At 43.7% G+C, this 63,788-nt stretch overlaps 1 protein-coding gene across 1 annotated transcript; it reads left to right on the forward strand.

Moving 5' to 3' along the window:
* The first annotated feature begins 307 nt into the window (after positions 1-307).
* TMC5 (transmembrane channel like 5) lies at positions 308-57,055 on the forward strand. Its single transcript, XM_055561342.1, has 21 exons — positions 308-402; positions 470-1,283; positions 4,688-4,848; positions 8,634-8,723; positions 13,817-13,916; positions 16,510-16,597; positions 17,359-17,607; positions 19,991-20,142; positions 24,059-24,203; positions 25,077-25,232; positions 28,241-28,392; positions 33,563-33,641; positions 34,875-34,972; positions 36,653-36,748; positions 38,657-38,732; positions 38,917-39,050; positions 44,466-44,639; positions 46,990-47,068; positions 54,515-54,619; positions 55,792-55,834; positions 56,597-57,055. The coding sequence occupies exons 2-21, from the start codon at positions 526-528 to the stop codon at positions 56,641-56,643; spliced, it is 2,982 nt and encodes a 993-aa protein (XP_055417317.1). The 5' UTR covers positions 308-402; positions 470-525; the 3' UTR covers positions 56,644-57,055.
* Positions 57,056-63,788: the final 6,733 nt, after the last annotated feature.

The raw sequence follows: 63,788 nt of genomic DNA on the forward strand, positions 1-63,788 counted from the left end.
TGCTTAAACGATGTCATAACATTTGATCCTTCTTTCTGTTTATTTCTTGGTTCTGTTCTCTTTGCTGTTGGCACTACTCTCAGGCAGGCCTTCTTCCCTGGTGACCTCTGGCAGCTTCAGGCTTATAACTTTGTAAGTCCCAAGTCCAACCAAAAGAGAGAGCTTCTCTTTTTCAACATTTCTGATAAAACTCCCAGAATTGAGTCTTACTGGCTCTGACTCAATCACTGTGGCCAAGAAGCAAATAATTCTGATTGGGTCACACATTTACACCTGGCTGACATGAATTGAGAGGGAAAATGTTACTACAAAAGAGAGAGGTGGATGCTGGACAGGGACATAGTCTCTATTTTGGACAGTTGTGTACCTAACTAGGAAGGGAAAAAAAACAGATACTGCAAGGTAACCATCAATTATTGCAGGGAAGAAAGGGAAAAAAATCTGACATTTTCTTCCTTTTGTTTTTCAGATAAAGAAAGAGATTGCTGAATAACTGCAGATGCATTTTAATGCTCCAGAGTAAGCATGTCTGCCTACAGGAATAGCGCTTATGAGGAAGACCCAGATTACCCTGACTATTCTGGGTCTCGAAACCATACTCAGAGGTATTTGAAAACTCCAGGTCCTCTGAACAACTCAGATGAACCCAGCACCAGGAGCAACCCATACCCAGCAGAGTCCAGAACAAGTCCAGACTATCTTGGGTCTCTAGCAGAACCAGATTATCCTGGATCTCAGAGTAATCCAGACTACCCTGGCACCAGGAGCCATCCATACTCTGCAGAGACAGACTATCCCAAACCCATGGCAGAGCCAGAGTATATTGGATCTCAGGGGAATCCATACCAACCAGGCTCATCTAGAAAGCCAGACTATTCTCAGTCTCAACGAAATCCTGATTTTCCTGGTTCCGAAGGCAGCGGAAACTATACAGGCTCCAGAATAAATCCAGATTATCTCGACTCCTTGGGAGAACCAGACTACCCTGGAGCTCAGGAAAACTTGAACTCTTTTGGCCCCAGGGCCAGTTCAAACCATCCAGGCTCCAGAAGGAATCCGGAGCATGCTAGCCCCAGAGTCAAGGCATACATAGACTCTCTGGGAGAGCCTGATTATCCAGGTGCTGAGAGTCAATCTAACCATCCACACGTTTTTGGAGAACCAGACTATCTGGATGCTGAAGACTATCAGAACTCTCCAAACTTTTGGGGAGAGCCTGATTACCCAGGTGCTGAGAATGGTCATGATTATGGCTCTTCAGGGGACCCGGAAATGGCCAGGCAGTAAGTGCTGGACTCTCCTTCCGGTGGGGATGGGAGATGAAGGTTAGATCCTTAAGTCAATTAATGTTTAATTTAATTGGGATAAGGACACATATGATGATGATTTCCATGACCTGGATTTATGGTGAAACTTTCACGCCTACCTGTATACATCACCTGGGCCTTGGATTCTCAGCCTGAGGCTTCATGCTCTTAACTGATAATCTTTCATCACTTCTTGCTTGAATAACATCCTTCCCAGTCTCTTATCTCTTCCTGCCTAGTCCCTGCAAGACATTTAGATCAAACTGTTTTGACCCTGCTACTTCGCCAATGAGATTAGGGTTAAGGTGATAATTATGAACCCAAACCTTTTAACCAGAACTATATCAACAGGAATGCACTTTAATCAAGAAAGTCTTTTGAAAAATCTACCATGGAATCCATTTAACTCAATTATTTTTATACAAGGTGATTGAGCCACTTCTGACTTTTTCTACTTTCATCTTTATTTTGCTGAAATTATTGCCAGAATTGACCACTTTCCACGTGTAGAGCAGACTTGGATCATTGATCTTCTCCATTGCTGTTGCTTTCATCAAGTTGTATTGATTATAGTTTTTGCCATTGTTAGGATTCCTCTAAGGAGGTTTCTTTAAGTCTAATTTTTCCTGATTCAGATTCTGTAGATCTAAATTTTGTCAAAAAGATTTTAATCTTCCAACAGTTTTAGTCATTGACAAATTTTATTAGGTACAGTTTGGGTCATTAACAGTGTTGACTTCGGGTGACAGTTCCACCAAATCTAATTTTTCCTGTGTTAAGTTTCTCAACGTTCATGTTGCCAACAACATGTGATTATTTATTTTTCAGGCTATTTTTAACCTGTAACAAATTTACTATGTGAAATTCTAACCAATGTGAATTTTATTTTGTATATACTATTTCTACTAGTAATATTTATGAATTCAACATAAATCCTTCAGGATAGGCTTCAACAGTATGTGAACTGAGAGCTTCCAGATGTACAAGCTGGATTTAGAAAAGGCAGAAGAACCAGAGATCAAATTGCCAACATCCGTTGAATCATAGAAAAAGCAAGGGAATTCCAGAAAAACATTTACTTGTGCTTCATTGACTATGCTAAAGCCATTGACTGTGTGGCTCACAGTACAGTGTGGAAAATTCTTAAAGAGATGGGAATACCAGACTACCTTCTCCTGAGAAACCTGTATGCAGGTCAAGAAGCAACAGTTAGAACCATACATGGAACAAGGGACTAGTTTCAAATCAGGAAAGGAGTACGTCAAGGCTGTATGTTGTCACCCTGATTATTTAACTTATATGCAGAGTACATCATGTGAAATGCTGGGCTGGATGAAGCACAAGCTGGAATCAAGATTGCCAGGAGAAATATCAACGACCTCAGCTATGCAGATGACACCACCTTTATGGCAGAAAGCGAAGAGGAACTAATGAGCACCTTGATGAAGAGGCCCAAAAACCAAAACATTAAAAAAAAAAAAAAAGAAGCAATATTGTAACAAATTCAATAATTACTTCAAAAATATATTCAACATTCAAAAAACTAAGATCATTGCATCTGGTCCCATCACTTCCTGGCAAATAGAAGGGGAAAAAGCGAAAATAGTGACAGATTTTATTTTCTTGGACTCCAAAATCACTGCAGATTGTGGCTGCAGCTACGAAATTAAAAGACACTTGCTCCTTGGAAGGAAAGCTATGACAAACCTAGACAGAATATTAAAAAGCAAAGACATTTCTTTGCTGACAAAGGTCCGTCTAGTCAAAGCTATGGTTTTTCCAGTCATGTATGGATGTGAGAGTTTGACCATAAAGGATGAGCGCCAAAGAATTGATGCTTTTGAATTGTGGTGTTGGAGAAGACTCATGAGAGTCCCTTGGACTGCAGGGAGATCTAACCAGTCAATCCTAAAGAAAATCAACCCTAAATATTCATTGGAAGAACTGATGCTGAAGCTGAAACTCCAATACTTTGGCCACCTGATGTGAAGAGCTGACTCATTGGAAAAGACCCTTATGCTGGGATAGATTGAGGACAGGAGGAGAAGGGGTGACAGAGGATGAGATGGTTGGATGGCATCACTGTCTCAGTGGACATGAATCTGAGCAAGCTCTGGGAGATAATAAAGGATAGGAAAGCCTGGAATGCTGCAGTCCATAGGGTTGCAAACAGTTAGACATGACTTAGTGACTGACAACAAGAAACAAAAATATGGGATTTGGGTGTGTAGTGGGATCAAATGTCTTCAGAACCTAAATAGGAGGATTAAAAGGACTAGGTCAAAATGTCCTCCTTGGTCTTATCCCCCACTGCCTCATTCATCATTGAAAATATACCTTTGACCTGTCACTCCCTTGTTTATTACCCTCCATGGTTCTCCATAATCTTTGGGAGAAAGACTCCGCCACTTCACTTATGATAATTTAAGAATGAGGATGTGCTGAGCTAATGTAAGATGCCAGCCAGAGCCCAGGCTGACTGGCCTCCTCCCGCTTCTGCTATCCCCTCCCTGTTATTGTTGTTTAGTTGCTAAGTCGTGTCTGACTCTTTTGCGACCCCATGGACTCTAGCCTGCCAGGCTCCTCTGTCCATAGGATTTCCCAGGCAAGAATACTGGAATGGGCTGCTATTTCTTGTCCAGGGAATCTCCCCAACCCAGGGATCGAATCCACATCTCCTGCACTTGTAGGCGGGTTCTTTACCACTGAGCCACCTGGGAAGCCCATCTTCTCCCTACCTCAACCCTATACTGTAGGTCAGTGGTTCTTAACCTTGGCTGATGCTTATAATTACCTAACTATCTGGGGGGCCTTAAAAATCATACAAACACCTGGGCCCAACTTTCAAAGCTTCTATTTAGTTTTTTGGGGTGAGGCCTGGGAATTGATATATACATAAAATTGAGAATCTTTGCTCCAGGTTAATTGACTTCCATAGCATTCCTTTTATATATTCAGCACTTTCTGGTTAGCACTTTACTTGTGCTGTTCTTCATCTTTGGATGCCCTACTCCTAACTCTTTATGTATGGATTTATCCTTCCAATCCCAGGGCAGATGTCTCTTTTCCATGTAGATTTCCCTTCAAACTCTCAGCCCAAATTTTCTCTTTCCTGTGAACTCATTGGACCTGACTTCTTATATTCACCAGTTGCTACTTGTATTGTAATTGCTATGGTTGTGTTTAAGAAGTTGGACCAGACTGTATGGAGAGTTCCTTGAGGGTCAACAACCCATGTCTTTGTCTTTGTGTTCTCTTCCCCTTGCCCATGCATGGTTGGCATTCAGTGGAATGAATGGATGGGTGGATGGATGGATGGATGACTGTCCTTACTAAGCATAGTACCAGATAAATACTGACTCATCATTTTGGGATTGCAGAATGCTCAGCAGAACATCTTCAGTCCAGCCCTCATTTCACCATGAGGGTGTCAGCCCCTTGGGCATCCTTGGGAGAGAAGATGTTGATTATCCTGAAAGCATTGAAATGAAATCTGTGGGGATGGCAAATCCATATCCAGATGCTCCTGGCAATGGCTATGGTAAGCATTTGTTAAGAAGAGTATCATTTCCTGGGAAGAAAATAAAATTCAGTGGGCTTGGGACCAGTCATTAAAGATCAGTGAGGGAAGTGGTTTATCCCTTTTCCTTCAAACACCCACTTTACAAGGGCTGAACCCTGAGGGTGTAGAGAAGAAAAGCCGTGTCATCATTTATCTGAGCACATTGGGCAGGAGTGGTGCCCGTGTGTGGAGGCTGATGGTCAGGTTCAAGCCCATGGTGGTTATGTGAGAAAGATGGTCTTAGTGTGGCCAGATCCTCAGATTTTTCTAGAGAAGCCAGAAATCTGGCCTTTTACATGTTTCAAAATAACTTTTAAAATGAATAAATAAAATCCCTGTGCTGAGCAAACAAAACAACTCATAGACTAGATTCAGTTTGTGTGGCTGCCAGTGGGCAGCTTTAGTTAAGCCCCTCCTAAAGGTGTTCACATGGTCAGCATTTGTATTTTTGGAACCTGCTAGGGACATGGAGAGTTAGAAGCAGCTCTGTCCTCATGGTACTTAAAGCCTAGGTGAGGAGATGACAAGAGCACATGAAGACTAAAGCAAATAAGCACACAGATGGATAATATGTGAAAAATCACATCATTCTCAGAATCTGCTGTATGTAAAGGTTTAGTTCTGGGAGGTAAAGAAGATTCTACCAGTTCTTATCTTCTGAGACGAAAAAAAAGGGGACTTTTCTGATAGAGAACGCCAGCTCGTGGCACAAGTCGATGTTATAGGAATTCAGAGCTGGAGAAGGGAGTGCTCAGCCTTGAACAGAGCATGGGGTCCAAGTGCTGGTTGGTGCAGATGAAAGACCGCTCAGCCCTGACTGGTAGGGAAGAGATTGAAGAAGATGGGGAGGAGGAAATGGGATGTGTTGCCACACACTCAGGAAAAATGCGGACTGTTACATATTTGCAGAGAAAACATTCAGCTGGGCTATTCCAAATCTTTATGCCAGGCATTCTCAGTGGGGCATATGTATCTCAAGGGATGAAAATTTATTGAAAAGGCCAGAAAAAAACCTTCCTCTTTTTATGTATAAAGAAGATACACAAACACATAGTTATACAGTATAACTATAGTATTAAAATGTCACGGGGGGGACTTCCCTGTTGGTCCAGTGTTTAAGAATCCACCCTCCAGTACAAGAGACACAGGTTCAATCCCTGGTCCGTGAAGATCTCACATTCCACTGGGCAACTAAGCCCAGGTGCCACAGTACTGAAACCCATGCGCCTGGAGCCCACGCTCCACCACAAAAGAAGCCACTGCAATGAGAAGCCTGCAGATCGCAACTGGAGCAGCCCCCACTTGCCACAACTATAGAAAGCCAACTATAGCAGCAACGAAGACCCAGTGCAGCCAAAAATAAATAAATCAATAATGTCGTGAGGAAGGGCAATGAGGAAGAAATATCTTAAAAGACTCCTTAGGTGGCCGGTAATGAAAAAAAGTGGATTGAGAAACACTGCCCCCTCTAATGCAAGCAGAGCTAATAACTGGTTGGGAGAGTTTCCCATGCTCTGCAGACTCTGCTAAGCACTTTACTTTTACAGTCTTGTTTCCTCTGCAGCAGACACTACTGTTCTCCCTGTTACAGAGGGGAAAACTGAGGTTCAGAGAGAAACGTGCTCAAGGTCACCTAGCTACTAAATCAAAAGAGCCTATATCAGCCAATCTCTCTGACTCCACTTTACTGCTGGGTAGAAGCAGGGAAAATGCTGACCACCAAGCTCCACAGAACACTGGAATTAAAAAGCTATTTTTAAAAGTGGCCACATAAAGTGTGGCTTCATTCTCTGGGCTCCTTTTAGGACTAAGGTTGTAGCCCCAGCGTTCTCTTGTCCAGTGCTCTACCATCTTGTTAGACTATACACTTCTTAAGGAGAACCCATTTCATCCATGTATCTTCCAAGGCTCCATGTGATTTTCCTAATGCTTGGCACACAGTAGGTGCCTGAGCAATGCTAACTGAATTAAAAGCAATAGCTGTAAGGGATGTACCAGTTAGCTGTTGCCACAGGAATGCTGCATAACAAACAACTCTAAAACCCAGTGTTGCACAATAAGCATCATTTATTTCTCACCCACACATCTGTGGGTTTGCTTGGAGTTTAACTGAACCACATTGGGTTTGGTTGTGTCTGATTTGAGTCCACAGACTCTGTTTAGGCATAGTGTCCTTCTTGACCCAGTGAACTAACCTGGGCCATTCTCACCCCATGGCATAAGCTGGAAACACACAAAGTGGTGAGCAGAAACATATGATGTCTCTGAGTCCTTGGTTTGGAACTGGCAAACTGTCGTTTCTGCTATGTTCCACTGGTAAAGGCAAGTCACATGACCAGTCCAACCTCAGTGGAGGTGTCCAAAGTGGAGGAAGTATAATGTTTGCTGAAAACCAACTGATTTACCACAATAGTATATATTAAGAGTTTGTGGTGTTCTGGGATTTGTTTCAAGCACTTTCATACATAGTTACATCAGTTACACGTATTCAGTTAACTGATTCAGTTTCCCCAACAAAATTAACTGCTTCAATTTCCCCAACAATCCTATGTGAAGGCCTATTATTATCCTGATTTACAGACTAAGATATTGAAACTCAGACTATTAAGTAACATATGCCAGAGAGCACACAGTTAATAAAGCAGCAGAGCTGGGAACTGATCCTTGGCAAGAAGTTCCAGAACCTCCCACAGTATAATTTTGTACATTTCCATCAAAATGTGCTCCAATTTTTTCTGTTATGGAGTTCATTGTTTATCATGAGTTGAATTAGACTTCATTGTTTATCATGAGTTGAATAAAAATATATTGAAATGTGACACTGTCACGTAGATGTCAAAAGTAGACTCTGTCCCTAAGAAAATCATGCCAAATTTCAAATTTATTCATGTGTCATCATAAAAGGCTACAACTAGAAGGAAGCTTTGCAATCATCTCAACAAAATTTGTTTAATTTTTAAAAGCAGGACTTTTTTATAACAGAAGTTTTAGGTTCACAGTAACATCGAGGAAAAGGTGACAGAGTTCTCAACTACCCTGTGCCCCACACGTGTGTGAGTGTGTGCTCAGTCACTCAGTTGTGTCTGACTCCCTGAGACTCCTTGGACCATAGCCCACCAGGCCCCTCCGTCCATGGAACCCTCCAGGCAAGAACACTGGAATGGGTTGCCATTTCCTACTCCAGGGAACACGTGCATGGCCTCGCTCACTATCAGGGTCCCCCACCACAGTGGGACATTTGTTACAACTGAACCTACATTGACATATCATTATCACCCAAAGTCCTTAGCTTACATTAAGTTTCACCTTGGGTGGTACATTCTGTGGGTTTCAATAAATATATAATGACTTGTATCCATCATAAGGGTATCGTACCGAGTATTTTCACTGTCCTAAACTCCTCTGAGCTTCCCGGGTGGCGCTAGAGGTAAAGAACCTGTCTACCAATGGTGACATAAGAGACAGGGGTTTGATCACTGGGTCAGGAAGATTCCTTGGAGGAGGAAATGGCAACCCATTCCAGTATCTTTGCCTGGAAAATCCCATGGACAGAGGAGCCTAGTGGGCTACAGTCCATGGGGTCACAAACAGTGGGACATAACTGAAGCAACTTAGCACACAAACCCCTCTGAGCTCCATCTATTCATCCCTCCAGACAAGTATTTTTCAAACTCTGAGTTATGGCCCACTAACAAGGTCCTGCTGACCATTGTGTGCTCAGTAGTAACTAGTGTGGGATTAATTGTCTTGTCTCTTCATTCCAGTGAATCCTGCTTATGTGGGTGATGAAGGTCCTGGCCCAGCTTATGGAGACCCACCCTTGTCTGGACATGATTGGCTCAGTTCACCCCAAGGTAAGGCTTCAGTGGACAGTGACCAAAAGCATCCATCCTGCAGAAGGAGCCTGTTCAAGGCAATGCAGACATTGCCACTGCCTCTTGGCCTCTGGTTAGTAACTGATGCAGCACTTCCTTAATTTATCACAATAGGTTTTATTCTAAACATGTAGAGTTTTTTTCTCCTTTGGATATCAAGGTGTCTTTGCTAGGACTCTTCCTGTTGCAAGTGACAGAAAGCCAGCTCACCCAGGCCCAAGGCTTGTGCTGTGGGAAGGATGTGGGTAAACAAAGAACAGAAGGTAGAATTACCTTCCAGTACTTTAGTACAGAGCCTGCCATGGCACATAGTAGGTGCTCAGAGGTATTTGTTGGATGAGTTACAGGAACCAGGGCCTCTGGGTCTGAAGCCAGGAGCTCAGGGCCACCTGGACTCTTTTTCTCCATCTATTTCACAGACTGCTTCTCTTTAAACTTCAACTCATTCATCTCAACTAGTCAGGCCTTCTCTGCAGCTGGGGAGCTTGACAGCAGACACACACACAGCTCAGCGATATCGGGGGAAATCTTCCTTTCTTTGCAGGCCTGTCGGTCATTACTGAGGAACCTCTCTCCAACCCCATTTGGGACAGATGCCTACACATGAACCAGTCACTTTTACATAGGAAAGAAGGCTGGGTCACATGTCCATCCCATGGCTAATACATGTATTGGTGAGGTGGCATTGCTGTGATCAAAATTTTTCTGAATAATCATAGAATTATTATGATAGTCGAGGATAGGGGCAATCAGTTTGAAGAAGGCTTTGAAATCAGTTAGGAAGCTCTGTAAGGATCGCTGTGTGCTGTGAGGAAGATCTGATCAGAGGCAGAGGCCTAGGAAATAAAAAAGCATCAGAGGAGAGAGGCCAGGGAATGCTGGAAGCTAGAGGCAAACCTGTGAATACCAAGGAATAAATCAAAGACATCCTCTGCGTAACAACACATATTGTGGGGGCCCATGACTTGAAACCATCTCTCACCTTCTGACACCCGACCCTGTAGCTTCACTCTTTAAGAGGCTTCTTAAGAAGGCCTGTATCTTTCAAGAGGCTGGTGTTGCCACTTGGGAGAGAAAACCATGGGGATATAAACAATCATGCTCTCTGTCTTCCACAAGAGCAGGGAATGGCTTTAACTACTGGGAAAAGAAATGCCTTCACCTCTTAAGATGCTCTGTGGCCAATATGAAGATTAGCGCCTCTAGGTGGACAAGGAGTCCCCGGAAGGCAGAGAGCAGTAAAGAAGTAGAGGACCCAGAGATGAACATGGCTTTCTCTACCATTTCGCTTTACTAGTTCTGATTCTTAAATCATTTACAATTAATCAATGGACAGTCTTCTGATAAGAATGTCCCTTTGGTGGATCATGCTAGCAGCTAGGAACTGCCTGGTGCATAGTAGGTACTCACAAATATTCATTTATGAATGATGGACGTAGTGAATGATACATTAGCATCTGCTTACAGGAAATGACCAGGGTGAAGTAATTAAGGCACCGTGCTTTGGGACCAGACAGACTTTGGTTTGATCCTGAGCTCTTCTACTTGCTGGTTTTGTGGCCTTAAGCAAATTACCTTTTTGGGCTTCAGTTTTCTTAGTTACAAAATGGGGTTTATTACAGTACTTACTTCATGGGGTGATTGTGAAAATCAAACAATATATTCTATTTAAAGTAGTTGGCCTGCAGGTATCGTTACTGATAGTTATCATTTATTGTTTTTTACAAGGAACTTTTTTTCCCAGCTGAGCTGGGTCTTTGTTGGTGTGTTCGGGCTTTCTCTAGTTGCGGCCGGGGGCACAGCTCTCTAGTTCTGGTGCACAGGCTTAGTTGTTCCATGGCATGTGGCATCTTCCTAGGGATTGAACCCATGTCCCCTGCATTAGCAGGCAGATTTCCAATACTAGTAATTATCATTGGTGTGGGGAGAAGGAAAGAGTTCTATTATTAGTCCAGTCCGGCCATTTAATGAGAGCATGATTAGGAGGGAGTTTAGTTCATTCCTTTGCACCTCAATTTCTCCAACTATTGAATAAACAGCACGGTGATTTCCAGATCAGGTCTGCTGTGTAGGGGCTGTGTCCAGGTGCCCAGCACTGACACAGGACAGTGGTTTAGCAATAAAGGGATTTATTTTCCTCTTGTGACAACAAGTATGCCAGGAACGAGTCCAGAGTTGTTATGGCACCTCTGCCCATGATACTCTCAATGCCCAAGGCGCCTTCTGAAGAGTCTTTTCCCATCACCCTTGGCTGGTTCCAAATGGCTGTATCTGGTCAGGAAGAAGGTGAAATGGTGAAATGCCAAAGGTTAAATCAGGCAAACTTTCACCCATTAAAGAGCGTTAACGGAAGCCACAGTCTTGTTGGCTAGAGTGGGGTCACAGATCCATCCTAGGCTGCAAAAGGAGCCACCCTTTGCCATGAAGGAAGCTGGGAGAGTTTTAACTGAGCGCAGTGGCTGCATAGCAAAGGAGGCATCTGCTGATGTGAGAGAAAGAGAGAATGGGTGTGGGAAGCAGACAGACAGCAGTGGGGCCACCCAGGCAGTCAGGAGAGAGCAGCTGTTTCACTGTAAACCCATCTGGATTTATGTAGGCACATAAAACCAAAAATATAACATAAGTCTTGGACCAGAGGCACCAGTTAAAGCAAAGACCTTTGACCGAGTCATTTAGAAGAATCTCTGCCTTCTGTTTCTAGAATCCTATTGCTTTAATAAAGAATTCTGTTTCTGGCCTTTTACCTAGCTACTGGGACAGAATCTGCACAGGAAAACAACTCCTCTTCTCAGGGATCCCCCTCTGGTGTAGATGTGGGGAGCTGTCCTGTGATTTGTGGGGGACTGGTTTTGTCCATCTCATCCTGGCATTAAAAACTGTGAATGGGGCAGCTCTCTGTGACTGTCAGCACTTTTCTGGGCGGTCCCCAACAATGCCAGTGTGACTGCTATATGAGGTCTTGGGAAGCTCACCTTGGTGGGACCTAAGGCTTGGGGGAACGAGAGATGCTTTCTGGTGGTCAAGTGAATGAAATCATTGTCGAGGTTGAGCATGTCCCTTCTGGGGTCCAAAGCCATCCATCTTCAAGTCAGATTGTTCCAGAAAAGACACCGGTGAACTCAAACTCCATCCTGGTCTCCTCCATTTCTGACAGCGATGTGACAGACTCTCAGATTTTCAGCAATCGGAATGACAAAAAGGGCAAGCAGTTATTACGATTTGCAACACCTTTGAAAGAATCGTTTGCTCAGACCCTTCATAACTCAGAAAACACAGGCTTAGACACCCCTCATACTTCACACGAGAACATCCAAGGTGAGACCCTGGGGCAGAGGAGTTAGGATGGGAGCAACCCCTTCCGAGTTGCCCACAAGGCTGTGGTTTTAAAACACCGAATAGGGTGAAGGCTTGGTAGATGACCTGAGGGTGTTTGGGACTCCGAAGGGGTCACTTTGAGAGGATCTGACACCTAAGAAGGAGTTTTACCTTGATCAAGATCATTTCATGTGCCCGGCGTTCTGCCTTTTTGTTACCCATCGAATTTAGTTTATTTGCCTGCCACTCTCTGCACGTGTGATACAGGCACACCTGTCATTTCCATTTGCTGAGAGGCTGAGGCTCAAGGAAATTAAATGACATAGCAGATCTGGGGTCAAATGCAGGTCTGCCTGATTCCCAAGCCTGGCACCTTAACCACTGTCCCGAACTGCTTTGCACCCAATCCCTAGGTTCGAGTATCATGGGATGCCTCTATTTGTCAAGTCCTCCATGCAACCAGGTCTTAACTGAGACCCTCCCTTGCCTCGCAACTCCTGACATCAAACACTGGTTTCCGAGATGTTGTTTCTCTTTCATCCTGTAATACTCCAGGCATGAAGTCCAGCCATTCTCAGTGACTTCTAAGAGGGGAGGGGAAAAAAAAATCTATTTGCACCAAAGCATTTTATCAGTTTAGCTCCTTTGTTGAAAGATGGGAAGTCTCTTGTCACATTGCTGTCTCCCCGAATTTCTGGGCTTTTTTCCTTTTTCACCTTTATTCCTCTGTCTGTCCCCACTTCCCTCTCAGGAGATGCTCAAATTCCTCATCTTCAGCCAAGTGATGTGGAGGCCCTCTTCTGGGAATTCTCCCTCTGCCTCAGCTGTGTCATTGAGAGGAGGAGAGGTTCCATGCAGCTCAACAACAGGGCCGGGAGCCAGCCGCTCCTACCATGGGCCTGGTGGCCCCCGCTGTTTCCCCCTATTATGGATGGGGCACAGTGCCATGCAGACACAACCCACCCAGAGGGAGAAGGCACTGCCTTTTCCTTGTTTTTTGAGTCTTGCTTTTTTGAGAAGGAAGAAATCTTTTTCATGCAACTCCTCAGCAGACCACCTCCCACATTCGCCAATGTGTCACATGCTTGGAGTTAAACAGGTCATCTGCTGGGGGCTGGGGCCATTGAGATAGGCTCAGACTCACAGGGACCTGCCTGCTGGAGATGGGCCCTGGAGATGAGAACCTGCAGATGGACCCCACCCTGCAGAAGCCCAGGACCATGAGAGGGAGGCGGGTAGATGCCTAACCTGAATTGGGATCCTATTAAAAAAGGAGAGATGACTGTGGGGTAGATGATCACAGCATCTGCCACGTGGACCCAGCCTGTGAATCTGAGTTCTCGGGAGAAGGGAGGAGGACATTCCAGGGTGGAAGAGTAGAAGATAACAGTCAAGAAGAGTAAAGAAGATGCTTGGGCCTGGAGCTCAGCGGGGCAAGAGAAAGCCGTGCAGGAAATTTCAGAGAGAAAAGAGCCAGCATGACCACACGTTCTGGCTTTGCTGAATGTGCCGTGTCATAGGAAAAAGGAAAACACGGAGTTGGAATTGCATACGAACTGTCACGTGCTTTGGCTTTGCGATGTCACATGTATATGCACCATCTTCTTGTTTTTATTCGAGACTTTTTGGCTCACTGAGTCTGCATATTCTTCTCTGTGCACTCATAAAAACATGCTCTAGATCTTTAGCACCATATTTTCAAATGCTATTATTCTGTTAAAATAAAAAAATTAATCTCCATTTTTTTTCCCCTGCAGGACAAAAGTTAATCGAGTCTCTGATACCCATGACATCTAGAGACAGAATTAAAGCCATTAGGAATCAGCCAAGGACCATGGAAGAAAAAAGGAACCTTAGGTATGAACCAAATGTTTTCTTCCTTGCACAGATTTCATGGAAACCTTAGTCTTCTACCTTTGTCTCATGTCAGAAAGCTAAGAAATAAACGCAAGGGAAGAGGCAATCTTCCTACCGAAGAATTCCACGTAATATGTGTTGGTCACCTGGACTGTGGGCTGTGCTTAGTCACCTGCTTCTAGAGAGTGGAGGACAGAAAGAGGGGAACATCGCTTTCCGGGGTGAAGTCTGGCTAATCCTACCTGGGCCAGATGCTCAAGGCTAACATCCCCGGAGATAAGTCATGTGATCAGAGAGTCACCTCTGTGTGTGTGCGTGCATGCGTGCTTAGTCATGTCTGACTCTTTGTGACCCCATGGACTGTAGCCACCAGGCTCCTCTGTCCATGAAATTCTCCAGGCAAGAATATTGGAATGGGTTGCCATTTCCTTCTCCAGAGGATCTTTCCAACACAGGGACTAAACCTGTGTCTCTGCGTCTCCTGAATCAGCAGGCATGTTCTTTACCAGCTGAGCCACCTGGGAAGCCCCCCACCCCCGTGTACTCTCTCCTAAAACCCACAACCCTAGTCTAACCAGAGGAAAAAAGCAGAGAAACCCTAATCAAGGGACAGTCTTCATAATATCTGAACATTATTCGTCAAAACTGTCAAGGTCATCAAAAAGAAGGGAAGTTTGAGACACGGTCAGACTGGAGGGTTCTAAAGAGACACGAGTACTAATGCGATGTGGTGTCCTGGATGGGTCCTGGAATAGAAAATGAGCATCTGTGGAAAAACCAGTCAAGTCAGAATAGTCTGGACTTTAGGTAAAAGTTACACACCAATGTTGGTTCCTTAGTTGCAACTAACCTACCTTGGAAATGTAAGATGTTAGCAGAGGAAATGGTGAGTAGGAGATGGGGATTTTCTGTATTGTTTTTCTAACTTCTCTGTAAATTTTAAACTCCTCTTAGAAAAAAGGCGTGTGTAAGGGAAGAGTTCCCTGGTGAGCCAGTGGTTAGGACTTGGCACTTTGACTGCTGTGACCTGGGTTCAGTGCCTGGTAGGGGAACTAAGACCCTGCAAGCCGTGCTGTACCAGGCAGGGGTGGGGGTGGGGGTTGGGGTTACAGAAAACTAAAACAAACAAAACCTCAGAAGCTTTCTAAGCCCAGGGGTTCAAAAGCAAGAGTGAGGGCTGTTTAAGTCTTCAGTCCTTCTTACATTTATTACTCCTCAGCATTTTACTTTTTGCAATTTGTTGGAGTTGACAGGGCTTCCCAGGTAGTAAAGAATTCGCCTGCCAGTGCAGGAGACAAAAGAGACAAAGTTTCATTCCCTGGATCGGGAAGATCCTTTGGAGAAGGAAATGGCAACCCACTCCAGTATTCTTGCCTGGAAAATTTCATGGATAGAGGAGCCTGGCGGGCTACAGTCTATGGGGTCACAAAGATTGGACATGGCTGAACACAAGCACAAAGGAGCTGGTAGTAGAGTAAATGCAATTGCTAATAAATAATTGTATATATGTAAATAAATGATGTAATTGTTCTGAGGTTCAGAGTCTGGCAGGGAAAGTAGATGGGTCAACAAGTAACTTATAAATGATAGAAAGAATATCAGGCCAAATCAAGGGAGAAGGAGATTGCAGGGGGAGGACTAGAAGATAACAGGACTAGAGATAACAATCCACTTGGGCAAAGTAGGGGACGTCTGTGAACTGAGCTTTGAAAGATGGTGTTGTGGGCGTGGGCCTTTGGCTGGGCCAAAGGAAAGAGCCCAGAGCAAAGAAGATGTAATGAGTTCATGGAAAAGTAAAGAGAACAACTGCAGCTGGATCTTTTTGAAAATACCCTTACATTTCAAACTCTGCTTGGCTCTGTCTGTCACACAGTGAGGGCCTTGTGGTGATCCAAAAGACTTCACAGCAGGATTTTCAATCTGACATTTGAGTTGGGATTATTCTATGTTTGGGGGGCTGTCCTGTTCACTCTAGGGTATACAGCAGCATCCCTGGTCTCTAGATGTCAGTGCCACTCCCAACCCCCAATCTGACAACCAAAAAAGTCTGCAGACATACCCAAATATCTGTTTAGGCCAAAAAATCTTCCTGGTTGAGAACCACTGACTTATAAGACCCCAGCCACCTACTCACGGTTATCACTCACACTCTCCACCCTTCCCTTGCTCATTTCTGCCCATCCCAGCCTCCTTGGGGCTTCGAGTTGGCTGTTTCCTGTGCTTGGATAGTCCCTTATCCACAGACTAAACCCTCTTCTCCTTCCAGACTTTGTGCAAATAAGGAGCTATTCAAATCATAACAGGGTCTTCATCCCAGCATTTCCCGCCTCCTTACTCTGCTCTGTTTCCCCCTTCTCTTTCCCATAGTACCACTCACCTTCTATTATCTTATATTGTTTACCTACATTATGATTACATTTCTTATTTATTTTCTTCCTCTCCCCACTAAGGTGCCTGCTCCATGAGCTGGGGAGATCTGTCTGTGTCTCACCACCTGGGACTGTGCCTGGCACGTGGCAGGCACTCAAGAAATGTCAAGGGGATGAATGCATTACCACATTGGTGTCTCACTTTCTTCTGCCCTTTGCCACAGGAAAATGGTTGACAAAGAGAAAAGTAAGCAGTCCCGTCATATCCTGGAGCTCAACTGCTGTGCTCAGTGTCTGAACTCCATTTCACTGGTAAGTCGGTCTCTACTGAGGTCAGTAAATGGACACAGAGTAGGGTGAAGCCAGGGAGCGGGGAGAGTGGGGGTGACAGGGGACTCACAGGAAGAAAAACCAAAATTCAGGGCTGTTTCCTTGAAAGAACGTAGAAATTGGGTCAGTTTAGGTGTGGGGAAAACATAGGCATAGGAAGGTCTAAGGAGGTGCAGAGTTATTTAGTTATTTGGGCAACCTAGCTACTGTGGGTGTCACCTTCAACAGCAAACCTAGGAAGGTAATAAATAATAGTGATACAGACCTGGGTTCTTGGCCTTTCTTGATCAATAGAAATTGATAAGAGGCCAGACAAGAAATTCAGGCAAGTCTTTACTAAGGCCCCTGCAAAAACAAGTAGCAGGTTCTCTTGCTTGCTCCCCAAGTCGGGGCAGGCTGGTTCCTAATATGGGCCGAGAGTAGGGGTATGTCCAGGAGAGGGGCGATGATGGTGATGCCATCCAACCATCCCATCCTGTCACCCCCTTCTCCTCCTGCCCTCAGTCTTTCCCAGCATCAGGGTCTTTTCCAATGAGTCAGCTCTTTGCATCAGGTGGTCAAAGTACTGGAGCTTCAGCATCAGCATCTGTCCTTCCAATGAATATTCAGGGTTGATTTCCTTTAGGATGGACTGGCTTGATGTCCAGGGGACTTAGAAGCAGTGGCCTGTTGCTACTGTCAGCCCTGCTCAGTAGATATTTGTTGAGGGGCCGTCCAGCCATGTGCTTTGTGTCTACTCGCAGGCATACCGAAGGTTCAAGAACAACCTGTCGGAACTGCTCGATTCCATCAGCCTGTGGCAGAAGACGCTCAAGGTCATCGGAGGCAAGTTCGGCACCAGCGTCCTTTCCTATTTCAACTTCCTGAGGTGGCTTTTGAAGTTCAACATCTTCTCGTTCATTGTGACCTTCAGTTTCATCATAATCCCTCAGCTAACTGTGATGGAGAAGAACCACCTCCAATTCACGGGACTGGAATTTCTAACTGGGGCGGTAAGTGCTCCCCCCACACCTGGAGTTCATACTTGGAAACCCAGGACATTCCTACTGGCGCCCGTCCAGGCCTCTCGTTTGCCTGAGAGTCAACTGATGCGAAAGTGGGTGTTTAAAATGCTTTCTCTTTTTCTCCAAAGTGACACACACAATTTCGGGAGAATTTCTGTCTCCCGAGGTGACCATGTTAACGGTTTCCGTTGTCCAGAATCCTCTTCTCTGCACATCTTTGGGCATGATGCACAGACATACACTTCTTTTTTTTTCCAAACAAAAGATGAATTATTCATATAGACTTCCTATGACTTGCTTCCTTCCACCATCTTATTGGTGTTCATAGATCTACCTTTTCCTTTTTTTAAAATTTTCTTTCTACAAAATACAGTGCTTCTTTTAAAAAATTTTTCCTAGTGTAGAAGAGAACAAATTAAGAAAAAGTCTATTTCACCCTTGCTCTTTTGTCTACTGCTCTAGTTTGGAGTGTATCTTTATCCACCATTTGTCTTCCTATACAGTCATAGATACATAGATACACAAGTCGATAATACTAAAATATTTTTTTAAATAAAAAGAGGGTGAGATAATACAAGTCTTGCTTTTCAACTTTTTTTGCTTTACTGTGTATGTTGAGCATGGATACACATTCATGTTATTCTCTTTATTAACAATCACAGTGTATCTACCAAGCTCTCTATTGGAGCACATAGCTCCCACTTTGTGAATTTACTTTCTAGAAGAGGTTTCTGCCACTGAGATTCTATGGATAGACAAGAGCCAAATCTGGCTCACCGCCTGTTTCTACATAGCCTGCAAAATAAGATTGGTTTCCACATTTTTAAGTGGCTGGAAAAAAAAAATTAAAAGGATAATATTTTTAATTGGAATATAATTGCTTTACAATGTGTTAGTTTCTGCTGTACAATGAAGTGAATCAGTTATATGCATACATATATCCCCTCCCCCGTGGACTTCCCTCTCACCCCCACTGCCATCCTACGCATCTAGGTCATCACGGAGCACTGAGCTGGGCTCCCTGTGCTATACAGCAGGTCCCCACTAGCGGTCTGTTTTATACATTGTAGTGTATACATCCGGAGAAGGCGATGGCACCCCACTCCAGCACTCTTGCCTGGAAAATCCCATGGATGGAAAAGCCTGGTAGGCTGTAGTCCATGGGGGTCACTGAGTCGGACACGACTGAGCGACTTCCTTTTCACTTTTCACTTTCATGCATTGGAGAAGGAAATGGAAACCCACTCCAGTGTTCTTGCCTGGAGAATCCCAGGGACGGGGGAGCCTGGTGGGCTGCCGTCTATGGGGTCGCACAGAGTCAGACACAACTGAAGTGACTTAGCAGCAGCGGCAGCAGCAGTGTATACTTGTCAATTGTACTCTCCCAATTCATCTCGCCTTCCTCTCCTCTACCCTCGTGTCCACATGTCTGTTCTGTATATCTGCCTGTGTATTCCTGCACTGCTAAAAAGTTCATCTGTACCATTTTTTCTAGATTCTACATATATGCATTAATATACAATATTTGGTCTTCTCTTTCTGACTTACTTCACTCTGTATGACAGACTATATCGATCCACATCTGTACAAATGACCCAATTTTGTTCTGTTTTCTGGCTGAGTAATATTCCATTGTATATATGTACCACATCTTAATCATTCATCTGTTGATGGACATTCGGGTTATTTCTGTATTCTAGTTATTGTAAATAGTGCTGCAAAGAACAATGGGGTATATGTATCTTTTTGAATTATGGTTTTCTCAGGGTATATGCCCAGTAGTGGGATTTCTGGGTAATATGGTAGTTCTGTTTTTAGTTTTTTAAGGAAATAAGGGGCCTGTATAAATTAGAGGAACAAATTAGACAGACCCAGAGGAAACAATTAGACAATTGTAGAAGGTAGAACATTGGAATGTACATGTAATTGTTGAATTGTTTCCTCCAGGTCTCTCTAATTTGTTCCTCTGATTTACACAGGCACCTTATTTCCTATAAATTGAAGTTTATACCTAAAGACTTGGTTTGTTTCATTTTAAACATTTGACCATAATACTTAATAGATGACAGAGGCACGTAACAGCTGGCTGTCCTGCTTTTAGTCATGCTTGGCTTGTTCACTGGGTCCAGGTGGTGATTACTGGGCCCCTCCATGTAAAGTTGTGCTGCTTTGCAATTCCTTTCCACCTCTAAGAGCCTTGTGATAAGACGTCTAGGTTCTCAGTGGCCTTGTTTGCCTCTTTCCTGGCAAACAAATGGTCTAAACTGACCAGTGCAGGCTTCTTATATACGGAAAAAGGAAACTGCCGCCCATAGTCATTCATTGCTTTCTTGGGAGATCCACCTGACCTGGGATTTATTGTCCTTTTCAGGGTTATTTTACTAACACAGTGATGTACTACGGCTTTTACACCAATTCTACGATCCAGCATGGCAACAGCGGGGCCTCCTACAACATGCAGCTGGCCTACATCTTTACAATCGGAGGCTGTTTGGTTGTCTGCTTTTTTAGTTTGCTCTTCAGGTATGGAATGTTCGCATTTTCTGATTCTAAGCTCTTTACAGTTTTAGAAAAAATTTTAGAGACTCAAAAGTTACTGGGGGAACAGTTTCTCCGCAATTTCAACTTTCTACTCCTGTCTAATCCTTTCTTGTCCTAGAACGTAAAGTGTAAGTTTGGACAGAGGAAGAGAAATTTTCATGTGCTTTTAAAGAAATTGGTCGGTCTGAAAATAAGGATGCAATGACTCAGGTAGTTTTGATGAATGGTTGTAAATTGACAGTTGTCAAATATTCAGTGTTAAACCTGTTCGTCTATTAGGTCTTGTAACAAAGTACCACAGACTAGGGGGCTTAATCAACAACGTTTTTTTTTTCTCAAATTCGGGATGCTAGAAATCCAAGTTCAAGATGTTTCAGCAGGATTGGTTTCTCCTGAGGCTTCCCTCGCCAGCTTGCTGACAGCCACCTTCCCACTCTGTCCTTATATGATCTACCCTCCGTGCATATCTGAGTCCTAATATCCCCTTCTTATAAGGACACCAGCCATGTTGGATTGGGCCCACTGAAATGATCTCACTTTAACTACCTCTGTACAGATCCTATCTCAAAACCCAGTCTATTTCTGAGGTACTAGGGGTTGTGTGTATGTTAGTCTCTCGGTCATGTCTGACTCTGACTTTAGCCCTGCAGGCCCCTCTGTGCATGGGATTCTCCAGGCAAGAATACTGGAGTGGGTAGCCATGCCCTCCTCCAGGGGATCGTCACAACCCAAGGATCAAACCCAGGTCTCTTGTACTGTAGTCATAGGACTTCAAAATATTAATTTTTAAGGAGTACAGTTCAGCCCATAACAACCTCACTGCCAGCATGATAATCCAAAATAAAACAAGATTTTGTTTTGTCCTATTGAACTAGGGAATGTTTCTGTTTCTTAAGCTGTTATTACTTCATAGTGGCAAACTTTACAAAGGTAGTGTCCATTTTGCTCAGAATTGTTTCACATGCAGGCTTAGTGCTAAGTGCTTCCTGGACCCAATTTCAATGAATCCTAGACATCTCCATAATTACAGCTGCCTGTACTGAGTGCTTACTGCGCTAAGGGCTACACCGACTCTTGCTGTGGGCTGAATAATGCTGCCTCTTCAAAGATGTCCATGACTTAATCCCCAGGAACTGTGACTGTGGTACCCTATCTGGCAAAAGGAATTTTCCAGAAGTGATTAAGTTAAATATCTTAAAATGGGCCATTGCAATCACAAGGGTCCTTTAAAGAGGGAAGCAGGAGAGTCAAAGTCAGGGAAAGAGCAGAAGGTGCTAGTCTTCCGGCTTTGAAGATGAAGGAACCACAAGCCAGGGAATGCAGGCAGCATCTAGGAGGTGGAAAAGGCAGGGAAACAGATTCTCCTCTAAAGTCTCCAAAAGGAACACGACTCTGCCAATGCCTTGATTGTTGACCCATTTTCTGATTTCTGACCTCTAGTAAGAAATTGAAGAAAGTGGAGAAAACCACTAGACCATTCAGGTATGACCTAAATCAAATCCCTTATGACTATACAGTGGAAGTGAGAAATAAATTTAAGGGACTCGATCTGATAGACTGCCTGATGAACTATGGATGGAGGTTCGTGACATTGTACAGGAGACAGAAATCAAGATCATCACCAAGAAAAAGAAATGCAAAAAAGAAAAATGGCTGTCTGAGGAGGCCTTACAAATAACTGTGAAAAGAAGGGAAGCAAAAAGCAAAGGAGAAAAGGAAAGATATACCCATTTGAATGCAGAGTTCCAAAGAGTAGCAAGGAGAGATAAGAAAGCCTTCCTCAGCAATCAATGCAAATAAATAGAGGAAAACAATAGAACGGGAAACACTAGAGATCTCTTCAAGAAAATTAGAGATACCAAGGGAACATTTCATGCAAAGGTGGGCTCGATAAAGGACAGAAATGGTATGGACCTAACAGAAGCAGAAGATATTATGAAGAGGTGGCAAGAATACACAGAAGAACTGTACAAAAAAAGATCTTCATGGCCCAGATAACCACGACGGTTTGATCACTGACCTAGAGCCAGACATCCTGGAATGTGAAGTCAAGTGGGCCTTAGGAAGCATCACTATGAACAAAGCTAGTGGAGGTGATGGAATTCCAGTTGAGCTATTTCAAATCCTGAAAGATGATGCTGTGAAGGTGCTGCACTCAATATGCCAGCAAATTTGGAAAACTCAGCAGTGGCCACAGGACTGGAAAAGGTCAGTTTTCATTCCAATTCAAAGAAAGGCAATGACAAAGAATGCTCAAACTACCGCACAATTGCACTCATCTCACATGCTAGTAAAGTAATGCTCAAAATTCTCCAAGTCAGGCTTCAGCAATACGTAAACCGTGAACTTCCAGATGTTCAAGCTGGTTTTAGAAAAGGCAGAGGAAACAGAGATCAAATTGCCAACATCCACTGGATCATGGAGAAAGCAAGAGAGTTCCAGAAAAACATCTATTTCTGCTTTATTGACTATGCCAAAGCCTTTGACTGTGTGGATCACAATAAACTGTGGAAAATTCTGAAAGAGATGGGAATACCAGACCACCTGACCTGCCTCTTGAGAAACCTGTATGCAGGGTAGGAAGCAACAGTTAGAACTGGACATGGAACAACAGACTGGTTCCAAATAAGAAAAGGAGTACGTCGAGGCTGTATATTGTCACCCTGCTTATTTAACTTACATGCAGAGTACATCATGAGAAACGCTGGACTGGAAGAAACACAAGCTGGAATCAAGACTGCCGGGAGAAATATCAATAACCTCAGATATGCAGATGACACCACCCTTATGGCAGAAAGAGAAGAACTAAAGAGCTTCTTGATGAAAGTGAAAGAGGAGAGTGAAAAAGTTGGCTTAAAGCTCAACATTCAGAAAACAAAGATCATGGCATCTGGTCCCATCACTTCATGGCAGATAGATGGGGAAACAGTGGAAACAGTGGCTGACTTTATTTTTCTGGGCTCCAAAATCACTGCAGATGGTGATTGCAGCCATGAAATTAAAAGACGCTTACTCCTTGGAAGAAAAGTTATGACCAACCTAGACAGCATATTCAAAAGCAGAGACATTACTTTGCCAACAAAGGTTCGTCTAGTCGAGGCTATGGTTTTTCCAGTGGTCATGTATGGATGTCAGAGTTGGACTATAAAGAAAGGTAAGCGCCGAAGAACTGATGGTTTGGGACTGTGGTGTTGGAGAAGACTCTTGAGAGTCCCTTGGATTGCAAGGAAATCCAACCAGTCCATCCTAAAGGAAATCAGTCCTGGGTGTTCATTGGAAAGACATGTTGAGGCTGAAACTCCAATACTTTGGCCACCTGATGCAGAGCTGACTCATTGGAAAACACCCTGATGCTGGGAAAGTTTGAGGGCAGGAGGATAAGGGGACGACAGAGGATGAGATGGTTGGATGGCATCATGAACTCGATGGACATGGGTTTGGGTGGACTCCGGGAGTTGGTGATGGACAGGGAGGCCTGTCATGCTGCGGTTCATGGGGTCGCAAAGAGTCAGACACGACTGAGGGACTGAACTGAACTGAAGTAAGAATACATGTTGTTTTAAGCCAGTAAGTTTAGGGCAATTTGTTATAGCAGCAAGAGGAAACTAATACAACTCTTATAGTGAACTAGTATTATCCCCATTATACAGATGTGGAAACTGAGGATTAGGACCCTTAAAATGACAAAATCCCCCAGTTGGCAATCAAAGATTACAAAGTCAGATCCCAAAGCCAGTGCTGCTGACTATCATGCTTGCTGTTGCCCTGTTCGAACTTCAGGCTAACTCTTCCATGCTGCCTTTCACCACTAATGATGGAACTGTTCTTTGTTATAATCCCTGCACCCCCAATGTCTGCCCCAGTAACGCTTGGGTATTTTGGTTTCTGCCTTTCCTAGTATGGCCAGGTATTTCCGGAACAACTTCATTAACCCCCACATTTACTCCAGAGGGATCGCCAAGCTCATTTTTTGCTGGGACTTCACTGTCACTCATGAGAGTGCAGTAAAGCTGAAACAGAAGAATCTGAGCACTGAAATAAGGGTAAGGAGAGCTAGCTTTAAACCCCTTCCCATGGCCAGTCCTCTTTCCTCCTTCAACATGCCTGTAACTTTTCTTAAAGTAATAATGTTTTATTTTTTATTCTCCATGATATTGGCAAAAAAAAAAAAAACACCCTAAAACTATTTTAAATGCCCAGTGCTGGTGATGGTGTAGGGAAATGAACATTTTCACACAATGTGGTGAGTTTATTATTGACATAAGCTTGCTGAAGGGCAGTTTAACAATTTATAACAAGATGTTAAATACTTATCGACCTCACAGTTCTAGGTTTAAAATGTTATCCAGTGGTTTTTAACTTGGGGCAGATTTGCCCCAGAGACACAGGCCAATGTCTGGAGGCTTTTTTAATTGTTGCTGCAGAGGAGTGTGTATTACCAGCATCTAGTGGGTAGAGGCTCAACATCCCGCGGTGCACAGGACAAGCCCTCAACACAGATTTATCAACTCTGAATGACAATAGAGCTAAGGTTGACAAACCATGATCTATAGAAAAGTATTTAAGAGAAAAAGAGAGCAAGCAGAATTTATAAACTAAGGGGCTTTGACAAGAGGGTTGCAGAGGGTTCCTCAGCCTTATTCTTCAAGAAGGCCCTATGGCCTCAGTGTATTCTCTTAAGATTATGGTCCCAATCTCTTTCCCTCTGAGATGGAAAAGGTAGTCAATGAAGCGATGGGGGGGTTCTTGCCCATTAGAGATTTTCCTAGTGGTCTCCTAATCCAAGCTCATGGTGCTTTTCCCCACTCTCTCACCTGTGGGTTTGTGTCTCTTTGAGAGCACCGAAGCCTAGGGTGGTCATCTTTGCTGACAGTGTAGGGGTTCTGCAAGTGAACTTGACTTCCTTGTGTTTACAGGAGAACCTGTCAGAAATCCTTCAGGAGAATGTCAAGTTAACATTCAATCAGCAGTTTATCCGCTTCTCTGCCCACGTGGCAGCCTGGGTTGTCTCTTCTGGAGTGGCCATCACCTGCTGTGTAGCCGTTTATTACCTGGCTGAGAACAATTTACAGGTAACCAGAGAGGCCAGAGATCCAGGGTCCAGAGCACAGAGAAGCAGGTGAAGGGACCAGATGCAGGAGGGGTTGGGTGGGGTCCTGGTCACCACTCAAAACGAGGTCGTGGCCAGCAGCATCGCCACCAGGAGGAAGTTTGTTTAAAAGTGCAAAATCCTGGGTCCCTCTCTTGGTCCATGGACCCAGAATCTGCATCATAAGAACATCCCCAGGGAATGTGTGTGCGCACCTCTGGGTGGAGGCTCTGGGCTAGTGGAGAAATGGGAACTTTGGCCACAGACCTGGGATCAGGTTCTGCTGTCCTCCTTTATCATTATATCCCTAATGCCTCTCTGGCACCAAGCAGACACTTAATAAATATTATGAACCAGTGGAATTTGGCTAGTGATTTACTCTTCCCATGGGCTTCCCTGGTGGTTCAGATGGTAAAGAATCTGCTGGCAATGCAGCAGACTGAGGTTTGATTCATGGGTCTGGAAGATCCCCTGGAGAAGGGAATGGCAACCCACTCCAGTATTCTTGCCTGGAGAATCCCATGGATAGAGGAGCCTAGCAGGCTATAGTCCATGGGATCACAAAGAGTTGGACACGATTGAGTGACTAACACTTTCACTTTAGTCTTCCTAAGCCCCTAATTCCTTACCTACAAACTGGAATGCTTCTTTTGTAAATGTGTGGTCTGGACTAGAGAAAAGTTATGTGAAGAGTCTACTTAGTACCTGGTACTGTGGGTGATAAAGGAATGTTAGCTTTTTTTTTTTTTTTGATATGAACTCTGAGACTAATTAGCTGGTGGGTGGACAAAGTACTGTTTCTCTGTGATTTTCAGTTACTCTTCTGGAAAGAGGGATAATTGTAGCTGATTTTGCAGACCCCTAGAATTGTGGTACAGGTTGGTCTGATTGTGTCTCTTTCTTTATTGTCTTCCCAGTACTCTAAATATAAAACCTATCCTCCATGGCACGATTGATAGATCTTTTGTGATGTGGCCCCTGCCCATATCTTTAGTCTCAATACCACACAACCACCTGTATACCACACCAGCAACACTAAATGATGTGCCCCTAGTTCCCTGAACACACCAGGTTTTCCCTTATCTCTAGATGGGAAACACGCAGTTCATTCTACACTGCCACCCTTCCCCTTCATCTGGCAAACTCCTCCTTTTCTCCATGAGTGACACGTCCCCCAGGAAATCTTTTCTCACCATCACCTCTCTTACTAGACTGAGTTAGGTGCACCTGACTCTGCAGTCTTTCCCTGTGCACTTGCCACATGCAGCATTGAAAATGCTTGTTTACACATTTGTTTCTTCAAAAGAATAGCCAGGCACCTGGCCCAACTCCTGATACATAGTAGGTGCTCAACGCAGTGGAGGAGGAGCCAGCAAGAAATGGGTGTGAAATGGGACAAACCTAAGGGTTCCTATTAAGGTTTGCCCTGAAAGAGATGAGACTGAGTCCCAGTGCTCCAGGGCCTGGCACTGCCTACCTGGGTTGGAAGCTGTGGCAGGGCAGCTGTAAGTATAAAGACGACTTCTGAGTTTCTCCTTGACTCTGAAGGTTTTCTTCACACTTACCTGAAGTGAAGGAGGTAGTGAAGGAGGAGGAGAAGAATCATTCCCATTGTTTGAACATCTGTACCAGGCAGGATCAACCCTCTGCACAGCTCGAGGAGGCACATTCACTGGCAGCTACAATTTCACATGAATGGTGCCCCCAGCTGTGTCATTTAGCAGCTCCGCAACTGGACCTTTCCTTATTTGAAAGTGAAAATGGCTCAGTCGTGTCCGACTCTTTGCAACCCCATGGACTATGCAGTCCATGGAATTCTCTAGGCCAGAATATTGGAGTAGGTAGCCTTTCCCTTCTCCAAGGGATCTTCCCAACGCAGGGATTGAACCCAGGTGTCCCGCATTGCAGGTGGATTCTTTACCAGCTGAGCCACCAGAGAAGCCAAGAATACTGGAGTGGATAGCCTATCCCTTCTCCAGCAGATCTTCCCAACCCAGGAATCGAACTGGGGTCTCCTGCATTGCAGGAGGATTCTTTACCAACTGAGCTACCAAGGAAGCCCCTTATGTGGTCTCACTTAATTCTTACAGTGTCTCTCTGGGTTATATGATAATCTCCCCATCAGGCAGACTAGGAAAGAGGCTCAGAGAAGCTATGCTTGTAGTTCCAAAGCTTTAGCTTATAAGCACAGGGAGGGTCGCAGCATTTGACCCTAAATTAATCTGGCTCCAAAGATACTGTGAAAGTGCAAGTGGTGTTTTCAAAGCTATCCAGAGGTAAATAGAGACAGAGTCAGGCTTCAGGGTGGGCAATGAGGGAACTTTCAGACATCAGATAAATCCATTAGAATCTCTTACTCCAAGAGGGGTGGCATAGGCTTCACTCCAGACAAATGCCAGGGTGGTGTCCCCACAAAGGCAGGGGCACCCCTCTAACCCTCGTAGAAAAGAGCAGCATGGGCTAGCAGAGGCTCCCCTTGCCCCCAATTCAGCACCCGAGGACAGGCAAAGCTTGGTGAAATGAACAGGGGCACGCAGGAGAGCAGAGGAGAAATTCCCTTGTGTCGTAGCTTTGGTAACTCAAGCTTTTCTTCCAGCAGCATGGAGCACATTCTCATGTTTCCAAACCTCTTGGTGAGGAAAGTAAAGTCACAGAATGGCTGTTGGGCCATAGGTCCCTGAGTCTGATAGACCTGGGTTCAAATCTGCCAATTTCTAGCTGGGGAACCCTGGGTAAGCATCTTTGCCTCTCTGAGCCTCAGGTGGTCCATCAGTTAAGTCTATTAACACCCACCTATTGGGCTATAGTGGGAATTAAAGCATCATGTGAGTAATTCTCGGCCAAGGGCAAGTGCTTGGTAAGTGGTCCTTTAATAGCTAATCAGAAGAGTTTTAATCTGGGGTTTTCCCACCTTGGGGGATCTTCTGAGTCGGGCAGAGAGGGGTCCGGTGTACGGTCAGCAACTTGATTCTCTCCCTCCATCCCCCGCAGTTCCTGGCGAACCACAGTAACCCTGGGGCGGTGCTTTTACTGCCTTTCGTCGTGTCCTGCATCAACCTGGTCGTGCCTCGCTTCTACTCCATGTTCAGGCTGGTGGAGCGCTACGAGATGCCGAGGCACGAAGTCTATACCCTCCTGATCCGGTAGGTGTGGCTGTCACTTCTCACTCCAGCCTCAATTTTCACGGAGGGAAAAATGGGATGGAAACTAGAAAGGGTTACACTCAAGTATCACAGTTCTGTTTTCCAGAAAGAATTTCAAGAGTAGATTATGTTTTTATGGTATGAGTTACTAGCCATAAAGTCCAAAGAGCCCTGAAGAAATATAGTAATTGGGTACATCTGCCCTTTGCTTAAAATAATGGCTTGTCTTTCCCAGATAAGCTTTCCCAGTAATGGCTTATCTTGCTGCCAGCTTGAGGAGCATGGTTCTCAGTTATGAGATGTATGGGTGAGTAGGTTGTGCACTGCACAGACGTTCTTGGCTAAGAAGTCACGTGGGAACTGATCATCCAGAGTTCCATGAGTCCGACTTGAGGCTGAGTACCCACTGAATCAGCCAGGAGGAACAGGTTCATTTCTGTCATTTAACCATCCAAATTGTTGGTTGGAGGGGGAGGTTGAAGTTGAGGGGATGCTTTTGGCAATTCATTGGCTGGGAAAGGATCCCTTTTTGTGATTCCCAGAAAGGCATTGTATGTGCCGGAAGTGACCCCACAGTCTTGATAAAATATAAAGCTACCCAAATTGTTTTCTTTATTGCTTCTTCCTGGCTAGTACCCTGACCATTTCCTGGTTATGGTGGTGTTTATAGTGATGAGGCTGAACTACCAGATTGACTTTTTTTTACTGATCAATTTCAGAGTCCTTACTTTACCATTGCCTCTGAGATCTGGCTCCTGGTCAGTTCTTCAGTTTTATTTTCTACCTCTTTCCACTTCCTCAGTGACCCCAGCCCCCAGCCTCACTCGCCTTTTCATTGTTCACAAACTGTATGCCCATCTCAGCACCTTTGCACTGGCCATTCCTTCTTCCTGGAATAGCAAATCTATACTTATGTTTATGCTTATAGTTTCTTCACACAAATCTTAAGCATTTCTGTTACCCTTAAATTGTAACAAGCATATTTTAAAACACACACACACACACACATATATTAAAGTTGAAAGTTAAGTCGCTCAGTCGCGTCCGACTCTTTGCAACCCCGTGCAAAGCAGCCTACCAGGCTCCTCTGTCCATGGGATTCTCCAGGCAAGAATACTGGAGTGGGTTGCCATTTCCTTCTCCAGGGATCTTCCCAACCCAGGGATCGAACCCAGGTCTCCCGCATTGCAGGCAGATGCTTTAACCTCTGATCCACCAGGAAAGTGTATATATGTGTGTATATATATATATATATATATACGCTTATTATTTTAGATCAGGAGTTAGCAAACAGCAGCCTGCAGGCCCAGCCTGCCTCCCATTTTCATAAATAAAGTCTCACTGGAATGCAACCATGTCCACTGGTGACGTATCATCTATGACTCCTTTCCTGCTACAACTGCAGAGTTGGGACACAAACTGTATGGTTTGCAAGGCCAAAAATATTTACTGTCTGGACCTTCACAGAAAATGTTGACTGACTTCAGGTTAATGCTTAGAGTTATCTGTATATGTATTTGATAGATAGGTCCAGAGTTCATCTTTATTTGAAGAGCTATGAAACATAAGGAATAGAAGATGATGTGTGCGTGCTAAGTCACCATATTCATGTCTGACTCTTTGCAACCCTATGGATTGTAGCCCATCAGGCTTCTCTGTCCATGGGATTCTCCAGGCAAGAATACTGGAGTGGGTTGCCACGCCTTTCCTCAAGGGCATGTAGGAAATGGCACTCTACTCCAGTATACTCTTGCCTGGAAAACTCCATGGATGGAGGAGCCTGGTGGGCTACAGCCCTTAGGGTTGCAGAGTCGGACATGACGGAGCCACTGAGCACGCATAGATACAAGTATCGTTTTCCTGAAGAAAAAAATTTTAGAAAGCCTTCCTTTCTACCCACACTACACCTCTGGGCGCCTCCTCTCGATGGTTAGAAACAATCAGGATTTTTTTTTATTGCGATTAAAAAAAAATTTAAACCGTTTTCAGTGCACAGTTCAGCAGCACACTGGCGTCTTTGCTCAGTGTCTGTTCAACGTATCCTACTTACAATGTCTTCCTTTTGTGAGAGAAGATAAGACGTTATTTTAGAGTAGATCTTGGGATGGTCAACTTTTTAAGTACTTCCACGTTCCCACATTTTTTTTATTTTGCCTTTCGATTTGAATGTGGATTTGCATAGGCCAAGGACTCCATATTCTAACTACCTCTTCTGAGGCCTACAGGTATGGCTTTGAGGGTTTCTGACATCTGGCATCACCAAACAATCACCCCGTTGTTCTTTCCAGACCCTTTGCATCTGCTGTCTCTAAGTTCCAGGCATCTTCAGAACTACCACCACCTCTGAGGCAGTCTTCTCCCAAATTTGTTTTAAATTTGGTTTTCTCCAGTCTTCTTCACTGACCCCTTTTCATATTTTAATCTTTGTGTCCTTTATTTCTGCTTTCTATTTTCCATAAATTCCTCTATATTTCTGGTCTGTTCATGATGACTTTTTTGTTTCCCACTGCTTTATGGATCTTTTAGCTTTTGACTTTTTTTTTTTCTTTCATCATTTCAGTAGAATGTGGATGTAGAGGTGATAGGTTCAGTATGATAGGTAATAGGCTCCAATGCTCAGCGTGTCATTTTGAACTAATCACTTTATTTAATTTGCATTTTTCTGATCCCAAGAGAAATTCACTATCTTTTAATATAGCCTTAGGTATTGCTTCAGAAAATATTCAAAATCTTCTCTATATGCAGAGAAAATAAGAAAGCTCAGAAATAGGTTTAACCTGGAGTTATACTGCAGTTAATGTATTTAAGTTCTGACACCAGTTCCGACATGTGGGTTTTCCCACACCACCAAGCCATTCTCCAATACACACAGATGGGTGTCCTACAATTTAATTCAACTCTGACATTATGTACCTGAAGGTAGTGTCAGAATCCCACAGGGTAAGGCTCAGCCCCACAGGGCTGCCCCCACCCCCTCTTCTGGTACCAGTCGCAAATCCACATTGTCACCTGGGCTTCTGACTGACCAACTATAGATCGGAGGTTCCAGTGACCCCCTACTCGAGTTTGAGTATTTGCTAGAACAGCTCACGTGACTCAGAGAAACACTTTACTTATGAGATTACTGCTTTATTATAAAAAGCTATAACTCAAGAACAGCCAGGTAGAAGAGATGTGTAGGGCAAAGTCTGTGTATGTAGAGCTTTGTTGCCCTTTCTGAGATTTTCAGTCTCCCAAATACCATCCTGTCACCAAGCCAGAAGGTCACCGAACCCGCCTCCTTTTGAGTTTTTGTGGAGGCTTCATCACGTATGCATGACTAGTTAAATGGCTACTGGTTCTGTGTTTTAGCTCAGTTGTGTCTGACTCTTTGCAACCCCATGGATGGTATGTAGCCTGCCAGGCTTCTCTGTCTATGGGGATTCTCCAGACAAGAATACTGGAGTGGGTTGCCCTGCCCTCCTCCAGGGCATCTTCCCAACCCAGGGATCGAACCCAGGTCTCCTGCATTGCAGGCAGATTCTTTACCCATTGAGCCATCAGAGAAGCCCAATAAATTCAATCTCCAGCCCCTCTCTCCTCCCTGGAGTCTGCAATAGGCACGCTGAGTTCAGATCCTCGAAATCACAGGATCGGTTGTCACGGCAACCAGCCCCTAACCTTAGTAGACCTAGGGGCTTCCCAACAGTCACATTAATATAACAAAAGACACCTTGATAGCTCTCCTCACTTAGGATATTCCAAAGGTTTCAGGAGCTCAGTGCAAGGACAAGAAAAGGACAAGAAGACCAAATGCATATTTCTTATCATAAATGACAGTATCACTGTACAGTAAGGCATTAATCCAGTAGATATTGAGAGTCTATTATAGGCTAGGCACTGGGTAAGAGATTTGGGATCTAGTGTTGAAAAAGGCAAATCCTGTCTCTTCCTTCACTGTGTTGTTTTGTCTAATGGTTGGTTCTCAACCTTTAACCTGGACCAGAATTGCCTGGAGGGATTGCTGGGCCCTATACCAGAGTGCCTGATTCAGAAGATCTGGGAGAGGGCCAGAAAGTTTGCCTTTCTAACAAGATTACAGATGCTACTGCTGGTCTGCGGACCATACTTTGAAAACGACTGGTGTAGTGGTACATGGTTCTTGGCACATCAATGTTGAAGACCTCTTAAAACCAGAAGTTACTGATTTGGGCAAAGTGACTAGATTTAAGAACTCAGGCTGTTAAATCAGGTGGTCCTTGTTTTCAACCTTTGTCACGCCCCTAAGCATGACATTGCCCCTAAGTAATCCGTGTGATCTTGTACAAGTTATTTCATCTCTCTGTGCTTCAGTTTCCTCATCAGTAAGATAGGCATAAAATACTATCTACCTGATGGTAGAGCTGGAATGATTAAGAGGGATGATTCGAAAAAGTGTGTAGCATGTTTACTGTCCCTGGTGGCACCTGATGAATAGTATGTATGTGTACTACTATTACAGTGAGAAGTGAAATCAGGTAGTTTGGATATGCCCAAAAGAGAGTGTATCAGTCAGAATAAATGAGGTTAAACTGTGGTAACAAACATCCCTGCAACCCCCCACCCCCACTCCAAACTCACAGTGATTTAGAACACAAGTATTTATTTCTTGTTCACATTGCACACCCTTGTGGATTGGCAGGGAAATTCTGCCTACGTTAGTCACTCAGGGGTTCAGGCTGATTGTCCTTCCAGAGGGAAGATGGTGAGTCTCACTGGCATTTAAATACTCTAGTCTAGAAGTGACACAAGATAACACACATTGTTTATGCTCACAGCTCATTTGCCAGAACTAGTCATATGTGCCCCGCCCCCACCAACCACAGGGGGCTTCCTTGGTGGCTCAGAGAGTAAAGAATCTGCCTGCAACATGGGAGACCTGGGTTCAATCCCTGGGTCGGGAAGATCCCCTGGAGGAGAAAATGGCAACCCATTCCAGTGTTCTTGCCTGGAGAATCCCCATGGACAGAGGAGCCTGGCAGGCTGCTGTTCATGGAGTCGCAAAGAGTTGGGCACAACCGAGCAACTAGAAGCACATAACCACAGGGGGGCAGGAATTTCCATCCTACCATGTGCCCCAAATGAAATATTAGCAAGCATCTCCCATGACTGCCATGGAAGTAATGATAGTTGTTTTCTCTTCATTTTTTAGAAATATCTTTCTGAAAATATCAATCATTGGAATTCTGTGTTACTATTGGCTCAACATTGTGGCCCTGGATAGTGAAGAGGTAAGATTTCTATGCCGTTTTGCTTTAAGCTTGGCTTTGACCATCAGGGAGGAAGTGAGTTTCTCAATGGTTTCTGCCTATGGTATTAGAGTAGATACCATGTTATTTTTCCCATCCATCTGTCCATCTACTTATCCATCTATTCATCTATCCATCTATCCATCCATTCACCCTTCCACCCTTCCATCCATCCTTGGGCTTCCTACAGAAGTAACTAACTTCAAAAACTGACCATTTCGACCTTCCTGTTTATGCCAATCTGCTAAACCTTTAGGCCACTTTCTTAATCAAGAAGATACAAATTATTTTAAAATTATTGAAAGACACCAAACCATAGAAACAGGAAGCTCAAAGAACACTGAGCAAGAAAGCACCCAAAGAAAGAAATAAATTAAATTAAAAATTTAAAAAAACTCCAACTTGGCACATCAGATAGCATTACAGAAAACTAAAAACAAGGCATAAGCCTTAAAAAAAACTAGACTATTTTTTAAAACTTTACCTATAGAGGATAAAGAATAGGAAAATGCGGGGGGTTACTTTTCATAGTACTCAAAAATTATTTTTTGAGAGTCTAGGACAATTCTTAAGTGTTGAAATAAAAAATACACCAACCAAGATTTCCATATTTGGTTAAATTATCCCTCAAAAGTGAAAGAAAAATAAAGACCTTCTCAGAAAAACAAATACTGCGGGAAATCATTTCTAGCAGAACTTCCACATGAGAAAGGTTTAAAGAAGTCCTATAGACAGAGAAAAAATGATAAAAATCAGAAGGTTCAATATAAAGAAAAGAAACATGTCAGAGAAAGTATACATAAAAGTAAAATAAAATTAAAAAAAAAATTTTAAGATATTGATTTTTCACAAGGTTAATAAGCAAAAGGAATGGAGGCATTATTAGCCATTGACACCTTCTGCTCTTCTTGGCTAAAAAACAGGATCCAGAAGGCATAGGACAAAGATGAAAAGTGTTAAAGGGGAGAGGTAGTGAGACAGGAAAGTCTGGGTACATGAGGAGGGCAAGCCTTAATGGAGGAAGAAGGCGCACAGAAAGAGAATAAACACTCAGAAATAAACGCATTTCTGATGAGAGTGGGTCTGCTTTTCTGGGCACTCCAAGGCTCCATCAAACTAAGCTGCCAACTCCATTCTTATGAGACCAGGGGGGCAGCAACAGATGGCAACAGCCTCCTCCCTCATCCCAACCTCTTGTTTGCCTTTGCTTTCCAGTGTTGGGAAACCCTCATTGGCCAAGAAATCTACCGGCTCCTGCTGATGGATTTTGTGTTCTCTTTAGCTGATTCCTTCCTGGGGGAGTTCCTGAGAAGGTAAATATTTGTCTGTCTTGAGTAATTAGTACCTGCTGCTGTAACTGAAGCCGTAGCATTGGCTGAGCAGGAAGTATGGGTCCCTTCTGTACTCTAAGTGTACATTGTCCTAAGTCTGCCTATTGTCCTTAGGAATATTGTTTTCTTCTGAAGTAACTGAAATTTCACCTTGACAGTTCTGTTGTCAAAGTTCATTTAATTCAAGTGGCCCTTTATAATCTCCTGAGAAAGAAAGTTCTATAAATGAAACACAGAAACGGAGTCGTATGACATCGTATCCACCATAGATCATTTTAATCTTCTAGTGTATGTATCAGAGAAGGCATTGGCAACCCACTCCAGTACTCTTACCTGGAAACTCCCATGGATGGAGGAGCCTGGTGGGCTGCAGTCCGTGGGGTCGCTGAGAGTCGGACACGACTGAGCGACTTCCCTTTCACTTTAAACTTTCATGCATTGGAGAAGGAAATGGCAACCCACTCCAGTGTCCTTGCCTGGAGAATCCCAGGGACGGAGGAGCCTGATGGGCTGCCATCTATGGGGTCGCACAGAGTCGGACACGACTGAAGCGACTTAGCAGCAGCAGTGTATGTGTATTCTTCCAGATTTTCTGTGCACGTCTTGCTTTATATGTGTGTGCATGTGTGCGTGCTAAGTTGCAAAACTGCTATGGAGTTTGTATAGTGAGAATGCCTTGTCATCTTTCCATGTTTGTACTATAGATTTATCTCATTGTTTTCATTGAATTTAATTAATGCATTAATTTTTAATTTAGACCCCAAGTGTGCAGGATTGGGGCAATATCATCATTGGCCCATGTATGGTCCTCTTTTATTTATTTACTCATATATTTTATAAAAATATCATGAGCATCTCATTCCTAATAGACATTTACTTATTTCACAAGCTGCCTTAGTAATAAGATGGCATGATGTAATGCTGATTCCTTCCTCAGTGGGTTGAATGCCAAATTTCCTCACTCAATCTACTCTAACTCACTTTTAGTTCAGCCTCTTGGACATAAAGGTGAGAAAGTTTTTGTTGTTGTTATTTTGTTTGTCTTTTATAGCAGTTTTTGTGTTTTTTTGGCAATTCTTCTGTATGAAAAAAAAAATCAAAATGGTCTCAACTTTCTTCAGAATAAATGGGGACCTAGGTTTCCTCCTTGTGGATTTAGAAAACAGGGAAACACCATTAACTCAATAGCCGTAACTGAAAGTTGAGAATTTTTCAGTTCATTTTGGTTGAGAGGTGCTGAGTTTAAATATAGATTTAAACTATATTAAAATAAAGGTTTAAAAGAAAGATTTAAAAGCAAAAAGTGGTACAAAGAAGATAATAGGTGGGGTAATTTAAATAATACCTATTTTAGTAAACCTATTAATAATTAGTTATCTGTTTAAGTAGCAGGTGGGATAATTTAAATAATGTTCTCTAGAAATTTTTGAACCACTTTAGCAGTATCTCCATTTGAATCCTTTGTGTTAATTCCATTTTCCCTTGATTCCCTCAATTATTTCTTCTAAAACATGCTCATACTTGGAACTTTTCGAAAACTTGCAAGGGTAGTCATAACTTTATTCCAAACTGGTGAAAGTTTGTCCTCCTTTGTTGGTTGTGGGGAATCTTTTGAAGGAGGGAGTTCATGGTTTGTGTACTAACCTCATCATATTTTCACAGAATCATTGGGATGCGGCTTATCACAAGTCTTGGCTTACAGGAGTTTGACATTGCCAGAAATGTGTTAGAACTCATCTATGCACAAACTCTGGTGTGGTAAGTTTTGAAATTTTTGGTTTGCTCAGTGGTTCCCACCTGACTGTGAACTTGGAGTTTTGGTGGCTATGCCCAGAACCTGTTGTTTTTCAAAGCTGCACAGGTGATACCAAATTCAGCCAGTCTGAGGACCATGCATTCATGTCCCAGAGTGTTCTCTTCCTTTATGAGGACTTCAACCAAGAATTGACACGGAGCAGGGACCCCAACCTGAAGGGCAACCTGGATAAACTTGGATTGTGGGGTTGGCTCTTCTACTCATTGAGGTCACTGAACTTCTTTGAGCCTCAGTCTCCTTATCTGTCAAATGCACATAATAAGAGCTGCCTTCGACTTAGTTGACGATTAAGTCAAGTGATATAAGACATCTGCTCTGCAATCTCAAATAGGCCATACAACTGTAAAGCACCTTATTTCCCAACTCTTTAAAGTTGCCCTGGGTGATTTGGCTATCTGCAAATAACTCAGTAATGTCAATGAATTTATTTTTGGAGGTGGTGAAGACTTTTTCTTTATGTAGCTTAGGTGGTGCGTTTGCTTACTGCCAAGACACCACTGGCAACTGGACAGTTGCCAAAGTCCTTTTACCCAATGAACAGGATGCCACTGGGAAAGTTATATATAAACTCTCGCTAAACCTTCATTTTCTAATCTGTTAATGGGGGAAATAGTAGCACCTACTTTATAGACTTTTGGTGAGGATTAAATGAGAAAATGCATGCATTAAATGCTTGGCGAGTAACTGACTCAGAAAGGTTTATTATATGACTGTTGTCATCCTTTTAAGGGCTCTTTTTTAAAATTTGTAGTACAAAACACATAACCTAAAATTTACCATCTTAACCAGCCTTCCTATTTTGCTTGGCTTGTCTAACACTGGACTGTTTTTGACTTTATATTCTCTTTTATGTTGTTTGCTTTTTATAAACTTAAATACATTTAAATGAGTCTTTATTTTATCATCATCAATGGAAAATCATATCATTTGACTTTAAATTCCAAGTCATTTGAAAAATAAAATCAAACCCATCATAAAAAGTAAAATTCTAGCTAGATGCTGCTATCAAGGCTCTCAATCTAAAGACTACCTGTTTTTTTTTTTTTTTTTTAAGGAGGTTGGCAAGTGTTAGGACTTAAAGACACCAGCACCCAAGCTGATATTTTCTTCCTTTGGCCTCAGCAGCATTGGGGAGAATTAAAGAGCGAGGGCCCTTCTCCTTTGTAACAATGCAGTTTAATGCTTGTCCTGGCAGGACGTCAGGCCTTCTCAAATGCCAGATGAGTAGGCGGAATTCACGTCCCGCATTTGGGACACCTGGGCGAGGGCTGCCCGAAGGCCGTCTGGTGGTTTAACTAATGGCCAAGTGGGTAACGTTCTCTGCAGAATCTCTTTCCTAGAACTGTGGATTCTGGATATGGTGGGGATTTGCCGGGTTTGCCATATTGGAAGCAGTCCCCCTCTGTATGAGTTTTCTAGCGCTTTGATAATAAAGTACCACATGTACTTTAAATGGTGGCTATTTATTAAATAATAAACCGCACAAATTTATTTTCTCACAATTCCGGAGGCTTGAAATCCCAGATCAAGGTGTTTGCAGGGTTGACTTCGCCTGAGGCCTCCATCCTTGGCCTGTACATGGCGCCTTTACCCTGGACCCTCACATGTCCTCTTCCCTCTGTGTGTCCGTTAGGGCCCACACGAGGTGAGTGACCTCATTTTACCTTAATTGTCTCTTTCAAGGCCCTATCTCCAAACACATTCTGAGGTATTGGGGTTACGACTTCAACAAATGAGTTTGGAGGGACACAATGCAGCCCGTAACACCCTCCGCCTTCCCCCCACACCCGTCATTAACCCATTCCCTGTGCCTTCCCTGACCTCTGATGCTCATCCCCACTCTCTCATAGGATTGGAACCTTCTTCTGTCCTTTGCTGCCCTTTATCCAAATGATTACTCTTTTCATCATGTTCTACGTCAAAAATGTGAGTCAGTCTGAAGTTGGAACCAATTGGCTTTGCAGTCCCATATGACCCAGTGGTGGTTGAAATTGGGTGGGGTGGGGCAGTGGTGGTGATGGGAAGGCTATCAGGGGACTGGTGTCTAGCTGGGGCCCCCTTGGCCTGCTCCTCTGGCCGCACAAGGGAGGTGACTGCATCTCTTCTTCAGATCAGCCTGATGATGAATTTCCAGCCTCCGAGCAAAGCGTGGCGGGCCTCGCAGATGATGACTTTCTTCATCTTTCTGCTTTTCTTCCCATCCTTCACTGGGGTCCTGTGCACCCTGGCCATCACCATCTGGAGGTAGGAGATGGCAGCCTTGGAGGAGCGGGTGTTTTAAAATGTAGGTTTTTATCATTCTTCAGATATAGTGAGACCAACAGATCAGAAGGCCACAGCCACTGAAAAAATAATTGGTCAAGAAGCAACAGTTAGAACCAGACATGGAACAGTGAACTGGTTCAAAATTGGGAAAGGAGTCCATCAAGGCTGTATATTGTTACCTTGTTTGTTTAACTTATATGCAGAGTACATCATGTGAAATGCCGGACTGGATGAATCACAAGCTGGAATCTTAGTCATCTTATTTAAAAGTGTATAGTTCAGTAGAGTTAAATATATTCACATTGTTTAGCTACAGATTTCTGGAACTTCTTCATCTTATGAAATTGAAAGTCTATACTTGCCAAACTCTGTAATTTTCCCTCTCCCCTCCTCTGTCCTCCCAGCACTTTCTACTTTGTTTCAATGATTTGGACTACTTTAGATACGTCATGCAGAGTACATCATGAGAAACGCTGGGCTGGATGAAGCACAAGCTGGAATCAAGATTGCCAGGAGAAATATCAATAACTTCAGATAGGCAGATGACACCACCCTTATGGCAGAAAGAGAAGAACTAAAGAGCCTCTTGATGAAAGTGAAAGAGGAGAGTGAAAAAGTTGGCTTAAAACTCAGCATTCAGAAAACGAAGATCATGGCATCTGGTCCCATCACTTCATGGCAAATAGATGGGGAAACAATGGAAACAGTGACAGACTTTATTTTCTGGGCTCCAAAATCACTGCAGTTGGTAACTGCACCCATGAAATTAGAAGACAGTTGCTCCTGGAAAGAAAAGCTATGAACAACCTAGACAGCAAATTAAAAAGCAGAGATATTACATTGTGACAAAAGTCCATGTAGTCAAAGCTATGATTTTTCCAGTAGTCATCTATGGATGTGGGAGTTGGATCATAAAGAATGCTGAACACTGAAGAATTGATGATTTTGAACTGTGGTCCTGGAGAAGACTCTTGAGAGTCCCTTGGACAGCCTCTCTCTTTCTGCCATTAGGGTGGTGTCATCTGCATACCAAGTTCCCTTGGTAGCCAACAGATGCTATGATCTAGGGATTAATACATCCAAGTTTGGTCACCACGTGACAGGTGCCCAGTCTTGACTGGCAGGGCCCCCTCACTTCCTCCAGGTCATGCAGGTTCCCAGCTGGGGAGAATCCAGGTCTCCACACAGAGAACAGAACGTCCTCTAATGAACTGAAAGGTCCGTCTGGTCAGGCTTCTTCTTACACCTCCAACCTCACTTTCACTTTCTTGATGAGAGCTATAACCAACCTCAGTTCAGTCCAGTTCAGTCGCTCAGTCGTGTCCAACTCTTTGTGACCCCATGGACTGCAGCACGTGAGGCTTCCCTGTCCATCACCAACTTTCAGAGCTTGCTCAAACTCATGTCCATCAGGTGGGTGATGCCATCCAACCATCCTCTGTAATCCCTTTCTCCTCCTGCCTTCAATCTTTCCCAGCATCGAGGTCTTTACCAATGAGTCAGTTCTTCCCATCAGGTGGCCAAAGTATTGGAGTTTCAGCTTCAACTTCAGTCCTTCCAATGAATATTCAGGACTGATTTCCTTTAGGATTGACTGGTTGGATCTCCTTGCTGTCCAAGGGACTCTCAAGAGTCTTCTCCAACACCACAGTTCAAAAGCATCAATTTTTCAGTGTTCAGCTTTCTTTATAGTCCAGTTCTTACAGTCATACGTGACTACTGGAAAACCCATAGCTTTGACTAGATGGACCTTTGATAATGTCTCTGCTTTTTATTATGCTGTCTAGTTTTGTCATAGCTTTTCTTCCAAAGAGCAAGCGTCTTTTAATTTCACGGCTGCAGCCATCATCTGCAGTGATTATGGAGCCCCCCCCAAAAATAAAGTCTCTCACCGTTTCCATTGTTTAGACAGCAAACAATGAGTCTCTTGGACTGGAAGGAGATCAAACCAGTCAATCCTAAAGGAAATCAGTCCTGAATATTCATTGGACGGACTGATGCTGGAGCTGAATCTCCAATACTTTGGCCACCTGATGTGAAGAACTGATTCACTGGTAAAGATCTTGATGCTGGGAAAGATTAAATGCAGGAGAAGAAGGGGATGACAGAGGATGAGATGGTTGGATGGCATTACCGACCCAATGGACATGAGTATGAGCAAGCTCTGGGAGTTGATGAAGGACAGGGAAGCCTGGTGTGCTGCAGTCCATGGGGTTGCAAAGAGTCAAACATGACTGAGCGACCAAACTGACTGACAGCAAAGAATCAAACCAGTCAATCCTAAAGAAAATCAACTCTGAATATTCATTGCAAGGACTGATGCTTAAGCAGAAGCTCCAATATTTTAGCCACCTGATGTGAAGAGCTGACTCATTGGAAAAGACCCTGATGCTGAGAAAGATTGAAGGCAGGAGGAGAAAGGGACGATAGAGGATGAGATGGTCAGATGGCATCACTGACTCAACAGACATGAGTTTGAGCAAACTCCAGGAGATAATGAAGGACAGGGAAGCCAGGCGTGCTGCAGTCCATGGGGTTGCAAAGAATCGGATGTGGCCGAGCCACTGAACAACAGCAACAATAAATTCAGACCCCAAAAGGAGGGGACCTGTCCCACCATGGGGGCCACGTGGGGAGGAGGCACCGGCATCTGTCAGAGGCAGAGAGAGAGAGTAGTAAATGTGGGCAGAAGTCTTGACTGTGGTTTTCAGTGGGAGGAGAAGGCAAGGCAGGGTCAGCAGGCTTAGGAGGGGCAAATGGGAATAATCTCATTGGGCTCTGGGGTGTAGGGGCCATCTGGGGTTGTCTGGTACCTGGTGCTGGGGTGGTGGGGGCAGAGGAACAATGGCCCAGAGTGTGAGAGCTTGAGAGAGGAGGTGGGGTGGGATGTGGGCTGGGTGTTGGTTTGCATATGAAAGACGTGCTTTGTAGGCTAGCCCTGGGAAAGGCAGTCTCTCTAGCATCAGTAAGGCCCCAGATGTTACAGATCAGAATAAAAAGACATGCTTCATTCAGTGTTTAGCCCAAGTTCCCTTGATAACCAACAGATGCTATCACCAAGGGAGGAATACATCCGAGTTTGGTCACCACCTGTCAGGTGCCCCGTCTTGACTGGCACAGGCCCCTCACTTCCTCCAGGTCCTGCACGTTCCCAGCTGGGGAGAAGCCTGGTCTCCGCACAGAGAACAGAACTTCCTCTAATGAACTGAAAGGCCCCATCTGGTCAGGCTCCCTCTTACCCCTGCAGCCTCACTTCCCATGGCTCCATCCTTCCCCAGCCTCTCAGTCTGTTCAGGGTCATCTGTTTGAAGTGCTCTCCCTGCTCTCTTTGCTTGACCTCTCCTCTCTCAGCTCAAAAGTCCTGTTAAAGATCTGCCCTTCGTGACCATCCCCATCTTCTGTGCATTCCCTTCTCCTCCCTTTCTCTCTCAGGGCGGTTTCCTTTCTTCATTTCCTAGTTCACGCCAGAAGTGCCTTTGAATCTTTGTTTACTTGTACCCTCACTGCTTGACCATCTTTCCCATTAGAACCTGGGAGGGCAGGTATGTCTGTCCTGTTTACTGTGGGCTCGCCGGGGCTTAGTATCTAGCACAGTGCCTTCTGCTGATCTTGAGGAGACAGCAGTGAGTGGTGGCTTGAAGCAGGATTGTAGTTCCCTGCCCAGGAATTGAACCTGGGTAGCCTGGGTGAAAAGCAGGAATCTTAGCTGCTAGATCAGCAAGGGCTAGAGGCTAGAAGCAAAATTTCCCTGGCTCTTGCCATGCTTGAAAGCAAGAATGTTTTAAGGAGGCAAAAACTGTAAAAATACAGTTTTTTTTTTCTACAAAAAAGACTGTACAAAGTTTATTATTAGAGATGCAGTACAGTAAGTGGGGGAGCACACAGAGAAACAGTTTTTTTTTAAGACAAAGGCAAGGCAGAGATACACACATGGAGAGAAAGGGTGTGAGCTTCCTCCAGTAAAGAGGAGGTTAAATTATTTATCTAGGGCATTTTTTCTGGGTCTTTGTTTACCTTTGGCTAATTATTTTGTTTTTCCACAAATTACCTGCCCTGGGAACTTTCTCCAACGTGCATGCGCACCTTTTAGCCAAGATGGATTCTAGCACAGAGGCCTGTGGGAAGTTTGGCATCACCTATTATGGGGTGGTGCCCCCTCCTTTTTAACCACAAGGAGCCTTCTACAGATGTGTAGTTGGGGAGGTCTTCTTGACCTCAAGAATGAGAAAATGTGGTCTCTTTATCTTTTATCTGGGCAAGACTCAGCTCCTCTCTGCCTCTGCCATTGCGTGTGTGCTAAGTCACTTCAGTCGTGTCCAACTCTTTTGGGATCCCATGGACTGTAGCCTGCCAGGCTTCTCTGTCCATGGGGATTCTTCAGGTGAGAGTACTGGAGTTGGGTTGCCATTTTCTTTTCCAGCCCTTACCATTATTGTTCTCTTAAAGTGTCCACTGGAGACAAAGTCCAGCTATTTACCCTGTTCCTGTGGTTATTTCTATCTGGATATGTAAACAGAAGGCTGAGTGTAAATGTCTCACCTGGAGCCCATCTATGTCTTGCCTCAAGAAATATAAACAGGAGGCTAGTTGTAAATGTCTGGCCTGGAGCCCATCTATCTCCTGCCTCAGTTACAAGTTCAGTGGGCCTTTGTCAAATGAATGAGCAAATGAATGAGCAAATGAATGCACAAGGGAGTTGACTTTTTAGAATACTTGTAGAACTGGAACTTGGCAGCTTCAGGGCAGGCTCCTCTGTCGCGTGATGTTCTCAGTTGTCTCACCGCATTGGCTCTTTGCTCTCTTCCTAACCAGTTCTTAGTCTCAGTGAACTCCAGGAGTTGGTGATGGACAGGGAGGCCTGGCGTGCTGCGATTCAAGGGGTCGCAAAAGTCGGACACGACTGAGCGACTGATCTGATCTGATCTGATCTGAACCAGTTCTTGGTGCCCTCTAGTTTCTGCTTGTTCACAACTGACTTTATGTGGCCATTATTACAGCTCTAGCTTCCCTAGGTTACAGCCTCCCCTCTTTGTATTTCCTAGTTCAAGTTCCTAAGGAAGAGAGTCCTATCACCCCAGTTCATTTCTTTGTGCCAGGACACGGCTAAGGTCACAGCCTGGTCTTTGGATTGGATCAAGTTGGATCTAAGTTGGATTGGATCAGTTGGATCAAGTGATCCTGCTGTCCAAAAGCTGGTCCTCAGAATACAGGTCATGAGTACAAAACACACCAGCTGGGCCTGTGAGCGAGAGGGTTTCCTTTGGAAGGGGATATGGATGGAGCAGGCAAGGATCACTGGTTCCAGGTTAAGAGCCCAGAAAGGACTGGGCTATTCTAGAAAAACTATACCTGAGTCTGGTGCTAGAGATGTTTCCCTGTCCCTTGTTTTATCAGATTGAAACCTTCAGCTGACTGTGGTCCGTTTCGAGGTCTGGCCTTCTTCATTGAGTCGATCTACAGCTGGATCAACACCCTGAGGAAAAGGTCCAGCTACCTGTGGGTTGTTTGGATCTACCAGAACCTCATCGGGAGCGTGCACTTCTTCTTCATCCTCACCCTCATTGTCTTGTAAGTGGGGTTCTTCGGAAGACTAGAGGGGGAAACACCACATCAACTCAGCATGCGGGCGGCTAGGCTTGGGAGGGGCGGGTGTTTGGTGGGAAGGCGAAGACTGCAGCGTGGCTCAGTGTTCTGCATCATCCCAACTCTGCTCTTGAATTTTTCTAGGAGTTATTTAATATCTTGTCCTTTTTTGGGAGTCTGTTTATGAAGAAAGGAACACCCGCTCTGCTCCCTCTTAAGATTTAACATGAAAACAAAAAGAAAAAAACTGGGTGTGAGAATGCTTAGAAAAATTACTGTGTGATTCTTTCTGAGGTTGTGACTATCTTAAAGTGGATTGGGTGTTATTAATATATGGGTTAGTGTACTTTCATTTTCAAACTTTAAAATGATTTCTAACTTCTTATGAAAAAGTGGAAGATCTGCCAAGACTGGACTCCTTTTCCTGCAGGAACAGTAGGTCTGCTGATGGCTGCTCCTCTTTAGACGGAGAAGGCAATGGCACCCACTCCAGTGTTCTTGCCTGGAGAATCCCAGGGACGGGGGAGCCTGGTGGGCTGCCGAATATTGGGTCGCACAGAGTCGGACACGACTGAAGTGACTTAGCAGCAGCAGCAGCTCCTCTTTAGAAGCCAAATTCTGATGGCTGAGCTTGTCCATCCTCACACAGAGACACAACTCAACAGCACAGCCTAGTGGAGCCAGCTGATGCCAGTTGTTGAGTGACCCCTGGATTTTACAGGTGGAAGTGCTAAGACTTGCAGAGACAGGGATCCTTCCCATGCTGTAGAGTCTATTTATTGTAGAGGAGGCTGGAACCTGGGTCTCCTAGCTCTTGGTCATGCTCTCCCTCCCAACACTGGTTTGCCTTTGGCCTCCTTACTTAAAACCGGAAGTTCTTCTGTCTTGCTCTTCCAAAATTCTAATTCCCTGGGGAGCTTGTGAGAAATGCAGACTCTCAGACCCTACCCTGACCTATAGCATCTGCATTTAAACAAAATCCCAGGAAGTCTATATCACATGGAAGTTTGAATAGCACTGTCCATATTCCCAAACTCTGGCTACACATTAGAATCATATACACTGAAAAGATTCTGCTCGGGAGTTCCCTGGTGGCCTAGTGGTATGGATTTTGGGTTTTCACTGCTGTGCCCAGGTTCAGTCCCAGCTCTGAGAACTGAAATCCCACAAGCCAAGAGGCCAAAAAATAAATAAATAAAATAAGTTAAAAATACTGTTAAGGACTTCCCTGGTGGTCCAATGGTTGGGAATCTGCCTGCTAATTCAGGAGACACAGGTTTGATCCCTGGTCTGGGAAGATTCCAAATGCCTTGGGGCAACTAAGCCTGGGCACCACAACTACTGAAATCCGTATTCTGCAACAAGAGAAGCTGTTGCAATGAGAAGCTCGTGCACCGCAACTAGAGAGAAAGCCTTGTGTCGCAACCAAGACCTAACGCAGCCAAAACTAAATAAATGTGTTGTTGTTTGTTGTTTTTTGGTCCCTAAGTTGTGTCTGACTCTTTTGTGATCCCAGGGACGGTAGCCCATCAGGCTTCTCTGTCTATGGGATTTCCCAGGCAAGAATAATGGAGTGGGTTGCAATTTCCTTCCCCAGGGGATTGTCTGGATTCAGGGATTGAACCCAGGTCTCCTGCTTGACTAGCGGATTCTTTACCACTGAGCCACCAGGGAAGCCACCAAATAAATAAATAATAATAAAAATACTGTTAAGTGTTTTCACCACAGAAAAAGAAATAATAATCATGTGACATGAGGGAGTGTTAACTAACACCATGGTGGTAATCATGTTGCAATATATAAATGTGTCAAATCAACACCTTAAGCATACTCAATGTTATATGTCAATTCTATCTCAATTTAAAAAATTAAAGTAAAACTAGTAAAACTAGTTTGCATAACTATATGAATTAACTAAAACTCATTGAATTACACTCAAAATGAGTGCATTTTGTAGTATGTCAACCATGCTTCAATAAAGCTATAAAAAGAAGAAAAGATACTGATGCCTGATGCCTGCCCTCGTGCTCAAAAAAGCTCAATTAATTGATCTGAGGAGGGGCCACAGCAGGAGTCTTTTCTCCACTTTTCAGGTGATTTATGTATAGAATCCTGAGAACTATTGCTATAATGAAGTTAACCTCTAAGTCACCCAGATACAACTTTGCAGGAACACTGGCTGGACCAACATCCATCTGTATGCAAATATACGAGTTCCTATGTACCCAGTTGAAATTAGGAGCCTGCAAAGCGTTGGAGAGGGCGTCTGCCATTCTTTCTTTCCTGAAAAGCATTGGAGAGAGCGTCTGCCATTCTTTCTTTTCTTCTTTTCCAGAATCATCACTTACCTTTACTGGCAGATCACAGAGGGAAGGAAGATTATGATAAGACTGCTCCATGAACAGATCATTAATGTGAGTCCCATTGGACCCCTTTGTTACCCTCCCCACCTTTAACATTCTATAATGAAAATTTTCAAACATCATCCAGTATAGAGTATAGTAGAATGAACCTTCCCACCACCCAGCCCTGACCACATCAACATTTGTGTGCTCTTATGTCCTCTACACTGTCCCTTTGCTGTAAATCTCTGGATTATTTTCAAGCAAATCCTGGCCTTTATATCACTTTATCTATAGGCTCTTTCATACTCTTTTAAAAAACATAACCACAGTACCAATCATCACACCTAAAAAAATTAATAATACCTTACTATCATCTTATGGAAACAGTGTCAGACTTTATTTTTCTGGGCTCCAAAATCACTGCAGATGGTGACTGCAGCCATGAAATTAAAAGACGCTTACTCATTGGAGGGAAGGTTATGACCAACCTAGATAGCATATTCAAAAGCAGAGACATTACTTTGCCAACAAAGGTTCGTCTAGTCAAGGCTATGGTTTTTCCTGTGGTCATGTATGGATGTGAGAGTTGGACTGTGAAGAAGGCTGAGCGCCGAAGAATTGATGCTTTGGAATGGTGGTGTTGGAGAAGACTCTTGAGAGTCCCTTGGACTGCAAGGAGATCCAACCAGTCCATTCTGAAGGAGATCAGTCCTGGGTGTTCTTTGGAAGGAATGATGCTGAAGCTGAAACTCCAGTACTTTGGCCACCTCATGCGAAGAGTTGACTCACTGGAAAAGACTCTGATGCTGGGAGGGATTGGGGGCAGGAGGAGAAGGGGACGACAGAGGATGAGATGGCTGGATGGCATCACTGACTCGATGGACGTGAGTCTCAGTGAACTGGGAGTTGGTGATGGACAGGGAGGCCTGGCGTGCTGCAATTCATGGGGTCGAAAAGAGTCGGACACGACTGAGCGACTAATCTGATCTGATCTGATCTGAGCATCTTATAGTCAGTCAAAGGCCAGATTTCCGCAGTTGTCCAGTTAATATCTTTTTACAGCAGGATTACTGAAGTAAAACATCTGGAAAAGTGTCACATGTTGCATTTGGTTGATGTGTCTTTAACGTTTCTTTCAATCTCTAACTGTTCACACCTCTCTGTTCTCTTGCCACCTAGAGGAAACCAGGTCATTTGTTGTGCAGTAGTTCCCTCATTCTGGATATATCTGAGTTTCAACCCTGCAGTGGTGTTTAATAGGGTTTTGTTTTTTTTTTTTTCCTGTAAATGAATGGTGAAATTCAAAGACCTGATTGAGTCCAGATTAAATTTTTTAGCTAGAATAATTCATAGGTGATGCTTTAAGCAATATTTCTCAAGGCATTATCTCATAACATAAAATGTCTGATTGTCTCCTTTTTTGTATGTTAAGAACGATCAGCGGGTCCATGCTTGGTCAGCTAACCTATCCATCATAAAGCTTCCCAGCAGTCTTTCTGCTAATGGATTTAGCAGCCTTTGATGAGTATAGTCCATAGGGTTGCAAAGAGTCAGACACGACTGAAGTGACTCAGCATGCACGCACGCCTTTTTATTCATTGTCCATTTATTTCATTAGGGATTACAAAATAGTGGTACTCTATTTCTAGAATTTCTTCTGCATTTATTAGCTGGAATTCTTCTATAAAAGAAGAATTTTTACTCATCAACTGTTAGAGCACCTTCAAATACCTTCAGGAGAGGAAAGATGAGGTTAAATACATGACTCCCTTTATTTACCTGTTTTCAAAATGATGATTCGGTCCTCCAGTGTATTTGTTTGCTAGGGCTGCAAAGCAAGTACCACAAACGTGGCAGCTGAAAACAACAGAGATGTATTGCCTCACAGTTCTAGAGGCCAGAAGTCCAAAGCCAAGTTGTCAGCAGGGTTGCTTCCTTTCGAAGCTCAGAGCAAGAGTCTCCTCCCTACCTCTCTCATTTTTTCTGGTGGCTGCTGACTAACCTTTGTGTTTCTTGTCATAACTTCATAACTCCCATCTCTGCCTTCATCTTCACAGGGTCTTTTTCTCTCTTGGTCTCTTTCTCCTTTTCACCTAAGAACTTCTCATTGAATTTAAGGTTCATCCTCATCCACAATGATATCATATAAAAAAACCCTTTAATTTAATTACATCTGCAAAGACTCTATTTCCAATAAAACTATATTCACAGGTGGTGGGGTTTGAATAAGAATAACTTAAACATATCTTTTAAAAACGGAGATACTATTCAACTCACTAAACATAGAACCTCCAAATGTGGCCAATGAGAAGTTATCATTATGAATTCGTAGATTTAAGTATGTGTTGGCATCTTTCAATTGTAATCATTTGTTTATGCTTAAAATAGTCTCATCCTTTGCTAGAGGAAATCCTTTTGAATTAGCTCCTCAGTTCTTTTGACTTGATCCCAGGAGTCTTTGGTTACTTCCTTGTTCTCTGGAAAAATAAGATGGTCTGGACTCATCTTGTTCATTTCCTGTCCCAGAATAGGAATTAGGCATTTCTTCAAGGAGTCCTGATCAAATGGTATTTAGAGATCAAAGTCTGGACACGGAGAAATGGTCATTGCTACTGGGCCAGTTGCCTTTTCTTCTAAATACCAACATAACTGTGAGCACTTATGTCTGAAAATATGAGGAAGAAGCAGGACACTATAGGAGTCTATCTGCTTGAGTCTTTGGGGCTTCAGATTACTTGAGTTGGCACATTTCATATTGTAAAGAAAGAGTATTGGTTAGTTGTTGATGTTGGCCAGTCGCTAAGTTGTGTCCCACTCTTTGCAGCCCCATGAACTGCAGCACACTAGTCTTCCCTGTCTTTCACTGTCTCCTGAAGTTTGCTCAAATTCTTGTCTACTGACTCACTGATGCTATCCACCCATCTCATCCTCTGCCACTCTCTTCTCCTTTTCTCTTCAATCTTTCCCAGCATCAGGGTCTTTTCCAATGAGTTCGCTCTTCATATCAGGTGGCCAAAGTAGTGGAGCTTAAACTTCAGCATCAGTCCTTCCAATGAATATTCAGGGTTGATTTTCCTTTAGGACTGGCTGGTTTGCAAGAAGTCTTGTGGTCCAAGGAACTCTCAAGAGTCTTCTCCAGCACCACAATTTGAAAGCATCAATTCTTAGGGGCTCAGCCTTCTTCATGGTCCAACTCTCACATCCATACATGACTACTGGAAAAACCATAGCTTTGACTATATGGACCTTTGTTGGCAAAATGATGTATCTGCTTTTTAATATGCTGTCTAAGTTTGTCATCGGAGAAGGCAATGGCACCCCACTCCAGTACTCTTGCCTGGAAAATCCCATGGATGGAAGAGCCTGGTAGGCTGCAGTCCATGGGGTCGCTAAGAGTCAGACGTGACTGAGCGACTTCACTTTCACTTTTCGCTTTCATGCCTTGGAGAAGGAAATGGCAACCCACTCCAGTGTTCTTGCCTGGAGAATCTAAGGGACAGGGGAGCCTGGTGGGCTGCCATCTCTGGGGTCACACAGAGTCGGACACGACTGAAGCGACTTAGCAGCAGTAGCAGTAGCAAGTTTGTCATGGGGCTTCCCAGGTAGCTCTAATGGTAAAGAACTTGCCTGCCAATACAGGAGAGACATAAGAGATCGAGGTTTGATCCCTAGGTCAGGAAGATCCCTTGGAGGAGGGCATGGCAACCCACTCCAGTGATCTTGCTTGGAGAATCCCATGGACAGAGGAGCCCTGTGGGCTATGGTTCATGGATCACAGAGTCAGTCACAACTGAGCCTGCACACACGCTAGATTTGTCATAGCTTTCCTTCCAAGGGGCAAGCGGCTTTTAATTTCATGGATGCGGCCAACATTCACAGTCATTTTGGAGCCCAAGAAAATGAAATCTGTCACTGTTTCCACTTTTTCACCTTCTATTCGCCATGAAGTGATGGGACCAGATGCCATGATCTTAGTATTTTTGATGGGTTAGTTAGCTAAGCTCTTTCCCACCTATCCCCAGAAGCATTACCCATAGCTTTCTGATGCAACATTGAATGTTTGGGGCAAGTCTTATGAAGACTTCAGTGTGGGAGGGATTTGATGTTAAAGCTTTCTGTTGTAAGAGTAGTGTCAGGTAAACTCAGGAGTTACTGGGATGACATCATTTCAGGAAGGCACCATAGACATCATGCGATCTGCCTGCCTGGGAGTCTTGCCCGGAATGTGGACCACAAAGACAGGGTTGCTGTCTCTAAAAGAACTCAAAGAGACTGGGAATAGGCTCAGGAACAGTCCTTTCAAAACTCCTGGTTCCTTGTTAAAATTGCAAATTCTTTTTTTTGTTTATTTTTGTTTTGCTTTTTTATTTTTATTTTTTAATTTTATTTTATTTTTCAACTTTACAATATTGTGTTAGTTTTGCCAAATATCGAAATGAATCCGCCACAGGTATACATGTGTTCCCCATCCTGAACCCTCCTCCCTCCTCCCTCCCCATACCATCCCTCTGGGTCGTCCCAGTGCACCAGCCCCAAGCATGCACTATCATGCATCAAACCTGGACTGGCAACTCATTTCATACATGATATTATACATGCTTCAATGCCATTCTCCCAAATCTTCCCACCCTCTCCCTCTCCCACAGAGTCCATGAGACTGTTCTATACATCAGTGTCTCTTTTGCTGTCTCGTACACAGGGTTATTGTTACCATCTTTCTAAATTCCATATATATGCATTAGTATACTGTATTGGTGTTTTTCTTTCTGGCTTACTTCACTCTGTATAATAGGCTCCAGTTTCACCCACCTCATTAGAACTGATTCAAATGTATTCTTTTTAATGGCTGAGTAATACTCCATTGTGTATATGTACCACAGCTTTCTTATCCATTCATCTGCTGATGGACATCTAGGTTGCTTCCATGTCCTGGCTATTATAAACAGTGCTGCGATGAACATTGGGGTACATGTGTCTCTTTCCCTTCTGGTTTCCTCAGTGTGTATTCCCAGCAGTGGGATTGCTGGATCATAAGGTAGTTTTATTTCCAGTTTTTTAAGGAATCTCCACACTGTTCTCCATCGTGGCTGTACTAGTTTTAAAATTGCAAATTCTTATTACCCTTCCTTTCTCCAAGCAATAGAGGCAACAGATAACATTTTGTTGAGCACTTATTGATGCCTGGCATTGTGCTAAGTGATGAACAAAGATTCTTATTTAATTTTTACTACTCACTTTATAGTGCATTCATTTCTTTAACCTCTATTTTTAAATTAAGGAAATGGATGCTTATAGAGTGAAGCAAGCTGCCCAAAGTCACAAGGCTATTGGGATTTGAATCAGGCAGCTCCTAAGTTTATGCTCTCAGCTACAGTGCAACTTTGCCTCCTGAGTCAAAATTCTGTTGGGCAAAGCCTATGAGTTTGTAGTCTTGCAATCTCTCCAGGTAATTCTAATTCACACTAGAGTATGAAAACAGTTGCTACAGACAAGAGATTTTCAAACAAGTTGGCCACATCCAAGACAGCTGGGGAACTTGTTAAAAGTACCAATTACCATGGACAGCTCTTTCTTACAGAAGAATTTCAATTACTAAATGTAGAAAGAATGAGGGAAATAGAAGGCCATTATAAACCAAATATTGCCGTAATAATTGTTGCAAGCAAGATCCACTGGTGGATGCTAAAATGAGTGGGTGAAAGTTTAGGAAGAAACAAAGGCATGGAAAATGGGATTGACCTAGACTGGACAGACCAGGAGGTGAGTGCTAGCTCACCTCAGCACTCTCTTATCTGTAATAGACTCATAGGAAAGTGATTCCCCCTCCTGGGGAAGGCATACCCCATTCCTTTGTTCTCTTTCCCAATTCAGGAATTATTTGTCAGTGTCTACTTTGTTAACACAGATAACTTAAAATTTTTTTATATATATTTATTTATTTTTGGCTGTGCTGGGTCTTTACTGATGTATGGGATTTTCCCTAGTTGCCCTGAGCAGGCGCTACCCTCTTGCTGCTGTGTACAGGCTTCTCACTGCGGTGAGTTCTCTTTTTGTGACTCCCAGTAAAAGCCTGTTGCTGAACCATGAAAGACGCCAGGATTCTTGGCCTCTGGAGGAGAATTCAATCTGGGGCCAGAGATGAGACTTGATCACTCAGACCTTTTGTGTAATAGAGTTTTAAAAGAGTATAAAAGGGATAGAGAAAGCTTCTGACATAGACATCAGAAGGAGGCAGAAAGAGTGCCCCCTTGCTAGTGTTAGCAATGGAGTTATATATTTTTAAATTACTTATAACAGTGAATCAAAAGAATGTCTGGAGGTTGTAAAGACCTTACTAGACCCACTCCCATAATTGACATTTTAAGAAAACAGGATTAGCCAGAAGGTTTTTTCCAGAGACCATCCTCAAGCAGGATACATTATTGTTATATAATCCTAAGGAATGTGGAGGAAAAAAAGTTTGTCCTTTCTTCCTCCTTGAGAATTCCAGACCCCTCTCTCCTTGGGGACCGCTGGACTTCTTATCAACCTGCCTAGGAACTGACTCTCTCACCAGGCTCTAGAGCACAGGTGCCATAGTTTTGGTGCATGGGCTTAGTTGCTCCATGGCATGTGGGATATTCCCGGATCGAGGATCCAACCTGCGTTTCCTGCATTGGCAGGTGGATTCTTTATCACTGAGCCACCAGGGATGCCCTTACACAGATAACTTTGACAAATGAAATATAGTTGATGTTCTTCAATGCAGAGCTATAAGCTTTGACATTCTCAGTGGAAGCACAGGGCAGACCCAGGCAACGCTGGGTTCCCAGAGAGTGCTCCAGGGCAAAGGGCATGCCAAGAGGAGGAATACTATAAACCATTTGTCCTGGGCCCTCTGACAATGGTGTGTAGGTTGCTTCTCGCAGCAGACTAGAGAAAGCTACTACTCAGCCTGCTAGGATAATTGCTTTAGAGGAGAAATATTACAGTTTAGGAAGGCTATGGGGGTTAATTTGGTTTTGCTGTGAGATGTTTCTTTTCTCTCATCAATAGTAAACATGGCAGCAGTCTCCAGCCTCCACAGGGTCCAGGACCCTGTGCTGTGTTGTGCTTAGTCGCTTGGTTGCATCTGACTCTTTGTGACCCCATGGACTGTAGCCCGCCAGGCTCCTCTGTCCATGTGGCTTCTCCAGGCAAGAATACTGGAGTGGGTTGCCGTGTCCTCCTCCAGGGGATCTTCCCAACCCAGGGATTGAACCCAGGTCTCCCACATTGCAGGTGGATTCTTTACCATCTGAGCCACCAGGGAAGCCCAAGAACACTGGAGTGGGTAGCCTATCCCTGCTCCAGGGAATCTTCCCAATCCAGGAATTGAACTGGGGTCTCCTGAATTGCAGGCAGATTCTTTACCAGCTGAGCTCCCAGGCAAGCCCATCCAGGACTGTACCACTCTAAAAATCAACCTTTCCACCATTTGCTTCTCAACCCCACACCATCATTTATTCTCCATATTTTTGTTTTCCTTTTTGGCAGGAGGGCAAAGACAAAATGTTCCTGATAGATAAGTTGATCAAGCTGCAAGGTATGGAGAAGAGAGCAAACCCCACCTTATTTACACTGGAAAGAAGAGATTTGGAGGTGAGGCTGCAGGCTGCCTTGGGATCCCTGTGACACGGATGTGCCCTCCTGTAAAAAGTGCATCAGGAGCTAGAATCACATCTGGGCCCTTCACTTTCTGTGTTTTAACATTTCTTTACTTTTATTTAAAAATATAGTATGCATTCACCATATTCTATGCCTGGCCATGTTCTAGGTAATGTAACATTCTGGTAATATCGTGGCAACACAGCAAGGCCCTTCCCTCCTGGAGCTTGCATACATCTTCCTATTACCCAGCCATACAGAAGTGTGTCCCACTGGAATGAAAAATGCCTTGAAATTTCACCCCGCTAGGTTAATGCTTCAGTGTATATTCTTCCAGATCTTTCCCCCAGGCATCTGCACACATCCATACATCTACTAACATTCTTGTTTATTTATTTGTTACAAAAATGGGCTATATTTTACACATAACTTCCCCTCTCCCTGCTTAATACTGTATCTCAAACATTCTTTCAGTTTGTAAATACTTGGACATTTGGGTTGTTCCCAGTTAAAGACAATGTGTAATGAAACTTTTTTGTTATAGTTTTCGTATGTGAGTGTTTTATCTGCCTCAGGCATATGCATAATAATGTTAATAGATATTGCCATATCATGCTCTTAAAAAGGTTTCGCAAATTTTATTCTTACCAAAAGGGTTTGAGAGATCCCTAGAACCCTGCTCTAGTACCAAAGCCTGCACTGACTTCACTGGTATCCTAGGAAATGTGGATAAACAGTAAACCCATGTTAATTCAAATGCTGCTACTTTCGGAAGTTATGATCTTGTCCAAAGACACTGCCAGGTTGTTTATTGTCTGTGCAAATTAATACCATCAGCACAATACGGGTAAGGGACTTAGAGGCCCAGCTCAAAATTCTATCACCGCAGGGACCATGACTGTACCTTTGCAGCCACAGGTCCTAATATATTACCTGGTGTCTTGTAAATGTTCAGTAAATATCTGTGAAATGAAAGATTAAATGAATGGAATCACTGTCCATAAAAAATAGAACATGTTTGATATTTCCGTGACTGAATCTTGACCTTAATCTGTCACCTCTTAATTTTAAAATGGTGGGGCTCGCAAGTCTTATCACCTATGCAGTAGGATCTGAGGTCAACACAATTTTCTAGTGATGAGATTTCTTGTTTTCTTCTTTTTTAGCAATGGGGCCCTCTGCATGTCAGGCAACATGATGCTCCTCGAGGTGAGTATCCAACTGGCACTGACGAAGGTCTGATTCATCCAGATGATAGATCCCAAGACAGAGGGTCAAAACTGCTTCTAGATTAAGTCATTCAATTGTAAGAACTGGCCCAAACTGCCTTCAGCAAAAACTTGAGAATACTTCTTGCCTTAGGCATAGCCAGAAGCACGGACTCACAGGATGTCACAAGACCTGGTTTCCTTCTGTTCAGTTCTCCATGTTATTTCCTTTCTCAAATGATCTCTTGATATTACAAGACAACTTTATTAGCTTCTTGTATCTTTGCAGATTCAAGTCTAGTGATGAGGAGACCCAGAATTCTCTTTATGTTTCATTTGATCTGATTGGGTGATACACTCATCCATGAATCAGTTGCTGTGATCAAGATACGGTGATGACTTCATTGGCCAGATCTGAGTCACAGACCTCATCTTTAGGTATAGGTGGTACAACATAGAGACCACAGGGACTGAGAGAATGGATAAAGGTAGTTTTCCAAAGAAAACCTGTGACTGATGCCAGAACAGGAATGAATATTGGGGAGGAAATGGACAAACAAATAAACCCACTCATCTTTTTGGAATAGCATTTCTGATACCTCCGATGGTGGGAATTCAAGGGGCAAAGTTGAAGAAACTTAGAAGGAGGAAGCAGGGAAAGCCTGAGAAGCTGTGGGATCTTGAAAGCCACTTTGGTCTTTCCAGTGGAGATATGGGCCAGTATGCATCTGTGCTAACATCTCTTCTCTTGTATCAAACACAGACCTGAGATTCAGGCAATCATTTCAAGAAGATAATCCAAAGGCCTGATAATTATCGTGGCACCCAGACGCCAACCAAAGAAGGACAGAAGATAGATGAAGCATCTTCCTCCGTGCCACCTGGGCCTCTAGGAGCTTCCCAGATGAAATTCAAACCTTTAGCCAGAAGTGGAAACTGACTACAATGTAAATACTGAAGTAAAATTGGGCATTCCCTGTTGGGTTTTTTATACCTGAATTGCTGATTTTTCCAGACAAAATATTTGAGATTTTCCAATAAAGACAGTTGTAGTATTTGAACAAGTTCACAAAAACCTGGGAAGAGTTACAGTTTATCTTTAAGAGCTATGTAATGAATTCTTGGTCCTTAGAAATCTCCCCTCCCAGTACTCCCAGACCTGGCAAAGGTTTGGAGACTGGTGCTAAGACAAGAGGTCCAGCCTAAATAAAAATGTGATCCTCAATCAAGGATGTGAAGCCTCTAAATTGTGGAACCTGCATTTTTTCATGACTTGGAACTAAAAATAACCCCATGTTACCCCAAAGTGAAAGACAACCAGAGGTCTCATCTATGAACTTTGTTACGTATTGAGTACATGAGTCTTTCAGATTGGACTGGGGTGGGGATGTGTGGACAGGGATTCTGTCCCTGTGAGGTTTTATACATGATCATCAGAGTCTTAGGTTGAACCAAACATGAAATCAGTGGTGATGTGTGTAATATATGTGTATGTATATGTGTGTACATATGAATGCATATTCATTGGAAGGACTGATGCTGAAGCTGAAACTCCAAAGCTTTGGTCACCTGATGCAAAGAACTGACTCATTGGAAAAGACCCTGATGCTGGGAAAGATTGAAGGCAGGAGAAGGGGATGACAGAGGATGAGATGATTGGATGGCATCACTGAGTTGATGGACATGAGTTTGCGTAAGCTCTGGGAGTTGGTGATGGACAGGGAAGCCTGGCATGCTGCAGTCCATGGGGTAGCAGAGTCAGACATGCTTGAGTGACTGAACTGAATTGAACTGAATGAATGCATATATGTATGAAGCATTCTTTTGCATATTTGCCAAATAATTCACAAGGCATGTGAACTTTACCTAAAACTGAAGGGCCCAGGAGAAAAGAGCAATTACCAAATTACTCCAGAGGAAAAATCTCTTGAGTGATCACTGTCATGAAATCCAACTGGAACTGAATTTAGAAAAAATTTAAGATGAATTTGAAATAAAACATCCAGTCAGTGCTCAATCATTGGTTCACATCATTGACTTATTTGTTCACTAAGTCATTCATGAGTTTAATTAAGCTCTTTTAGTATCATCTTTGCTAGTGGTTGCTGAAAGTGTTCATTCATTCGTTCCACAAGGATGTGCCAAGTGGTGATGAACAAGATGCTGCACAAGTCAAGACACAGTCTCTACCCTCACGTGCTTATTGTCTAGCAGATCACTTTAATTTTAATTAATTAAACAATAATTATAGCAGGTATCATGAAGGAGAAGCCCAGGGAATTATGGGAGACAACCTGTCTGTGGGGTCAGTGAAGGCAGTCTGTGGAATTGATATTTGAAGGAATTTTCCCTCTAGTTTCCCTCTATCCTAATGCTGCTTGTGCCTCTTTGGCTTCTACACTGAAATGTGAACTCGCTCGGAAGCATCACTTTTGCTTACTTCCCATATGCTCAGGGCTTGTATCGGAACTTCTTCTCCATCCACCTCTTGTCTCCACTTCAGTGCGGCCCCACCTCTCCTGGAAATTCAAGCCTGGAAGTGTTGTGTGGGCAGGCCTCACACATGGAGTTGAGTGTGCACCATCCTCACACCCATGGTCTCGAGATACATTTGGGGATACATGAGTTTGCTAGGGCTGCCATAACCTGTACCACAGACTGGAGACTTCAACAACACACGTTCATTTTTTTTTCACAGTTCCAGAGGCTGGAAGTCTAAGATCAAGGCGTCCACAGTTGGTGTCCACAGTTTGGGTTTCCCGCTGAAGCCTCTCCCCTTGGCCTGTAGGTGGCCGCCTTCTTGCTCTGTCCTCATGTGGTCTTTCCTCTGTGCGCACACATCCTGGTGTGCCTTTGGGTCCCAATTTCCTTTTCTTATAAGGACACTAGTCAGATGGGATGAGGACCCACCCTGATGGCTTCACTTTAACTAACTCACACGTTTAAAGGACTTCTCTCCAAATGTGGTTCATTCTGAGGCACTGGAGGTTAGGTCTTCACATATGAATTTTGCATCAACACAGTTCAGCCCTCATGGGGCAACTCACCCCTGCCAGGCAGGAATTCTCATCAGGCAACTGGGCTCTCAATGCTGGCTGAGCTCAGGGTCACACAGGGAGCTGGCTGTTCCAATAGCCGGGCCCAGGCCTTGTGCCAGACCAGCTCAGTCGGGCATCAGTGTGTGCTGTGCTAAGTCACTCAGTCATATCTGACTCTGTGTGACCCTATGGGCTGTAGCCTGCCAGACTCCTCTGCCATAGGATTCTCCAGGCAAGAATACTGGAGAGGGTTGTCATGTCCTCCTCCAGGGGATCATCCCCATTTTTCTCTTAAAGCTCTCCAGATGGTGTCAGTGGGAAGCCAGGGCTGAGAACAACTGAGCTAGGATCTAGAGTAGTTCTTTCTGAACTTGACTGACCATAGAAGTCACCTAAGGCACCTATTAAACATTTAAACAGTGAACTCAGAATATTGCATCAAATATTTCTGGGACCATTGCCCATCTTCCTCTTTCAAAACTTGTCTTAATTAGCTCAAAATGATCAAAGTAACATATGCTTTCCAAGAGTTACCTGAAAGCTGGATAATCCCTGAGGTTTTAAGTATTCAAAAAAGATTGTCTGTCTTGAATTTCTACAGGTTCTGATCCTTCAAATGTCCACAGTGAATCACCCAATTCATTTTTTTACAAGGCAATGAGATGACTGTGTGTGAAGTTCAATTATAAGGATTAAAAAAAAATCATGACTGACATGTTTTTAATAATCTTTGAATTGAGGACAGGTGGTAAGAATTAAACTCATAAATAGGAATTGTCTCAATAGGTAGCACTTGTTGGTACCTCCTTAAATTCCCACAGTGTGAACTTTTTCATAGCATTTATGTATCTGCTCAGGGCTTCCCTGGTGTCTCAGATGGTAAAGAATCTGTCTGCAATGCAGGAGATCCTGGTTTGATCCCTGGGTCAGAAAGATCCCCTGGAGTAGGAAATGGGAACTCACTCCAGTACTCTTGCCAGGAAAATCCCGGGGACAGAGGAGCCTGGTGAGCTACAATCCATGGGGTCGCAAAGAGTCAGACATGACTGAGCAACTAAGACACACATGTGTCTGATCGACAGTGAGACACGGACCACTGGGAGGAGCTCAGGTATGGAGCACAGCGGGGCCCTCTATTTCCTTCATGACTACACCTGCCTGATGCAGGTAACACCTTACACCTGTGTGGTGGTCTGATCCATCCAGTGCTTTCCCCATTTCAGTCACCCAGGGATCTTGTTATACAGCAGATTCTAGGGAAAGCCCCTGGTGGTCCCTAGGGACTCGGTTGGGACTTGGCATTCTCACTGCAGATCCCACATGCCTTGCAGTGTGGCAAAAAAAAAAAAAAAGCAGATTCTAATCTGTGAGTTCAGGGATGAGGCCCAAGAGCCTGCATTTCAATCTAGTGCTGTGGGTCTGAGGACTACACTCTGAGTAGTGTGGTTTTATGGCTCCTCCATACTTTAAAATTTTTTATCTTCATAATAACAGTATTATACTGTTAACACATTTCTCAAAACACATTAACTTTTTTTTCCTCATTCAAATCTCTTAACATTATTGCTATAAGACAATTGGTACAAGTTTTATAATCTCCATCTGACAGATGGAAACAGGCACACACAGGGTCAGTGATTTTTCTGACGTCTCATAGCAGGTTACTGGCAGAATTGAGCACTTGGTTTTCTGTGGCCCAGTGGTCCTAAGACTTCAGCAAAGATCAGAACCAACTGGAGGACTTGTTAAAACACAGATTGTGAGCCTGACCCAGAGTTTCAGGTTCTAAGAATTTGAATGGGCTCTAAGAATTTGCATTTCTAGCAAGTTTCCCTTTAGGCTGATGTTGAATAACTGTCTCCATGATATTGTGATTTATACGAAATGTATAAATATATATCATCTGAATGACCAATATATATACTTGGTCATTCAGATGACCAAAATTTGCCTCATGTCCATATAATCAAAGCTATGGTTTTTCCAGTAGTCTAGCCATGTATGGATGTGAGTTGGACCATAAAGAAGGCTGAGTACTGAAGAATTAATGTTTTTGAACTGTGGTGCTGGATAAGACTTTTGAGAGTCCCTTGGACAGCAAGGAGATCAAACCAGTCAATCCTAAAGGAAATCAACCCTGAATATATATTGGAAGGACAGATGCTGAAGCTGAAACTCCAATACTTTGGTCACTTTATTTGAAGAGCTCACTCATTGGAAAAGACCCTGATGCTGGGAAAGATTGAGGGCAGGAGGAGAAGGGGACAATAGAGGATGAGATGGTTGGATAGCATCACTAACTCAAATGGACATGAGTTTGAGCAAACTCCGAGAGATAGTGAAGGACAGGGAAGCCTGGCATGCTGCAGTTCATAGCGTTAAGAAGAATCGGACATGACTTAGCGACTGAACAACAACATTTGGCCTTTGTCTATAGTTTCTGGCTTCAACCTCCCCAAACTCTTGGAATCTCCTGAGCATTGAGTACTATCTTTTTGCTCTGTGAATGAGGTGACTTTTGGAAAGCACCTAAGGTTGGGGGTCAGTTGTCAGTGGAGCCAACCACGTGATTAGAGAGTTGGAATTTTCACTCTTGACCCCCTTGATTTCTGGGGAGGAGAGAGGAGCTTGAGGTTGAATTGGCCAGTGATTTAGTCATACATTGGGCTTCCCAGGTGGCTCAGCGGTAAAGAATCCGCCTACAGTGCAGGAGATGCGTGTTTGATCCTGGGCTGGGAAGATCCCCTGGACGAGGTCATAGCAACCCACTCCAGTATTCTTGTTTGGAGAATCCCATGGACAGAGAAGTCTGGCAGGCTACAGTCCATAGTGTTGCAAAGAGTCAAACACGACTAAAGCAGCTGAGTAAGCACACATGCAACTATGTTATGAGCTTGTCTTAGAAACCCAAAAGGATAGCTTTTTGCCCTTCTTTTTGGAGAGCTTCCATGTGAGGGAAACAGAAGACTTCTGTGTGCCCCCGTGCCTGGCCCCAAGCTCTGCGAGCACAGAAGCTCTTTTGTGGAGGACCTTGCCGGATGTAGCTCTTCATCTGTATCCTTTAATATCCTTTCATCATAAATCCGTGATCTAATGAGTAAGCAGGTTTTCCTGAGTCATGCAAACCATTCTAGCAAATTAATCAAACCCAAGGAGGGGATCCTGGGAAGGCCTCATTATAGCCAGTCAGAAGTGCAGGTAACAACCTATGCTTGCAACTGGTGTCTGAAGTGGATGGAGGGTGGTCTTCTGGGAGTGAGCCCTTTACCTGTGGAATCTGATTCTGTCTCTGGGTAGACTGTCAGAACTGAGTTGAATTCTGGAGGATCCTGCCTGCAACTGATAACTATTGCTGATGTGGGAAACTCTCCACACACGTAACACATTGGAGTTGGGTCCAGGAACCCTTTTCAGTCTGAGAGGACAGCATTCTTTGGGAACCTTCTGTACAGCTGATAACCATCCTCTTAACACCTGGTTTCTGCTGTTAGCGTTTGAGAATGAAGTTAGATAAAGGAATACACGGGGTCATTAATCTTCAGTATTTTTGATCAAAGAAATCAAATAACTTTGACCCACAAGTGGTAAAGAACCCACCTGCCAATGCAGGAGATGCAGGTTCTATCTGTGGGTCAGGAAGATCCCCTGGAGGGGGACATGGCAGCCTATTCCAGTATTCTTGCCTGGGAAAACCCATGGACAGAGTCCATGGGGTTGCAAAAGAACCAGACATGACAACTTAGCAACTCAATGATACATCACTCCATGCTAAAAGCTTGAGTGAACTTCATTAACTTCCACCCTTCTTTGTCCTCAAAGCTGTGGTTGATTGTCCTATTGAAGCATTAGTCCCACTTTAGGAAACAATGTTATTTAGAAATTCATGTCTAATAAAGAGTATTTATGATTTAGTGAAATTCTTGTCAAGATGACTGGACACTAATTTCCAAATAAGAAAATGAGTAGTTTTATGAAATAAGCAGTGTTTCTCAAGTCTTTTGAAGTAACCCTTCTATGTTATGTCTCCAGCATCCAAGGCAGTCCAATGAACAGCAGAGGATGTGATTTTTATCCCTATTGATTTTCTTGCAAAGAATGCTATATTTTGATGGCTCATTGTCAACCCTGATGAATCATTACACTCCCAAATCTTTACCTAACTCTAGGTCTGTATCATTTCCTCAAGGAAGTTTCCATTTGGGACATTCCACAAACCATTCAACTTTTATTGTCTACTGCGATAGGCACTGTTGGAGTGCTGGGAATGTTTCTCATGACTGAACTCTTGCTAAGGGCCAGACAGGATGATAAACCTGGGTTTAGAGTGGGGGCTCTGGAATTATATAATCTGAGCCCAAATCCTTTTTCTAGTACTGTTGCATGACTCTAAGCAAGTTACTTAACTTCCCTGCACAAAAGAATTATAATGGTACTGACCTCATGGTGTTCTAGTAGACACACAGAAAGGATCTGAAACAGTGTCTAGTAGATGGTAAGTCAATAAATCCCAGTCATCAGCACTTTACTTGCACTCTTTAATCACACCTACTCCCTGGCACAGTACTAATACTGCCCCTATTTTAGAGATGAAATTAAGACACTAGCTATATAACTTGCAGAGGTCATATACCCAGTGACCAGTAATCCAGATTTATCTGAGGCCAAATCCTGTTGTTAACCCCTTTACTAAGCCTTCCAAACTCAACACCTTCTTGCTTCATCGGAATTCTCCATCTTCAGGGCCCATGAGCACCTTGATCGGGCCTGGCTGTCAAGTGCAATATGGATTTGGGCCAAAGTCAAGACAGGAAACTCTCTCAACGGGTCTTCACACCACAGAAGCGATGCTGTGAACTCTGTGCTGCCCCGAGTAATGCCTTCCCTGTCAGTTGCTGTGCAGTCTCTGCAGGTAGGCCA

The sequence above is a fragment of the Bubalus kerabau genome, chromosome 23, assembly GCF_029407905.1.
Source record: "Bubalus kerabau isolate K-KA32 ecotype Philippines breed swamp buffalo chromosome 23, PCC_UOA_SB_1v2, whole genome shotgun sequence".
Taxonomy (NCBI): Eukaryota; Metazoa; Chordata; class Mammalia; order Artiodactyla; family Bovidae; genus Bubalus; species Bubalus kerabau.

Coding starts and splice junctions, on each gene's coding strand:
- TMC5 (XM_055561342.1), top strand. CDS start 526: ATGTCTGCCTACAGGAATAGCGCTTATGAGGAAGACCCAGATTACCCT. Junction 34,973..36,652: donor CTGGGGGAGTTCCTGAGAAG/GTAAATATTTGT, acceptor ATATTTTCACAG/AATCATTGGGATGCGGCTTA. Junction 44,640..46,989: donor ATCCTCACCCTCATTGTCTT/GTAAGTGGGGTT, acceptor CTTCTTTTCCAG/AATCATCACTTACCTTTACT.